Here is a 72,089-nt window from a genome sequence, read left to right as displayed (position 1 = left end):
ATTATTAAAGATTTCACGAATTTATCTTCGCATATACCGAAATTCGCGTATGTCGATTACGTTTTTCGACAATTATCATATGAAAACGCGTATTTAAACATAGTAGAAAAGTTATATTCTTGTTATATTCTTTATTTTGCATCGATAGAATATAAAATCAATGAAGTTGAACGAGATTTCCAATTTTCGTTTTACGACGATACGCGTGTATGAACGAAAAAACGTATATACGATATGAAAGAATGTTAAAAACTTTGATTACAATATAAAATAGATGTTTGATCTTATGAAATGCAATGTTCTGAATCGATTGGTAACATTTTTCTATCTGTGGCACAAGTATTATTAATGATTTCACGATTTCATCTTCGCATATACCGAAAATCGCGTATGTCGATTACGTTATTCGACAATTATCATATGAAAACGCGTATTTGAACATAGTAAAAACGTTATATTCTTGTTATATTTTTTATTCTGCATCGATAGAATATAAAATCACTGAAATTGAACGAAATTTCAAGTTTTCGTTTTTCGACGGTTCGCGTATATGAGCGAAAAATCGTATATACGATATGATAGAATGCTAAAAACTTTGATTCCTTTTAAAATAGATGTTTGACCTTATCAAATGCAATGTACTGAATCGATTGGTAACAATTCTCAAACTGTGGCACAAGTATTATATATTTCACGATTTTATCTTCGCATATACCGAAATTCGCGTTTGTCGATTACGTTTTTCGAGAATTATCATTTGAAAACGCGTATTTAAACATAGTAAAAACGTTATATTATTGTCATATTCTTTATTCTGCATAGATGGAATATAAAATCAATGAAAACGAACGAGATTTCAAGTTTTCGTCTTTCGATGATACGCGTATATGAGCGAAAAATCTTTATACGATATGAAAGAATGTTAAAAACTTTGATTCCAATATAAAATACATGTTTGATCTGATGAAGTGCAATGTTCTGAATCGATTGGTAACTATTCTCAAACTGTGGCACAAGTATTATATATTTCACGATTTTATCTTCGCATATACCGAAATTCGCGTTTGTCGATTACGTTTTTCGACAATTATCATTTGAAAACGCGTATTTAAACATAGTAAAAACGTTATATTATTGTCATATTCTTTATTCTGCATAGATAGAATATAAAATCAATGAAAACGAACGAGATTTCAAGTTTTGGTTTTTAGACGATACGCGTATATGAGCGAAAAATCTTTATACTATATGAAAGAGTGTTAAAAACTTTGATTCCAATATAAAATACATGTTTGATCTGATGAAATGCAATGTTTTGAATCGATTGGTAACATTTTTCTAACTGTGGCATAAGTATTATTAAAGATTTCACGATTACATCTTCGCATATACCGAAATTGGCGTATGTCGATTAAGTTTTTTGACAATTATCATATGAACACGCGTATTTAAACATAGTAAAAACGTTATATTCTTGTTATATTCTTTATTCTGCATCGATAGAATATAAAATCAATGAAATTGAACGAGATTTCAAGTTTTCGTTTTTCGACGATACGCGTATATGAGCGAAAAATCGTATATACGATATGAAAGAATGTTAAAAACTTTGATTTCAATATAAAATAGATGTTTGATCTAATGAAATGCAATGTTCTGAATCGATTGGTAACATTTTTCTAACTGTTAGTACAAGTATTATTAAAGATTTCACGATTTTATCTTCGCATATACCGAAATTCGCATATGTCGATTAGGTTTTTCGACAATTATCATATGAAAACGCGTATTTAAACATAATAAAAACGTTATATTCTTGTTATATTCTTTATTCTGCATCGATAGAATATAAAATCAATGAAATTGAACGTGATTTCAAGTTTTCGTTTTTCGACGATACGCGTATATGAGTTAAAAATCGTATATACGATATGAAAGAATGTTAAAAACTTTGATTTCAATATAAAATAGATGTTTGATCTTATGAAATGCAATGTTCTGAATCGATTGGTAACATTTTTCTAGCTGTTAGTACAAGTATTATTAAAGATTTCACGATTTTATCTTCGCATATACCGAAATTCGCATATGTCGATTAGGTTTTTCGACAATTATCATATGAAAACGCGTATTTAAACATAATAAAAACGTTATATTCTTGTTATATTCTTTATTCTGCATCGATAGAATATAAAATCAATGAAATTGAACGTGATTTCAAGTTTTCGTTTTTCGACGATACGCGTATATGAGCGAAAAATCGTATATACGTTATGAAAGAATGTTAAAAACTTTTATTCCAATATAAAATAGATGTTTGATCTTTTGAAATGCAATTTTCTGAATCGATTGGTAAAATTTTTCTAACTGTGGCACAAGTATTATTAAAGATTTCACGAATTTATCTTCGCATATACCGAAATTCGCGTATGTCGATTACGTTTTTCGACAATTATCATATGAAAACGCGTATTTAAACATAGTAGAAAAGTTATATTCTTGTTATATTCTTTATTTTGCATCGATAGAATATAAAATCAATGAAGTTGAACGAGATTTCCAATTTTCGTTTTACGACGATACGCGTGTATGAACGAAAAAACGTATATACGATATGAAAGAATGTTAAAAACTTTGATTACAATATAAAATAGATGTTTGATCTTATGAAATGCAATGTTCTGAATCGATTGGTAACATTTTTCTATCTGTGGCACAAGTATTATTAATGATTTCACGATTTCATCTTCGCATATACCGAAATTCGCGTATGTCGATTACGTTATTCGACAATTATCATATGAAAACGCGTATTTGAACATAGTAAAAACGTTATATTCTTGTTATATTTTTTATTCTGCATCGATAGAATATAAAATCACTGAAATTGAACGAAATTTCAAGTTTTCGTTTTTCGACGGTTCGCGTATATGAGCGAAAAATCGTATATACGATATGATAGAATGCTAAAAACTTTGATTCCTTTTAAAATAGATGTTTGACCTTATCAAATGCAATGTACTGAATCGATTGGTAACAATTCTCAAACTGTGGCACAAGTATTATATATTTCACGATTTTATCTTCGCATATACCGAAATTCGCGTTTGTCGATTACGTTTTTCGAGAATTATCATTTGAAAACGCGTATTTAAACATAGTAAAAACGTTATATTATTGTCATATTCTTTATTCTGCATAGATGGAATATAAAATCAATGAAAACGAACGAGATTTCAAGTTTTCGTCTTTCGATGATACGCGTATATGAGCGAAAAATCTTTATACGATATGAAAGAATGTTAAAAACTTTGATTCCAATATAAAATACATGTTTGATCTGATGAAATGCAATGTTCTGAATCGATTGGTAACTATTCTCAAACTGTGGCACAAGTATTATATATTTCACGATTTTATCTTCGCATATACCGAAATTCGCGTTTGTCGATTACGTTTTTCGACAATTATCATTTGAGAACGCGTATTTAAACATAGTAAAAACGTTATATTATTGTCATATTTTTTATTCTGCATCGATAGAATATAAAATCACTGAAATTGAACGAGATTTCAAGTTTTCGTTTTTTACGATACGCGTATATGAGCGAAAAACCGTATATACGATATGAAAGAATGTTAAAATCTTTCATTCCAATATAAAATAGATGTTTGATCTTATTAAATTCAATGATCTGAATCGATTGGTATCATTTTTCGAACTGTGGCACAAGTAATATTAATGAATTCACGATTTCATCTTCGTATATACCGAAATTCGCGTTTGTCGATTACGTTTTTCGACAATTATCATATGATAACGCGTATTTAAACATAGTAAAAACGTTATATTCTTGTTATATTCTTTATTCTGCATCGATAGAATATAAAATCAATGATATTGAACGAGATTTCAAGTTTCCGTTTTTCGACGATACGCGTATATGAGCGAAAAATCGTATGTACGATATGAAAGAATGTTAAAAACTTTGATTCCAATATAAAATATATGTTTGATCTGATGAAATGCAATGTTCTAATTCGATTGGTAACATTTTTCAAACTGTGGCACAAGTATTATTAAAGATTTCACGATTTCATCTTCGCATATACCGAAATTCGCGTATGTCGATTACGTATTTCGACAATTATCATATGAAAACGCGTATTTAAACATAGTAAAAACGTTATATTCTTGTTATATTCTTTATTCTGCATCGATAGAATATAAAATCAATGAAATTGAAGGAGATTTCAAGTTTTCGTTTTTCGACGATACGCGTATATGAGCGAAAAATCGTATATACGATATGAAAGAATGTTAAATCTTTGATTCCAATATAAAATAGATATTTGATCTTATGAAATGCAATGTTCTGAATCGATTGGTAACATTTTTCTAACTGTGGCACAAGTAATATTAAAGATTACACGATTTTATCTTCGCATATACCGAAATTCGCGTATGTCGATTACGTTTTTCGACAATTATCATATGAAAACGCGTATATAAACATAGTAAAAACGTTACATTCTTGTTATATTCTTTATTCTGCTTCGATAGAATATAAAATCAATGAATTTGAACGAGATTTCAAGTTTTCGTTTTTCGACGATTCGCGTATATGAGCGAAAAATCGTATATACGATATGAAAGAATGTTAAAAACTTTGATTCCAATATAAAATAGATGGTTGATCTGATGATATGCAATGTTCTGGATCGATTGGTATCAGTTTCTAAATGTGGTACAAGTATTATTAAAGATTTCGCGATTTTATCTTCGCATATACCGAAATTCGCGTATGTCGATGAGGTTTTTCGACAATTATCATATGAAAACGCATATTTAAACATAGTAAAAACGTTATATTCTTGTTATATTCTTTATTTTGCATCGATTGAATATAAAATCAATGAAATTGAACGAGATTTCAACTTTTCGTTTTTCGACGATACGCGTATATGAGCGAAAAATCGTATATACGATATGAAACAATGATAAAAAACTTGATTCCAATATAAAATAGATGTTTGATCTTATGAAATGCAATGTTCTGAATCGATTGGTAACAATTTTTCTAACTGTGGCACAAGTATTATTAAAGATTTCACGATTTTATCTTCGCATATACCGAAATTCGCGGATGTCGTTTACGTTTTTCGACAATTATCATATGAAAACGCGTATTTGAACATAGTAAAAACGTTATATTCTTGTTATATTCTTTATTCTGAATCAGTAGAATATAAAATCAATGAAATTGAACGAGATTTCAAGTTTTCGTTTTTCGACGATACGCGTATATGAGCGAAAAATCGTATATACGATATGAAAGAATGTTAAAAACTTTGATTTCAATATAAAATAGATGTTTGATCTTATGAAACGCAATGTTCTGAATCGATTGGTAACATTTTTCTAACTGTTAGTACAAGTATTATTAAAGATTTCACGATTTTATCTTAGCATATACCGAAATTCGCGGATGTCGTTTACGTTTTTCGACAATTATCATATGAAAACGCGTATTTGAACATAGTAAAAACGTTATATTCTTGTTATATTCTTTATTCTGCATCAGTAGAATATAAAATCAATGAAATTGAACGAGATTTCAAGTTTTCGTTTTTCGACGATACGCGTATATGAGCGAAAAATCGTATATACGTTAAGAAAGAATGTTAAAAACTTTGATTTCAATATAAAATAGATGTTTGATCTTATGAAATGCAATGTTCTGAATCGATTGGTAACATTTTTCTAACTGTTAGTACAAGTATTATTAAAGATTTCACGATTTTATCTTCGCATATACCGAAATTCGCATATGTCGATTAGGTTTTTCTACAATTATCATATGAAAACGCGTATTTAAACATAGTAAAAACGTTATATTCTTGTTATATTCTTTATTCTGCATCGATAGAATATAAAATCAATGAAATTGAACGTGATTTCAAGTTTTCGTTTTTGGACGATTCGCGTATATGAGCGAAAAATCTTATATACGTTATGAAACAATGATAAAAAGTTTGATTCCAATATAAAATAGATGTTTGATCTTATGAAATGCAATGTTCTGAATCGATTGGTAACAATTTTTCTAACTGTGGCACAAGTATTATTAAAGATTTCACGATTTTATCTTCGCATATACCGAAATTCGCGGATGTCGTTTACGTTTTTCGACAATTATCATATGAAAACGCGTATTTGAACATAGTAAAAACGTTATATTCTTGTTATATTCTTTATTCTGCATCGATAGAATATAAAATCAATGAAATTGAACGTGATTTCTAGTTTTCGTTTTTGGACGATACGCGTATATGAGCGAAAAATCGTATATACGTTATGAAACAATGATAAAAAGTTTGATTCCAATATAAAATAGATGTTTGATCTTATGAAATGCTATGTTCTGAATCGATTGGTAACAATTTTTCTAACTGTTGCACAAGTATTATTAAAGATTTCACGATTTTATCTTCGCATATACCGAAATTCGCGGATGTCGTTTATGTTTTTCGACAATTATCATACGAAAACGCGTATTTGAACATAGTAAAAACGTTATATTCTTGTTATATTCTTTATTCTGCATCGGTAGAATATAAAATCAATGAAATTGAACGAGATTTCAAGTTTTCGTTTTTCGACGATACGCGTATATGAGCTAAAAATCGTATATACGATATGAAAGAATGTTAAAAACTTTGATTTCAATATAAAATAGATGTTTGATCTTATGAAATGCAATGTTCTGAATCGATTGGTAACATTTTTCTAGCTGTTAGTACAAGTATTATTAAAGATTTCACGATTTTATCTTCGCATATACCGAAATTCGCATATGTCGATTAGGTTTTTCGACAATTATCATATGAAAACGCGTATTTAAACATAATAAAAACGTTATATTCTTGTTATATTCTTTATTCTGCATCGATAGAAAATAAAATCAATGAAATTGAACGTGATTTCAAGTTTTCGTTTTTCGACGATACGCGTATATGAGCGAAAAATCGTATATACGTTATGAAAGAATGTTAAAAACTTTTATTCCAATATAAAATAGATGTTTGATCTTTTGAAATGCAATTTTCTGAATCGATTGGTAAAATTTTTCTAACTGTGGCACAAGTATTATTAAAGATTTCACGAATTTATCTTCGCATATACCGAAATTCGCGTATGTCGATTACGTTTTTCGACAATTATCATATGAAAACGCGTATTTAAACATAGTAGAAAAGTTATATTCTTGTTATATTCTTTATTTTGCATCGATAGAATATAAAATCAATGAAGTTGAACGAGATTTCCAATTTTCGTTTTACGACGATACGCGTGTATGAACGAAAAAACGTATATACGATATGAAAGAATGTTAAAAACTTTGATTACAATATAAAATAGATGTTTGATCTTATGAAATGCAATGTTCTGAATCGATTGGTAACATTTTTCTATCTGTGGCACAAGTATTATTAATGATTTCACGATTTCATCTTCGCATATACCGAAATTCGCGTATGTCGATTACGTTATTCGACAATTATCATATGAAAACGCGTATTTGAACATAGTAAAAACGTTATATTCTTGTTATATTTTTTATTCTGCATCGATAGAATATAAAATCACTGAAATTGAACGAAATTTCAAGTTTTCGTTTTTCGACGGTTCGCGTATATGAGCGAAAAATCGTATATACGATATGATAGAATGCTAAAAACTTTGATTCCTTTTAAAATAGATGTTTGACCTTATCAAATGCAATGTACTGAATCGATTGGTAACAATTCTCAAACTGTGGCACAAGTATTATATATTTCACGATTTTATCTTCGCATATACCGAAATTCGCGTTTGTCGATTACGTTTTTCGAGAATTATCATTTGAAAACGCGTATTTAAACATAGTAAAAACGTTATATTATTGTCATATTCTTTATTCTGCATAGATGGAATATAAAATCAATGAAAACGAACGAGATTTCAAGTTTTCGTCTTTCGATGATACGCGTATATGAGCGAAAAATCTTTATACGATATGAAAGAATGTTAAAAACTTTGATTCCAATATAAAATACATGTTTGATCTGATGAAATGCAATGTTCTGAATCGATTGGTAACTATTCTCAAACTGTGGCACAAGTATTATATATTTCACGATTTTATCTTCGCATATACCGAAATTCGCGTTTGTCGATTACGTTTTTCGACAATTATCATTTGAGAACGCGTATTTAAACATAGTAAAAACGTTATATTATTGTCATATTTTTTATTCTGCATCGATAGAATATAAAATCACTGAAATTGAACGAGATTTCAAGTTTTCGTTTTTTACGATACGCGTATATGAGCGAAAAACCGTATATACGATATGAAAGAATGTTAAAATCTTTCACTCCAATATAAAATAGATGTTTGATCTTATTAAATTCAATGATCTGAATCGATTGGTATCATTTTTCGAACTGTGGCACAAGTAATATTAATGAATTCACGATTTCATCTTCGTATATACCGAAATTCGCGTTTGTCGATTACGTTTTTCGACAATTATCATATGATAACGCGTATTTAAACATAGTAAAAACGTTATATTCTTGTTATATTCTTTATTCTGCATCGATAGAATATAAAATCAATGATATTGAACGAGATTTCAAGTTTCCGTTTTTCGACGATACGCGTATATGAGCGAAAAATCGTATGTACGATATGAAAGAATGTTAAAAACTTTGATTCCAATATAAAATATATGTTTGATCTGATGAAATGCAATGTTCTAATTCGATTGGTAACATTTTTCAAACTGTGGCACAAGTATTATTAAAGATTTCACGATTTCATCTTCGCATATACCGAAATTCGCGTATGTCGATTACGTATTTCGACAATTATCATATGAAAACGCGTATTTAAACATAGTAAAAACGTTATATTCTTGTTATATTCTTTATTCTGCATCGATAGAATATAAAATCAATGAAATTGAAGGAGATTTCAAGTTTTCGTTTTTCGACGATACGCGTATATGAGCGAAAAATCGTATATACGATATGAAAGAATGTTAAATCTTTGATTCCAATATAAAATAGATATTTGATCTTATGAAATGCAATGTTCTGAATCGATTGGTAACATTTTTCTAACTGTGGCACAAGTAATATTAAAGATTACACGATTTTATCTTCGCATATACCGAAATTCGCGTATGTCGATTACGTTTTTCGACAATTATCATATGAAAACGCGTATATAAACATAGTAAAAACGTTACATTCTTGTTATATTCTTTATTCTGCATCGATAGAATATAAAATCAATGAATTTGAACGAGATTTCAAGTTTTCGTTTTTCGACGATTCGCGTATATGAGCGAAAAATCGTATATACGATATGAAAGAATGTTAAAAACTTTGATTCCAATATAAAATAGATGGTTGATCTGATGATATGCAATGTTCTGGATCGATTGGTATCAGTTTCTAAATGTGGTACAAGTATTATTAAAGATTTCGCGATTTTATCTTCGCATATACCGAAATTCGCGTATGTCGATGAGGTTTTTCGACAATTATCATATGAAAACGCATATTTAAACATAGTAAAAACGTTATATTCTTGTTATATTCTTTATTTTGCATCGATAGAATATAAAATCAATGAAATTGAACGAGATTTCAACTTTTCGTTTTTCGACGATACGCGTATATGAGCGAAAAATCGTATATACGATATGAAACAATGATAAAAAACTTGATTCCAATATAAAATAGATGTTTGATCTTATGAAATGCAATGTTCTGAATCGATTGGTAACAATTTTTCTAACTGTGGCACAAGTATTATTAAAGATTTCACGATTTTATCTTCGCATATACCGAAATTCGCGGATGTCGTTTACGTTTTTCGACAATTATCATATGAAAACGCGTATTTGAACATAGTAAAAACGTTATATTCTTGTTATATTCTTTATTCTGAATCAGTAGAATATAAAATCAATGAAATTGAACGAGATTTCAAGTTTTCGTTTTTCGACGATACGCGTATATGAGCGAAAAATCGTATATACGATATGAAAGAATGTTAAAAACTTTGATTTCAATATAAAATAGATGTTTGATCTTATGAAACGCAATGTTCTGAATCGATTGGTAACATTTTTCTAACTGTTAGTACAAGTATTATTAAAGATTTCACGATTTTATCTTAGCATATACCGAAATTCGCGGATGTCGTTTACGTTTTTCGACAATTATCATATGAAAACGCGTATTTGAACATAGTAAAAACGTTATATTCTTGTTATATTCTTTATTCTGCATCAGTAGAATATAAAATCAATGAAATTGAACGAGATTTCAAGTTTTCGTTTTTCGACGATACGCGTATATGAGCGAAAAATCGTATATACGTTAAGAAAGAATGTTAAAAACTTTGATTTCAATATAAAATAGATGTTTGATCTTATGAAATGCAATGTTCTGAATCGATTGGTAACATTTTTCTAACTGTTAGTACAAGTATTATTAAAGATTTCACGATTTTATCTTCGCATATACCGAAATTCGCATATGTCGATTAGGTTTTTCTACAATTATCATATGAAAACGCGTATTTAAACATAGTAAAAACGTTATATTCTTGTTATATTCTTTATTCTGCATCGATAGAATATAAAATCAATGAAATTGAACGTGATTTCAAGTTTTCGTTTTTGGACGATTCGCGTATATGAGCGAAAAATCTTATATACGTTATGAAACAATGATAAAAAGTTTGATTCCAATATAAAATAGATGTTTGATCTTATGAAATGCAATGTTCTGAATCGATTGGTAACAATTTTTCTAACTGTGGCACAAGTATTATTAAAGATTTCACGATTTTATCTTCGCATATACCGAAATTCGCGGATGTCGTTTACGTTTTTCGACAATTATCATATGAAAACGCGTATTTGAACATAGTAAAAACGTTATATTCTTGTTATATTCTTTATTCTGCATCGATAGAATATAAAATCAATGAAATTGAACGTGATTTCTAGTTTTCGTTTTTGGACGATACGCGTATATGAGCGAAAAATCGTATATACGTTATGAAACAATGATAAAAAGTTTGATTCCAATATAAAATAGATGTTTGATCTTATGAAATGCTATGTTCTGAATCGATTGGTAACAATTTTTCTAACTGTTGCACAAGTATTATTAAAGATTTCACGATTTTATCTTCGCATATACCGAAATTCGCGGATGTCGTTTATGTTTTTCGACAATTATCATATGAAAACGCGTATTTGAACATAGTAAAAACGTTATATTCTTGTTATATTCTTTATTCTGCATCGGTAGAATATAAAATCAATGAAATTGAACGAGATTTCAAGTTTTCGTTTTTCGACGATACGCGTATATGAGCGAAAAATCGTATATACGATATGAAAGAATGTTAAAAACTTTGATTTCAATATAAAATAGATGTTTGATCTTATGAAATGCAATGTTCTGAATCGATTGGTAACATTTTTCTAGCTGTTAGTACAAGTATTATTAAAGATTTCACGATTTTATCTTCGCATATACCGAAATTCGCATATGTCGATTAGGTTTTTCGACAATTATCATATGAAAACGCGTATTTAAACATAATAAAAACGTTATATTCTTGTTATATTCTTTATTCTGCATCGATGGAATATAAAATCAATGAAATTGAACGTGATTTCAAGTTTTCGTTTTTCGACGATACGCGTATATGAGCGAAAAATCGTATATACGTTATGAAAGAATGTTAAAAACTTTTATTCCAATATAAAATAGATGTTTGATCTTTTGAAATGCAATTTTCTGAATCTATTGGTAAAATTTTTCTAACTGTGGCACAAGTATTATTAAAGATTTCACGAATTTATCTTCGCATATACCGAAATTCGCGTATGTCGATTACGTTTTTCGACAATTATCATATGAAAACGCGTATTTAAACATAGTAGAAAAGTTATATTCTTGTTATATTCTTTATTTTGCATCGATAGAATATAAAATCAATGAAGTTGAACGAGATTTCCAGTTTTCGTTTTACGACGATACGCGTGTATGAACGAAAAAACGTATATACGATATGAAAGAATGTTAAAAACTTTGATTACAATATAAAATAGATGTTTGATCTTATGAAATGCAATGTTCTGAATCGATTGGTAACATTTTTCTATCTGTGGCACAAGTATTATTAATGATTTCACGATTTCATCTTCGCATATACCGAAATTCGCGTATGTCGATTACATTTTTCGACAATTATCATATGAAAACGCGTATTTAAACATAGTAAAAACGTTATATTCTTGTTATATTCTTTATTCTGCATCGATAGAATATAAAATCAATGAAATTGAACGAGATTTCAAGTTTTCGTTTTTCGACGATACGCGTATATGAGCGAAAAATCGTATATACGATATGAAACAATGTTAAAAACTTTGATTCCAATATAAAATAAATGTTTGATCTTATGAAATGCAATGTTCTGAATCGATTGGTAACAATTTTTCTGACTGTGGCACAAGTATTATTAAAGATTTCACGATTTTATCATCGCATATACCGAAATTCGCGGATATCGTTTAGGTTTTTCGACAATTATCATATGAAAACGCGTATTTAAACATATTAAAATCGTTATATTCTTGTTATATTCTTTATTCTGCATCGATAGAATATAAAATCAATGAGATTGAACGAGATTTCAAGTTTTCGTTTTTCGACGATACGCGTATATGAGCGAAAAATCGTATATACGATATGAAAGAATGTTAAAAACTTTGATTCCAAAATAAAATAGATGTTTGATCTTATGAATTGCAATGATCTGAATCGATTGGTAACATTTTTCTATCTGTGGTACAAGTATTATTAAAGATTTCACGATTTTATCTTCGCATATACCGAAATTCGCGTATGTCGATTACATTTTTCGACAATTATCATATGAAAACGCGTATTTAAACATAGTAAAAACGTTATATTCTTGTTATATTCTTTATTCTGCATCGATAGATTATAAAATTAATGGAATTGAACGAGATTTCAAGTTTTCGTTTTTCGACGATACGCGTATATGAGCGAAAAATCGTATATACGATATGAAAGAATGTTAAAAACTTTGATTCCAATATAAAATAGATGTTTGATATTATGAAATCCAATGTTCTCAATCGATTGGTAACATTTTTCTAACTGTGGCACAAGTATTATTAAAGATATCACGATTTTATCTTCGCAAATACCGAAATTCGCGTATGTCTATTACGTTTTTCGACAATTATCATATGAAAACGCGTATTTAAACATAGTAAAAACGTTAAATTCTTGTTATATTCTTTATTCTGCATCGATAGAATATAAAGTCAATGAAATTGAACGAGATATCAAGTTGTCGTTTTTCGACGATACGCCTCTATGAGAGAAAAATCGTATATACGATATGAAAGAATGTTAAAAACTTTGATTTCAATATAAAATAGATGTTTGATCTTATGAAATGCAATGTTCTGAATCGATTGGTAACATTTTTCTAACTGTGGCACAAGTATTATTAATGATTACACGATTTCATCTTCACATATACCGAAATTCGCGTATGTCGATTACGTTATTCGACAATTATCATATAAAAACGCGTATTTAAACATAGTATAAACGTTATATTCTTGTTATATTCTTTATTCTGCATCGATGGAATATAAAATGAATGAAGTTGAACGAGATTTCAAGTTTTCGTTTTTCGACGATACGCGTATATGAGCGAAAAATCGTATATACGATATGAAAGAATGTTAAAAACTTTGATTTCAATATAAAATAGATGTTTGATCTTATGAAATGCAATGTTCTGAATCGATTGGTAACATTTTTCTAACTGTTAGTACAAGTATTATTAAAGATTTCACGATTTTATCTTCGCATATACCGAAATTCGCATATGTCGATTAGGTTTTTCGACAATTATCATATGAAAACGCGTATTTAAACATAGTAAAAACGTTATATTCTTGTTATATTCTTTATTCTGCATCGATAGAATATAAAATCAATGAAATTGAACGAGATTTCAAGTTTTCGTTTTTCGACGATACGCGTATATGAGCGAAAAATCGTATATACGATATGAAACAATGTTAAAAACTTTGATTCCAATATAAAATAAATGTTTGATCTTATGAAATGCAATGTTCTGAATAGATTGGTAACAATTTTCCTGACTGTGGCACAAGTATTATTAAAGATTTCACGATTTTATCTTCGTATATACCGAAATTCGTGTATGTCGATTACGTTTTTGGATAATTATCATATGAAAACGCGTATTTAAACATAGTAAAAACGTTATATTCTTGTTATATTCTTTATTCTGCATCGATAGAATTTAAAATCAATGAAATTGAACGAGATTTCAAGTTTTCGTTTTTCGACGATACGCGTATATGAGCGAAAAATCGTATATGCGATATGAAAGAATGCTAAAAACTTTGATTCCAATATAAAATAGATGTTTGATCTTATGAAATGCAATGTTCTGAATCGATTGGTAACATTTTTCTAACTGTGGCACAAGTATTATTAACGATTTCACGATTTTATCTTCGCATATACCGAAATTCGCGTATGTCGATTACGTTTTTCGACAATTATCATATGAAAACGCGTATTTGAACATATTAAAAACGTTATATTCTTGTTATATTCTTTATTCTGCATCGATAGAATAAAAAATCAATGAAATTGAACGAGATATCAAGTTGTCGTTTTTCGACGATACGCCTCTATGAGAGAAAAATCGTATATACGATATGAAAGAATGTTAAAAACATTGATTTCAATATAAAATAGATGTTTGATCTTATGAAATGCAATGTTCTGAATCGATTGGTAACATTTTTCTAACCGTGGCACAAGTATTATTAATGATTACACGATTTCATCTTCACATATATCGAAATTCGCGTATGTCGATTACGTTATTCGACAATTATCATATAAAAACGCGTATTTAAACATAGTATAAACGTTATATTCTTGTTATATTCTTTATTCTGCATCGATGGAATATAAAATGAATGAAGTTGAACGAGATTTCAAGTTTTCGTTTTTCGACGATACGCGTATATGAACGAAAAATCATATATACGATAAGAAACAATGTTAAAAACTTTGATTCCAATATATAAAATAGATGTTTGATCTTATGAAATGCAATGTTCTGAATCGTTTGGTAATATTTTTCTAACTGTGGCACTAGTATTATTAAAGATTTCACGATTTTATCTTCGCATACACCGTAATTCGCGTATGTCGATTACGTTTTTCGACAATTATCATATGAAAACGCGTATTTAAACATAGTAAAAACGTTATATTCATGTTATATTCTTTATTTTGCATAGATAGAATCTAAAATCAAAGAAATTGAACGAGATTTCACCTTTTCGTTTTTCGACTATACGCGTATATGAGCGATAAATCGTATATAAGATATGAAAGAATGTTAAAAACTTTGATTCCAATATAAAATAGATGTTTGATCTTATGAAATGCAATGTTCTGAATCGATTGGTAACATTTTTCTAACTGTGGCACAAGTATTATTATAGATTTCTCGATTTTATCTTCGCATACACCGAAATTCGCGTATGTCGATTACGTTATTCGACAATTATCATATAAAAACGCGTATTTAAACATAGTATAAACGTTATATTATTGTTATATTCTTTATTCTGCATCGATGGAATATAAGATCAATGAAGTTGAACGAGATTTCAAGTTATCGTTTTTCGACGATACGCGTATATGAACGAAAAAACGTATATACGATATGAAAGAATGTTAAAAACTTTGATTCCAATATAAAATAGATGTTTGATCTTATGAAATGCAGTGTTCTGAATCAATTGGTAACATTTTTCTAACTGTGGCACATGTATTATTTAAGATTTCAATATTTTATCTTCGCATATACCGAAATTCGCGTATGTCGATTACGTTTTTCGACAATTATCATATGAAAACGCGTATTTAAACATAGTAAAAACGTTATATTCATGTTATATTCTTTATTTTGCATCGATAGAATCTAAAATCAAAGATGTTGAACGAGATTTCACCTTTTCGTTTTTCGACTATACGCGTATATGAGCGATAAATCGTATATAAGATATGAAAGAATGTTAAAAACTTTGATTCCAATATAAAATAGATGTTTGATCTTATGAAATGCAATGTTCTGAATCGATTGGTAACATTTTTCTAACTGTGGCACAAGTATTATTAAAGATTTCACGATTTCATCTTCGCATATACCGAAATTCGCGTATGTCGATTACGTTTTTCGACATTTATCATATGAAAACGCTTATTTAAACATAGTAAAAACGTTATATTCTTGTTATATTCTTTATTCTGCATCGATAGAATATAAAACCAAAGAAATTGAACGAGATTTCACCTTATCGTTTTTCGACTATACGCGTAAATGAGCGAAAAATCGTATATAAGATATGAAAGAATGTTAAAAACTTTGATTTCAATATAAAATAGATGTTTGATCTTATGAAATGCAATGTTCTGAATCGATTGGTCACATTTTTCTAACTGTGGCACAAGTATTATTAAAGATTTCACGATTTTATCTTCGCATATACCGAAATTCGCGTATGTCGATTACGACTTTCGACAATTATCATATGAAAACGCGTATTTACTCATAGTAAAAACGTTATATTCTTGTAATATTCTTTATTTTACATCGATAGAATATAAAATCAAAGAAATTGAACGAGATTTCAAGTTTTCGATTATCGACGATACGGGTATATGAGCGAAAAATCGTATATACGATATGAAAGAATGTTAAAAACTTTGATTCCAATATAAAATAGATGTTTGATCTTATGAAATGCAATGTTCTGAATCGATTGGTAACATTTTTCTAACCGTGGCACAAGTACTATTAAAGATTTCACGATTTTATCTTCGCATATACCGAAATTCGCGTATGTCGATTACGTTTTTCGACAATTATCATATGAAAACGCGTATTTACTCATAGTAAAAACGTTATATTCTTGTTATATTCTTTCTTCTGCATCGATAGAATATAAAATCAATGAAGTTGAACGAGATTTCAAGTTTTCGTTTTTCGACGATACGCGTATATGAGCGAAAAATCGTATATACGATATGAAAGAATGTAAAAACTTTGATACCAATATAGAATAGATGTTTGATCTTATGAAATGCAATGTTCGGAATCGATTGGTAGCATTTTTCTAACTGTGGCACAAGGATTATTAAAGATTCCACGATTTTATCTTCGCATATACCGAAATTCGCGTATGTCGATTACGACTTTCGACAATTATCATATGAAAACGCGTATTTACTCATAGTAAAAACGTTATATTCTTGTTATATTCTTTATTTTACATCGATAGAATATAAAATCAAAGAAATTGAACGAGATTTCAAGTTATCGTTTTTCGACGATACGCGTATATGAACGAAAAAACGTATATACGATATGAAAGAATGTTAAAAACTTTGATTCCAATATAAAATAGATGTTTGATCTTATGAAATGCAGTGTTCTGAATCAATTGGTAACATTTTTCTAACTGTGGCACATGTATTATTTAAGATTTCAATATTTTATCTTCGCATATACCGAAATTCGCGTATGTCGATTACGTTTTTCGACAATTATCATATGAAAACGCGTATTTAAACATAGTAAAAACGTTATATTCATGTTATATTCTTTATTTTGCATCGATAGAATCTAAAATCAAAGAAATTGAACGAGATTTCACCTTTTCGTTTTTCGACTATACGCGTATATGAGCGATAAATCGTATATAAGATATGAAAGAATGTTAAAAACTTTGATTCCAATATAAAATAGATGTTTGATCTTATGAAATGCAATGTTCTGAATCGATTGGTAACATTTTTCTAACTGTGGCACAAGTATTATTAAAGATTTCACGATTTCATCTTCGCATATACCGAAATTCGCGTATGTCGATTACGTTTATCGACATTTATCATATGAAAACGCTTATTTAAACATAGTAAAAACGTTATATTCTTGTTATATTCTTTATTCTGCATCGATAGAATATAAAACTAAAGAAATTGAACGAGATTTCACCTTATCGTTTTTCGACTATACGCGTATATGAGCGAAAAATCGTATATAAGATATGAAAGAATGTTAAAAACTTTGATTTCAATATAAAATAGATGTTTGATCTTATGAAATGCAATGTTCTGAATCGATTGGTAACATTTTTCTAACTGTGGCACAAGTATTATTAAAGATTTCACGATTTTATCTTCGCATATACCGAAATTCGCGTATGTCGATTACGACTTTCGACAATTATCATATGAAAACGCGTATTTACTCATAGTAAAAACGTTATATTCTTGTAATATTCTTTATTTTACATCGATAGAATATAAAATCAAAGAAATTGAACGAGATTTCAAGTTTTCCATTATCGACGATACGGGTATATGAGCGAAAAATCGTATATACGATATGAAAGAATGTTAAAAACTTTGATTCCAATATAAAATAGATGTTTGATCTTATGAAATGCAATGTTCTGAATCGATTGGTAACATTTTTCTAACCGTGGCACAAGTACTATTAAAGATTTCACGATTTTATCTTCGCATATACCGAAATTCGCGTATGTCGATTACGTTTTTCGACAATTATCATATGAAAACGCGTATTTAAACATAGTAAAAACGTTATATTCATTATTCTGCATCGATAGAATATAATATCAAAGAAATTGAACGAGATTTCAAGTTTTCGTTTTTCGACGATACGCGTATATGAGCGAAAAATCATATACGATATGAAAGAATGATAAAAACTTTAATTCCAATATAAAATAGATGTTTGATCTTGTGAAATGCAATGTTCTGAATCAATTGGTTACATTTTTCTAACTGTGGCACAAGTATCATTAAAGATTTCATGATTTTATCTTCGCATATACCGAAATTCGCGAATGTCGATTACATTTTTCGACAATTATCATATGAAAACGCGTTTTTAAACATAGTAAAAACGTTATATTCATGTTATATTCTTTATTTTGCATCGATAGAATCTAAAATCAAAGATGTTGAACGAGATTTCACCTTTTCGTTTTTCGACGATATGCGTATATGAGCGAAAAATCGGTTATACGATATGAAAGAATGTTAAAAACTTTGATTCCAATATAAAATAGATGTTTGATCTTATGAAATGCAATGTTCTGAATCGATTGGTAACATTTTTCTAACTGTGGCACAAGTATTATTAAAGATTTCACGATTTCATCTTCGCATATACCGAAATTCGCGTATGTCGATTACGTTTTTCGACATTTATCATACGAAAACGCGTATTTAAACATAGTAAAAACTTTATATTCTTGTTATATTCTTTACTCTGAATCGATAGAATAGAAAATCAAAGAAATTGAACGAGATTTCACCTTATCGTTTTTCGACTATACGCGTAAATGAGCGAAAAATCGTATATAAGATATGAAAGAATGTTAAAAACTTTGATTTCAATATAAAATAGATGTTTGATCTTATGAAATGCAATGTTCTGAATCGATTGGTCACATTTTTCTAACTGTGGCACAAGTATTATTAAAGATTTCACGATTTTATCTTCGCATATACCGAAATTCGCGTATGTCGATTACGACTTTCGACAATTATCATATGAAAACGCGTATTTACTCATAGTAAAAACGTTATATTCTTGTAATATTCTTTATTTTACATCGATAGAATATAAAATCAAAGAAATTGAACGAGATTTCAAGTTTTCGATTATCGACGATACGGTTATATGAGCGAAAAATCGTATATACGATATGAAAGAATGTTAAAAACTTTGATTCCAATATAAAATAGATGTTTGATCTTATGAAATGCAATGTTCTGAATCGATTGGTAACATTTTTCTAACCGTGGCACAAGTACTATTAAAGATTTCACGATTTTATCTTCGCATATACCGAAATTCGCGTATGTCGATTACGTTTTTCGACAATTATCATATGAAAACGCGTATTTACTCATAGTAAAAACGTTATATTCTTGTTATATTCTTTCTTCTGCATCGATAGAATATAAAATCAATGAAGTTGAACGAGATTTCAAGTTTTCGTTTTTCGACGATACGCGTATATGAGCGAAAAATCGTATATACGATATGAAAGAATGTAAAAACTTTGATACCAATATAGAATAGATGTTTGATCTTATGAAATGCAATGTTCGGAATCGATTGGTAGCATTTTTCTAACTGTGGCACAAGGATTATTAAAGATTCCACGATTTTATCTTCGCATATACCGAAATTCGCGTATGTCGATTACGACTTTCGACAATTATCATATGAAAACGCGTATTTACTCATAGTAAAAACGTTATATTCTTGTTATATTCTTTATTTTACATCGATAGAATATAAAATCAAAGAAATTGAACGAGATTTCAAGTTATCGTTTTTCGACGATACGCGTATATGAACGAAAAAACGTATATACGATATGAAAGAATGTTAAAAACTTTGATTCCAATATAAAATAGATGTTTGATCTTATGAAATGCAGTGTTCTGAATCAATTGGTAACATTTTTCTAACTGTGGCACATGTATTATTTAAGATTTCAATATTTTATCTTCGCATATACCGAAATTCGCGTATGTCGATTACGTTTTTCGACAATTATCATATGAAAACGCGTATTTAAACATAGTAAAAACGTTATATTCATGTTATATTCTTTATTTTGCATCGATAGAATCTAAAATCAAAGAAATTGAACGAGATTTCACCTTTTCGTTTTTCGACTATACGCGTATATGAGCGATAAATCGTATATAAGATATGAAAGAATGTTAAAAACTTTGATTCCAATATAAAATAGATGTTTGATCTTATGAAATGCAATGTTCTGAATCGATTGGTAACATTTTTCTAACTGTGGCACAAGTATTATTAAAGATTTCACGATTTCATCTTCGCATATACCGAAATTCGCGTATGTCGATTACGTTTATCGACATTTATCATATGAAAACGCTTATTTAAACATAGTAAAAACGTTATATTCTTGTTATATTCTTTATTCTGCATCGATAGAATATAAAACTAAAGAAATTGAACGAGATTTCACCTTATCGTTTTTCGACTATACGCGTATATGAGCGAAAAATCGTATATAAGATATGAAAGAATGTTAAAAACTTTGATTTCAATATAAAATAGATGTTTGATCTTATGAAATGCAATGTTCTGAATCGATTGGTAACATTTTTCTAACTGTGGCACAAGTATTATTAAAGATTTCACGATTTTATCTTCGCATATACCGAAATTCGCGTATGTCGATTACGACTTTCGACAATTATCATATGAAAACGCGTATTTACTCATAGTAAAAACGTTATATTCTTGTAATATTCTTTATTTTACATCGATAGAATATAAAATCAAAGAAATTGAACGAGATTTCAAGTTTTCCATTATCGACGATACGGGTATATGAGCGAAAAATCGTATATACGATATGAAAGAATGTTAAAAACTTTGATTCCAATATAAAATAGATGTTTGATCTTATGAAATGCAATGTTCTGAATCGATTGGTAACATTTTTCTAACCGTGGCACAAGTACTATTAAAGATTTCACGATTTTATCTTCGCATATACCGAAATTCGCGTATGTCGATTACGTTTTTCGACAATTATCATATGAAAACGCGTATTTACTCATAGTAAAAACGTTATATTCTTGTTATATTCTTTCTTCTGCATCGATAGAATATAAAATCAATGAAGTTGAACGAGATTTCAAGTTTTCGTTTTTCGACGATACGCGTATATGAGCGAAAAATCGTATATACGATATGAAAGAATGTAAAAACTTTGATACCAATATAGAATAGATGTTTGATCTTATGAAATGCAATGTTCGGAATCGATTGGTAGCATTTTTCTAACTGTGGCACAAGGATTATTAAAGATTCCACGATTTTATCTTCGCATATACCGAAATTCGCGTATGTCGATTACGACTTTCGACAATTATCATATGAAAACGCGTATTTACTCATAGTAAAAACGTTATATTCTTGTTATATTCTTTATTTTACATCGATAGAATATAAAATCAAAGAAATTGAACGAGATCTCAAGTTTTCGTTTTTCGACGATACGCGTATATGAGCGAAAAATCGTATATACGATATGAAAGAATGTTAAAAACTTTGATTCCAATATAAAATAGATGTTTGATCTTATGAAATGCAATGTTCTGAATCGATTGGTAACATTTTTCTAACCGTGGCACAAGTACTATTAAAGATTTCACGATTTTATCTTCGCATATACCGAAATTCGCGTATGTCGATTACGTTTTTCGACAATTATCATATGAAAACGCGTATTTACTCATAGTAAAAACGTTATATTCTTGTTATATTCTTTCTTCTGCATCGATAGAATATAAAATCAATGAAGTTGAACGAGATTTCAAGTTTTCGTTTTTCGACGATACGCGTATATGAGCGAAAAATCGTATATACGATATGAAAGAATGTAAAAACTTTGATACCAATATAGAATAGATGTTTGATCTTATGAAATGCAATGTTCGGAATCGATTGGTAGCATTTTTCTAACTGTGGCACAAGGATTATTAAAGATTCCACGATTTTATCTTCGCATATACCGAAATTCGCGTATGTCGATTACGACTTTCGACAATTATCATATGAAAACGCGTATTAACTCATAGTAAAAACGTTATATTCTTGTTATATTCTTTATTTTACATCGATAGAATATAAAATCAAAGAAATTGAACGAGATCTCAAGTTTTCGTTTTTCGACGATACGCGTATATGAGCGAAAAATCGTATATACGATATGAAAGAATGTTAAAAACTTTGATTTCAATATAAAATAGATGTTTGATCTTATGAAATGCAATGTTCTGAATCGATTGGTAACATTTTTCTAACTGTGGCACAAGTATTATTAAAGATTACACGATTTCATCTTAACATATACCGAAATTCGCGTATGTCGATTACGTTATTCGACAATTATCATATAAAAACGCTTATTTAAACATAGTATAAACGTTATATTCTTGTTATATTCTTTATTCTGCATCGATGGAATATAAAATGAATGAAGTTGAACGCGATTTCAAGTTTTCGTTTTTCGACGATACGCGTATATGAACGAAAAATCATATATACGATAAGAAACAATGTTAAAAACTTTGATTCCAATATAAAATGGATGTTTGATCTTATGAAATGCAATGTTCTGAATCGATTGGTAACATTTTTCTAACTGTGGCACAAGTATTATTAAAGATTTCACGATTTTATCTTCGCATATACCGAAATTCGCGAAGGTCGATTAAGTTTTTCGACATTTATCATATGAAAACGCTTATTTAAACATAGTAAAAACGTTATATTCTTGTTATATTCTTTATTCTGCATCGATAGAATATAAAATCAAAGAAATTGAACGATATTTCACCTTATCGTTTTTCGACTATACGCGTATATGAGCGAAAAATCGTATATAAGATATGAAAGAATGTTAAAAACTTTGATTCCAATATAAAATAGATATTTGATCTTATGAAATGCAATGTTCTGAATCGATTGGTAACATTTTTCTAACTGTGGCACATGTATTATTTAAGATTTCACTATTTTATCTTCGCATATACCGAAATTCGCGTATGTCGATTACGTTTTTCGACAATTATCATATGAAAACGCGTATTTAAACATAGTAAAAACGTTATATTCTTGTTATATTCTTTATTTTGCATCGATAGAATCTAAAATGAAAGAAATTGAACGAGATTTCACCTTTTCGTTTTTCGACTATACGCGTATATGAGCGATAAATCGTATATAAGATATGAAAGAATGTTAAAAACTTTGATTCCAATATAAAATAGATGTTTGATCTTATGAAATGCAATGTTCTGAATCGATTGGTAACATTTTTCTAACTGTGGCACAAGTATTATTAAAGATTTCACGATTTTATCTTCGCATATACCGAAATTCGCGTATGTCGATTACGACTTTCGACAATTATCATATGAAAACGCGTATTTACTCATAGTAAAAACGTTATTTTCTTGTTATATTCTTTATTTTGCATCGATAGAATATAAAATCAAAGAACTTGAACGAGATTTCAAGTTTTCGTTTTTCGACGATACGCGTATATGAGCGAAAAATCGTATATACGATATGAAAGAATGTTAAAAACTTTGAATCCAATAAAAAATAGATGTTTGGTCTTATGAAACGCAATATTCTGAATCGATTTGAAACATTTTTCTAACTGTGGCACAAGTATTATTAAAGATTTCACGATTTTATCTTCGCATATACCGAAATTCGCGTATGTCGATTACGTTTTTCGACAATTATCATATGAAAACGCTTATTTACTCATAGTAAAAACGTTATATTCTTGTTATATTCTTTCTTCTGCATCGATAGAATATAAAATCAATGAAGTTGAACGAGATTTCAAGTTTTCGTTTTTCGACGATACGCGTATATGAGCGAACAATCGTATATACGATATGAAAGAATGTAAAAACTTTGATTCCAATATAGAATAGATGTTTGATCTTATGTAATGCAATGTTCGGAATCGATTGGTAACATATTTCTAACTGTGGCACAAGGATTATTAAAGATTTCACTATTTTATCTTCGCATATACCGAAATTCGCGTATGTCGATTACGACTTTCGACAATTATCATATGAAAACGCGTATTTACTCATAGTAAAAACGTTATATTCTTGTTATATTCTTATTCTGCATCGAAAGAATATAAAATCAATGAAATTGAACGAGATTTCAAGTTTTCGTTTTTCGACGATACGCGTATATGAACGAAAAAACGTATATACGATATGAAAGAATTTTAAAAACTTTGATTCCAATATAAAATAGATGTTTGATCTTATGAAATGCAGTGTTCTGAATCGATTGGTAAAATTTTTCTAACTGTGGCACAAGTATTATTAAAGATTTCACGAATTTATCGTCGCATATACCGAAATTCGCGTATGTCGATTACGTTATTCGACAATTATCATATAAAAACGCGTATTTAAACATAGTATAAACGTTATATTCTTGTTATATTCTTTATTCTGCATCGATGGAATATAAAATCAATGAAGTTGAACGAGATTTCAAGTTATCGTTTTTCGACGATACGCGTATATGAACGAAAAATCGTATATACGATAAGAAACAATGTTAAAAACTTTGATTCCAATATAAAATAGATGTTTGATCTTATGAAATGCAATGTTCTGAATCAATTGGTAACATTTTTCTAACTGTGGCACATGTATTATTTAAGATTTCACTATTTTATCTTCGCATATACCGAAATTCGCGTATGTCGATTACGTTTTTCGACAATTATCATATGAAAACGCGTATTTAAACATAGTAAAAACGTTATATTCATGTTATATTCTTTATTTTGCATCGATAGAATCTAAAATCAAAGAAATTGAACGAGATTTCACCTTTTCGTTTTTCGACTATACGCGTATATGAGCGATAAATCGTATATAAGATATGAAAGAATGTTAAAAACTTTGATTCCAATATAAAATAGATGTTTGATCTTATGAAATGCAATGTTCTGAATCGACTGGTAACATTTTTCTAACTGTGGCACAAGTATTATTCAAGATTTCACGATTTTATCTTCGCATATACCGAAATTCGCGAATGTCGATTAAGTTTTTCTACATTTATCATATGAAAACGCTTATTTAAACATAGTAAAAACGTTATATTCTTGTTATATTCTTTATTCTGCGTCGATAGAATATAAAATCAAAGAAATTGAACGAGATTTCACCTTATCGTTTTTCGACTATACGCGTATATGAGCGAAAAATCGTATATAAGATATGAAAGAATGTTAAAAACTTTGATTCCAATATAAAATAGATATTTGATCTTATGAAATGCAATGTTCTGAATCGATTGGTAACATTTTTCTAACTGTGGCACAAGTATTATTAAAGATTACACGATTTTATCTGCGCATATACCGAAATTCGCGTATGTCGATTTGGTTATTCAAAAATTATCATATGAAAACGCTTATTAAAACATAGTAAAAACGTTATATTCTTGTTATATTCTTTATTCTGTATCGATAGAATATAAAGTCAATGAAATTGAACGAGATTTCAAGTTTTCGTTTTTAGAAGATACGCGTATATGAGCGAAAAATCGTATGTACGATATGAAAGAATTTTAAAAACTTTGATTCCAATATAAAATAGATGTTTGATCTTATGAAATGCAGTGTTCTGAATCGATTGGTAAAATTTTTCTAACTGTGGCACAAGTATTATTAAAGATTTCACGATTTTATCTTCGCATATACCGAAATTCGCGTATGTCGATTACGACTTTCGACAATTATCATATGAAAACGCGTATTTACTCATAGTAAAAACGTTATATTCTTGTAATATTCTTTATTTTACATCGATAGAATATAAAATCAAAGAAATTGAACGAGATTTCAAGTTTTCGATTATCGACGATACGGGTATATGAGCGAAAAATCGTATATACGATATGAAAGAATGTTAAAAACTTTGATTCCAATATAAAATAGATGTTTGATCTTATGAAATGCAATGTTCTGAATCGATTGGTAACATTTTTCTAACCGTGGCACAAGTACTATTAAAGATTTCACGATTTTATCTTCGCATATACCGAAATTCGCGTATGTCGATTACGTTTTTCGACAATTATCATATGAAAACGCGTATTTACTCATAGTAAAAACGTTATATTCTTGTTATATTCTTTCTTCTGCATCGATAGAATATAAAATCAATGAAGTTGAACGAGATTTCAAGTTTTCGTTTTTCAACTATACGCGTATATGAGCGATAAATCGTATATAAGATATGAAAGAATGTTAAAAACTTTGATTCCAATATATAATAGATGTTTGATCTTATGAAATGCAATGTTCTGAATCGATTGGTAACATTTTTCTAACTGTTAGTACAAGTATTATTAAAGATTTCACGATTTTATCTTCGCATATACCGAAATTCGCGAATGTCGATTAAGTTTTTCGACATTTATCATATGAAAACGCTTATTTAAACATAGTAAAAACGTTATATTCTTGTTATATTCTTTATTCTGCATCGATAGAATATAAAATCAAAGAAATTGAACGAGATTTCACCTTATAGTTTTTCGACTATACGCGTATATGAGCGAAAAATCGTATATAAGATATGAAAGAATGTTAAAAACTTTGATTCCAATATAAAATAGATATTTGATCTTATGGAATGCAATGTTCTGAATCGATTGGTAACATTTTTCTAACTGTGGCACAAGTATTATTAAAGATTACACGATTTTATCTTCGCATATACCGAAATTCGCGTATGTCGATTTGGTTATTCGAAAATTATCATATAAAAACGCGTATTTAAACATAGTATAAACGTTATATTCTTGTTATATTCTTTATTCTGCATCGAAAGAATATAAAATCAATGAAATTGAACGAGATTTCAAGTTTTCGTTTTTCGACGATACGCGTATATGAACGAAAAAACGTATATACGATATGAAAGAATGTTAAAAACTTTGATTCCAATATAAAATAGATGTTTGATCTTATGAAATGCAGTGTTCTGAATCGATTGGTAACATTTTTCTAACTGTGGCACAAGTATTATTAATGATTTCACGATTTAATCTTCGCATACACCAAAATTCGCGTATGTCGAATAAGTTTTTCGACAATTATTATATGAAAACGCGTATTTGAACATATTAAAAACGTTATATTCTTGTTATATTCTTTATTCTGCATCGATAGAATATAAAATCAATGAAATTGAACAAGATTTCAAGTTGTCGTTTTTCGACGATACGCCTATATGAGCGAAAAATCGTATATACGATATGAAAGAATGCTAAAAACTTTGATTCCAATTAAAATAGATGTTTGATCTTATGAAATGCAATGTTCTGAATCCATTGGTAACATTTTTCTAACTGTGGCACAAGTATTATTAAAGATTTCACGATTTTATCTTCGTATATACCGAGATTCGCGTATGTCGATTACGTTTCTCTACAATTATCATATGAAAACGCTTATTAAAACATAGTAAAAACGTTATATTCTTGTTATATTCTTTATTCTGTATCGATAGAATATAAAGTCAATGAAATTGAACGAGATTTCAAGTTTTCGTTTTTCGACGATACGCGTATATGAGCGAAAAATCGTATGTACGATATGAAAGAATTTTAAAAACTTTGATTCCAATATAAAATAGATGTTTGATCTTATGAAAAGCAATGTTCTGAATCGATTGGTAACATTTTTCTAACCGTGGCACAAGTACTATTAAAGATTTCACGATTTTATCTTCGCATATACCGAAATTCGCGCATGTCGATTACGTTTTTAGAAAATTATCATATGAAAGCGCATATTTAAACATAGTAAAAATATTATATTCTTGTTATATTCTTTATTTAGCATCGATAGATTATAAAATCAAAGAAATTGAACGAGATTTCAAGTTTTCGTTAGTTGACGATACGCGTATATGAGCGAAAAATCGTATATACGATATGAAAGAATGTTAAAAACTTTGATTTCAATATAAAATAGGTGTTTGATCTTATGAAATGCAATGTTCTGAATCGATTGGTAACATTTTTCTAACTGTGGCACAAGTATTTTTAAAGATTTCACGATTTTATCTTCGCATATACCGAAATTCGCGTATGTCGATTACGACTTTCGACAATTGTCATATGAAAACGCGTATTTACTCATAGTAAAAACGTTATATTCTTGTAATATTCTTTATTTTACATCGATAGAATATAAAATCAAAGAAATTGAACGAGATTTCAAGTTTTCGATTATCGACGATACGGGTATATGAGCGAAAAATCGTATATACGATATGAAAGAATGTTAAAAACTTTGATTCCAATATAAAATAGATGTTTGATCTTATGAAATGCAATGTTCTGAATCGATTGGTAACATTTTTCTAACCGTGGCACAAGTATTATTAAAGATTTCACGATTTTATCTTCGCATATACCGAAATTCGCGCATGTCGATTACGACTTTCGACATTTATAATATGAAAACGCGTATTTACTCATAGTAAAAACGTTATATTCTTGTTGTATTCTTTATTTTGCATCGATAGAATATAAAAACAAAGAAATTGAACGAGATTTCAAGTTTACGTTTTTCGACGATACGCGTATATGAGCGAAAAATCGTATATACGATATGAAAGAACGTTAATAACTTTGACTCCAATATAAAATAGATGTTTGATCTTATGAAATGGAATGTTCTGAATCGATTGGTAACATTTTTCTAACTGTGGCACAAGTATTATTAAAGATTTCACGATTTTATCTTCGCATATACCGAAATTCGCGTATGTCGATTACGTTTTTCGACAATTATCATATGAAAACGCGTATTTGCTCATAGTAAAAACGTTATATTCTTGTTATATTCTTTATTTTGCATCGATAGAATATAAAATCAAAGAAATTGAACGAGATTTCAAGTTTTAGTTTTTCGACGATATGCGTATATGAGCGAAAAATCGTATGTACGATATGAAAGAATGTTAAATACTTTGATTCCAATATAAAATATATGTTTGATCTTATGAAATGCAATGTTCTGAATCGATTGGTAACATTTTTCTAACTGTGGCAGAAGTATCATTAAAGATTCCACGATTTTAACTTCGCATATACCGAAATTCGCGTATGTCGATTACGACTTTCGACAATTATCATATGAAAACGCGTATTTACTCATAGTAAAAACGTTATATTCATGTTATATTCTTTATTTTACATCGATAGAATATGAAATCAAAGAAATTGAACGAGATTTCAATTTTTCGATTTTCGACGATACGGGTATATGAGCGAAAAATCGTTATATACGATATGAAAGAATGTTAAAAACTTTGATTCCAAAACAAAATAGATGTTTGATCATACGAAATGCAATGTTCTGAATCGATTGGTAACATTTTTCTAACTGTGGCACAGGTATTATTAAAGATCTCACGATTTTATCTTCGCATATACCGAAATTCGCGTATGTCGATTACGTTTTTCGAGAATTATCATATGAAAACGCGTATTTGAACATAGTAAAAACGTTATATTCTTGTTATATTCTTTATTCTGCATCGATAGAATATAAAATCAATGAAATTGAACGAGATTTCAAGTTTTCGTTTTTCGACGATACGCGTATATGAGCGAAAAATCGTATATACGATATGAAAGAATGTTAAAAGCTTTGATTCCAAACTAAAGTAGATGTTTGATCTTATGAAATGCAATGTTGTGAATCGATTGGTAACATTTTTCTAACAGCGGCACAAGTATTATTAAAGATCTCACGATTTTATCTTCGCATATACCGAAATTCGCGTATGTCGATTACGTTTTTCGACAATTATCATATGAAAACGCGTATTTAAACATAGTAAAAACGTTATATTCTTGTTATATTCTTTATTCTGCATCGATAGATTATAAAATCAATGAAATTGAACGAGATTTCAAGTTTTCGTTTTTCGACGATACGCGTATATGAGCGAAAAATCGTATGTGCGATATGGAAGAATGCTAAAAACTTTGATTCCAATATAAAATAGATGTTTGATCTTATGAAATGCAATGTTCTGAATCAATTGGTAACATTTTTCTAACTGTGGCACTAGTATTATTAAAGATTTCACGATTTTATCTTCGCATACACCGAAATTCGCGTATGTCGATTACGTTTTTCGACAATTATCATATGAAAACGCGTATTTGAACATAGTAAAAACGTTATATTCTTGTTATATTCTTTTTTCTGCATCGATAGAATATAAAATCAATGAAATTGAACGAGATTTCAAGTTTTCGTTTTTCGACGATACGCGTATATGAACGAAAAACGTATATACGATATGAAAGAATTTTAAAAACTTTGATTCCAATATAAAATAGATGTTTGATCTTATGAAATGCAGTGTTCTGAATCGATTGGTAACATTTTTCTAATTGTGGCACAAGTATTATTAAAGATTTCACGATTTTATCTTCGCATATACCGAAATTCGCGTATGTCGATTACGTTAGTCGACAATTATCATATAAAAACGCGTATTTAAACATAGTATAAACGTTATATTCTTGTTATATTCTTTATTCTGCATCGATGGAATATAAAATCAATGAAGTTGAACGAGATTTCAAGTTTTCGTTTTTCGACGATACGCGTATATGAACGAAAAATCGTATATACGTTAAGAAACAATGTTAAAAACTTTGATTCCAATATAAAATAGATGTTTGATCTTATGAAATGCAATGTTCTGAATCGATTGGTAACATTTTTCTAACTGTGGCACAAGTATTATTAAAGATTGCACGATTTTATCTTCGCATATACCGAAATTCGCGTATGTCGATTAGGTTATTCGACAATTATCATATAAAAACGCGTATTTAAACATAGTAAAAACGTTATATTCTTGTTATATTCTTTATTTTGCATCGATAGAATCTAAAATCAAAGAAATTGAACGAGATTTCACCTTTTCGTTTTTCGACTATACGCGTATATGAGCGAAAAATCGTATATAAGATATGAAAGAATGTTAAAAACTTTGATTCCAATATAAAATAGATGTTTGATCTTATGAAATGCAATGTTCTGAATCGATTGGTAACATTTTTCTAACTGTGGCACAAGTATTATTAAAGATTTCACGATTTTATCTTCGCATATACCGAAATTCGCGTATGTCGATTTGGTTATTCGACAATTATCATATAAAAACGCGTATTTAAACATAGTATAAACGTTATATTCTTGTTATATTCTTTATTCTGCATCGAAAGAATATAAAATCAATGAAATTGAACGAGATTTCAAGTTTTCGTTTTTCGACGATACGCGTATATGAACGAAAAAACGTATATACGATATGAAAGAATGTTAAAAACTTTGATTCCAATATAAAATAGATGTTTGATCTTATGAAATGCAATCTTCTGAATCGATTGGTAACATTTTTCTAACTGTGGCACAAGTATTATTAAAGAATACACGATTTTATCTTCGCATATAACGAAATTCGCGTATGTCGATTACGTTTTTCGACAATTATCATATGAAAACGCGTATTTGAACATAGTAAAAACGTTATATTCTTGTTATATTCTTTATTCTGCATCGATAGAATATAAAATCAATGAAATTGAACGAGATTTCAAGTTTTCGTTTTTCGACGATACGAGTATATAAGCGAAAAATCGTATATACGATATGAAAGAATGTTAAAAACTTTAATTTCAATATAAAATAGATGCTTGATCTTATGAAATGCAATGTTCTGAATCGATTGGTAATATTTTTCTAACTGTGGCACAAGTATTATTAAAGATTTCACGATTTTATCTTCGCATATACCGAAATTCGCTTATGTCGATTATGTTTTTCGAAAATTATCATATGAAAACGCGTATTTAAACATTGTAAAAACGTTATATTCTTGTTATATTCTTTATTCTGCATCGATAGAATATAAAATCAATGAAATTGAACGAGATTTCAAGTTTTCGTTTTTCGACGATACGCGTATATGAGCGAAAAATCGTATATTCGATATGAAAGAATGTTAAAAACTTTGATTCCAATATAAAATAGATGTTTGATCTTATGAGATGCAATGTTCTGAATCGATTGGTAACATTTTTCTAACTGTGGCACAAGTATTATTAAAGATTTCACGATTTTATCTTCGCATATACCGAAATTCGCGTATGTCGATTACGTTTTCGACAATTATCTTATGAAAAAGCGTATTTAAACATAGTACAATCGTTATATTCTTGTTATATTCTTTATTCTGCATCGATTGAATATAAAATCAATGAAATTGAACGAGATTACAAGTTTTTGTTTTTGGAAGATACGCGTATATGAGCGAAAAATCGTATATACGATATGAAAGAATGTTAAAAACTTTGATTCCAATATAAAATAGATATTTGATCTAATAAAATGCAATGTTCTGAATCGATTGGTAACATTTTTCTAACTGTGGCACAAGTATTATTAAAGATTTCACGATTTTATCTTCGCATATACCGAAATTCGCGTATGTCGATTACGACTTTCGACAATTATCATATGAAAACGCGTATTTACTCATAGTAAAAACGTTATATTCTTGTAATATTCTTTATTTTACATCGATAGAATATATAATCAAAGAAATTGAACGAGATTTCAAGTTTTCGATTATCGACGATACGGGTATATGAGCGAAAAATCGTATATACGATATGAAAGAAAGTTAAAAACTTTGATTACAATATAAAATAGATGTTTGATCTTATGAAATGCAATGTTCTGAATCGATTGGTAACATTTTTCTAACCGTGGCACAAGTACTATTAAAGATTTCACGATTTTATCTTCGCATATACCGAAATTCGCGAAAGTCGATTACGTTTTTCGAAAATTATCATATGAAAGCGCGTATTTAAACATAGTAAGAATGTTATATTCTTGTTATATTCTTTATTCTGCATCGATAGAATATAAAATCAATGAAATTGAACGAGATTTCAAGTTTTCGTTTTTCGACGATACGCGTATATGAGCGAAAAATCGTATATACGATATGAAAGAATGTAAAAACTTTGATTCCAATATAGAATAGATGTTTGATCTTATGAAATGCAATGTTCGGAATCGATTGGTAACATTTTTCTAACTGTGGCACAAGGATTATAAAAGATTTCACGATTTTATCTTCGCATATACCGAAATTCGCGTATGTCGATTACGTTTTTCGACAATTATCATATGAAAACGCGTATTTACTCATAGCAAAAACGATATATTCTTGTTATATTCTTTATTTTGGATCGATAGAATATAAAATCAAAGAAATTGAACGAGATTTCAAGTTATCGTTTTTCGACGATATGCGTATATGAGCGAAAAATCGTATGTACGATATGAAAGAATGTTAAATACTTTGATTCCAATATAAAATAAATGTTTGATCATATGAAATGCAATGTTCTGAATCGATTGGTAACATTTTTCTAACTGTGGCACAAGTATTATTAAATATTCCACGATTTTATCTTCGCATATACCGAAATTCGCGTATGTCGATTACGACTTTCGACAATTATCATATGATAACGCGTATTTACTCATAGTAAAAACGTTATATTCTTGTTATATTCTTTATTTTACATCGATAGAATATAAAATCAAAGAAATTGAACAAGATTTCAAGTTTTTGTTTTTCGACGATACGCGTATATGAGCGAAAAATCGTATATACGATATGAAAGAATGTAAAAACTTTGATTCCAATATAGAATAGATGTTTGATCTTATGAAATGCAATGTTCGGAATCGATTGGTAACATTTTTCTAACTGTGGCACAAGGATTATTAAAGATTTCACGATTTTATCTTCGCATATACCGAAATTGGGGTATGTCGATTACGTTTTTCGACAATTATCATATGAAAACGCGTATTTACTCATAGTAAAAACGTTATATTCTTGTTATATTCTTTATTTTGGATCGATAGAATATAAAATCAATGAATTTGAACGAGGTTTCAAGTTTTCGTTTTTCGACGATACGCGTATATGAGCGAAAAATCGTATATACGATATGAAAGAATGTTAAAAACTTTGATTTCAATATAAAATACATATTTGATCTTATGAAATGCAATGTTCTGAATCGATTGGTAACATTTTTCTAACTGTGGCACAAGTATTATAAAAGATTACACGATTTTATCTTCGCATATACCGAAATTCGCGTATGTCGATTACGTTTTTCGAAAATTATCATATGAAAACGCGTATTTGAACATAGTAAAAACGTTATATTCTTGTAATATTCTTTATTTTACGTCGATAGAATATAAAATCAAAGAAATTGAACGAGATTTCAAGTTTTCGATTTCCGACCATACGCGTATATGAGAGAAAAAATCGTATATACGATATGACAGAATGTTAAAAACTTTGATTCCAATATAAAATAGATGTTTGATCTTATGAAATGCAATGTTCTGAATCGATTGGTAACATTTTTCTAACTGTGGCACAAGTATTATTAAAGATTTCACGATTTAATCTTCGCATATACCGAAATTCGCGTATGTCGATTACGCTTTTCGACAATTATTATATGAAAACGCGTATTTAAACATAGTAAAAACGTTATATTCTTGTTATATTCTTTATTCTGCATCGATAGAATATAAAATCAATGAAATTGAACGAGATTTCACCTTTTCGTTTTTCGACGATACGCGTATATGAGAGAAAAATCGTATATACGATATGAAAGAATGTTAAAAACTTTGATTCCAATATAAAATAGATGTTTGATCTTATGAAATGCAATGTTCTGAATCGATTGGTAACATTTTTCTAACTGTGGCACAAGTATTATTAAAGATTACACGATTTTATCTTCGCATATACCGAAATTCGCGTATGTCGATTACGTTTTTCGAAAATTATCATATGAAAACGCGTATTTGAACATAGTAAAAACGTTATATTCTTGTAATATTCTTTATTTTACGTCGATAGAATATAAAATCAAAGAAATTGAACGAGATTTCAAGTTTTCGATTTTCGACGATACGCGTATATGAGCGAAAAATCGTATATAGGATATGAAAGAATGTTAAAAACTTTGATTCCAATATAAAATAGATGTTTGATCTTATGAAATGCAATGTTCTGAATCGATTGGTAACATTTTTCTAACTGTGGCACAAGTATTATTAAAGATTTCACGATTTTATCTTCGCATATACCGAAATTCGCGTATGTCGATTACGTTTTTCGACAATTATCATATGAAAAACGCGTATTTAAACATAGTAAAAACGTTATATTCTTGTTATAATCTTTATTCTGCATCGATAGAATATAAAATCAATGAAATTGAACGAGATTTCAAGTTTTCGTTTTTCGACCATACGCGTATATGAGCGAAAAATCGTATATACGATATGACAGAATGTTAAAAACTTTGATTCCAATATAAAATAGATGTTTGATCTTATGAAATGCAATGTTCTGAATCGATTGGTAACATTTTTCTAACTGTGGCACAAGTATTATTAAAGATTTCACGATTTTATCTTCGCATATACCGAAATTCGCGTATGTCGATTACGCTTTTCGACAATTATTATATGAAAACGCGTATTTAAACATAGTAGAAACGTTATATTCTTGTTATATTCTTTATTCTGCATCGATAGAATATAAAATCAATGAAATTGAACGAGATTTCAACTTTTCGTTTTTCGACGATACGCGTATATGAGAGAAAAATCGTATATACGATATGAAAGAATGTTAAAAACTTTGATTCCAATATAAAATAGATGTTTGATCTTATGAAATGCAATGTTCTGAATCGATTGGTAACATTTTTCTAACTGTGGCACAAGTATTATTAAAGATTTCACGATTTTATCTTCGCATATACCGAAATTCGCGTATGTCGATTACGCTTTTCGACAATTATTATATGAAAACGCGTATTTAAACATAGTAGAAACGTTATATTCTTGTTATATTCTTTATTCTGCATCGATAGAATATAAAATCAATGAAATTGAACGAGATTTCAACTTTTCGTTTTTCGACGATACGCGTATATGAGAGAAAAATCGTATATACGATATGAAAGAATGTTAAAAACTTTGATTCCAATATAAAATAGATGTTTGATCTTATGAAATGCAATGTTCTGAATTGATTGGTAACATTTTTCTAACTGTGGCACAAGTATTATTAAAGATTTCACGATTTTATCTTCGCTTATACAGAAATTCGCGGATGTCGATTACGACTTTCGAAAATTATCATAAGAAAACGCGTATTTACTCATAGTAAAAACGTTATATTCTTGTTATATTCTTTATTTTGCATCAATAGAATATAAAATCAAAGAAATTGAACGAGATTTCAAGTTTTCGATTTTCGACGATACGCGTATATGAGCGAAAAATCGTATATACGATATTAAAGAATGTTAAAAACTTTGATTCCAATATAAAATAGATGTTTGATCTTATGAAATGCAATGTTCTGAATCGATTGGCAACATTTTTCTAACTGTGGCACAAGTATTATTAAAGATTTCACGATTTTATCTTCGCATATACCGAAATTCGCGTAAGTCGATTACGTTTTTCGACAATTATCATATGAAAACGCGTTAAACATAGTAAAATCGTTATATTCTTGTTATATTCTTTATTCTGCATCGATAGAATATAAAATCAATGAATTTGAACGAGATTTCAAGTTTTCGTTTTTTGACGATACGCGTATATGAGCGAAAAATCGTATATACGATATGAAAGAATGTTAAAAACTTTGATTCCAATATAAAATAGATGTTTGATCTTATGAAATGCAATGTTCTGAATCGATTGGTAACATTTTTTTAACGGTGGCACAAGTATTATTAAAGATTTCACGATTTTATCTTCGCATATACCGAAATTCGCGTATGTCGATTACGTTTTTCGAAAATTATCATATGAAAGCGCGTATTTACTCATAGTGAAATCGTTATATTCTTGTTATATTCTTTATTTTGCATCGATAGAAGATAAAATCAAAGAAAATGAACAAGAATTCAAGTTTTCGTTTTTCGACGATACGCGTATATGAGCGAAAAATCGTATGTACGATATGAAAGAATGTTAAAAACTTTGATTCCAATATAAAATAGATGTTTGATCTTATGAAATGCAATGTTCTGAATTGATTGGTAACATTTTTCTAACTGTGGCACAAGTATTATTAAAGATTTCACGATTTTATCTTCGCATATACCGAAATTCGCGTATGTCGATTACGACTTTCGAAAATTATCATATGAAAACGCGTATTTACTCATAGTAAAAACGTTATATTCTTGTTATATTATTTATTTTGCATCGATAGAATATAAAATCAAAGAAATTGAACGAGATTTCAAGTTTTCGATTTTCGACGATACGCGTATATGAGCGAAAAATCGTATACACGATATGAAAGAATGTTAAAAACTTTGATTCCAATATAAAATAGATGTTTGATCTTATGAAATGCAATGTTCTGAATCGATTGGTAACATTTTTCTAACTGTGGCACAAGTATTATTAAAGATTTCACGATTTTATCTTCGCATATACCGAAATTCGCGTATGTCGATTACGACTATCGACAATTATCATATGAAAACGCGTATTTACTCATAGTAAAAACGTCATATTCTTGTTATATTCTTTATTTTGCATCGATAGAATATAAAATCAAAGAAATTGAACGAGATTTCAAGTTTTCGATTTTCGACGATACGCGTATATGAGGGAAAAATCGTATATACGATATGAAAGAATGTTAAAAACTTTGATTCCAATTTAAAATAGATGTTTGATCTTATGAAATGCAATGTTCTGAATCGATTGGTAACATTTTTCTAACTGTGGCACAAGTATTATTAAAGATTTCACGATTTTATCTTCGCATATACCGAAATTCGCGTATGTCGATTACGTTTTTGGACAATTATCATATGAAAACGCGTATTTAAACATAGTAAAAACGTTATATTCTTGTTATATTCTTTGTTCTGCATCGATAGAATATAAAATCAATGAATTTGAACGAGATTTCAAGTTTTCGTTTTTCGACGATACGCTTAAATGAGCGAAAAATCGTATATACGATATGAAAGACTGTTAAAAACTTTGATTCCAAAACAAAATAGATGTTTGATCTTATGAAATGCAATGTTCTGAATCGATTGGTAACATTTTTCTAACTGTGGCACAAGTATTATTAAAGATTTCTCGGTTTTATCTTCGCATATACAGAAATTCGCGTATGTCGATTACGTTTTTCGAAAATTATCATATGAAAACGCGTATTTACTCATAGTAAAAACGTTATATTCTTGTTATATTCTTTATTTTGCATCGATAGAATATAAAATCAAAGAAATTGAACGAGATTTCAACTTTTCGTTTTTCGACGATACGCGTATATGAGCGAAAAATCGTATTTACGATATGAAAGAATGTTAAAAACTTTGATTCCCATATAAAATAGATGTTTGATCTTATGTAATGCAATGTTCTGAATTGATTGGTAACATTTTTCTAACTGCGGCACAAGTATTATTAAAGATTTCACGATTTTATCTTCGCATATACCGAAATTCGCGTATGTCGATTACGACTTTCGAAAATTATCACATGAAAACGCGTATTTACTCATAGTAAAAACGTTATATTCTTGTTATATTCTTTATTTTGCATCGATAGATTATAAAATCAAAGAAATTGAACGAGATTTCAAGTTTTCGATTTTCGACGATACGCGTATATGAGCGAAAAATCGTATATACGATATGAAAGACTGTTAAAAACTATGATTCCAATATAAAATAGATGTTTGATCTTATGGAATGCAATGTTCTGAATCGATTGGTAACATTTTTCTAACTGTGGCACAAGTATTATTAAAGATTTCACGATTTTATCTTCGCATATACAGAAATTCGCGTATGTCGATTACGTTTTTGGACAATTATCTTATGAAAACGCGTATTTAAACATAGTAAAAACGTTATATTCTTGTTGTATTCTTTGTTTTGCATCGATAGAATATAAAATCAAAGAAATTGAACGAGATTTCAACTTTTCGTTTTTCGACGATACGCGTATATGAGCGAAAAATCGTATATACGATATGAAAGAATGTTAAAAACTTTGTTTCCAATATAAAATAGATGTTTGATATTATGAAATGCAATGTTCTGAATCGAATGGTAACATTTTTCTAACTGTGGCACAAGTATTATTAAAGATTACACGATTTTATCTTCGCATATACCGAAATTCGCGTATGTCGATTACGTTTTTCGAAAATTATCATATGAAAACGCGTATTTGAACATAGTAAAAACGTTACATTCTTGTAATATTCTTTATTTTACGTCGATAGAATATAAAATCAAAGAAATTGAACGAGATTTCAAGTTTTCGATTTTCGACGATACGCGTATATGAGGGAAAAATCGTATATACGATATGAAAGAATGTTAAAAACTTTGATTCCAATATAAAATAGATGTTTGATCTTATGAAATGCAATGTTCTGAATCGATTGGTAACATTTTTCTAACTGTGGCACAAGTATTATTAAAGATTTCACGATTTTATCTTCGCATATACCGAAATTCGCGTATGTCGATTACGTTTTTGGACAATTATCATATGAAAACGCGTATTCAAACATAGTAAAAACGTTATATTCTTGTTATATTCTTTGTTCTGCATCGATAGAATATAAAATCAATGAAGTTGAACGAGATTTCAAGTTTTCGTTTTTCGACGATACGCTTATATGAGCGAAAAATCGTATATACGATATGAAAGACTGTTAAAAACTTTGATTCCAAAACAAAATAGATGTTTGATCTTATGAAATGCAATGTTCTGAATCGATTGGTAACATTTTTTTAACGGTGGCACAAGTATTATTAAAGATTTCACGATTTTATCTTCGCATATACCGAAATTCGCGTATGTCGATTACGTTTTTCGAAAATTATCATATGAAAGCGCGTATTTACTCATAGTGAAAACGTTATATTCTTGTTATATTCTTTATTTTGCATCGATAGAAGATAAAATCAAAGAAAATGAACAAGAATTCAAGTTTTCGTTTTTCGACGATACGCGTATATGAGCGAAAAATCGTATGTACGATATGAAAGAATGTTAAAAACTTTGATTCCAATATAAAATAGATGTTTGATCTTATGAAATGCAATGTTCTGAATTGATTGGTAACATTTTTCTAACTGTGGCACAAGTATTATTAAAGATTTCACGATTTTATCTTCGCATATACCGAAATTCGCGTATGTCGATTACGACTTTCGAAAATTATCATATGAAAACGCGTATTTACTCATAGTAAAAACGTTATATTCTTGTTATATTATTTATTTTGCATCGATAGAATATAAAATCAAAGAAATTGAACGAGATTTCAAGTTTTCGATTTTCGACGATACGCGTATATGAGCGAAAAATCGTATACACGATATGAAAGAATGTTAAAAACTTTGATTCCAATATAAAATAGATGTTTGATCTTATGAAATGCAATGTTCTGAATCGATTGGTAACATTTTTCTAACTGTGGCACAAGTATTATTAAAGATTTCACGATTTTATCTTCGCATATACCGAAATTCGCGTATGTCGATTACGACTATCGACAATTATCATATGAAAACGCGTATTTACTCATAGTAAAAACGTCATATTCTTGTTATATTCTTTATTTTGCATCGATAGAATATAAAATCAAAGAAATTGAACGAGATTTCAAGTTTTCGATTTTCGACGATACGCGTATATGAGGGAAAAATCGTATATACGATATGAAAGAATGTTAAAAACTTTGATTCCAATATAAAATAGATGTTTGATCTTATGAAATGCAATGTTCTGAATCGATTGGTAACATTTTTCTAACTGTGGCACAAGTATTATTAAAGATTTCACGATTTTATCTTCGCATATACCGAAATTCGCGTATGTCGATTACGTTTTTGGACAATTATCATATGAAAACGCGTATTTAAACATAGTAAAAACGTTATATTCTTGTTATATTCTTTGTTCTGCATCGATAGAATATAAAATCAATGAATTTGAACGAGATTTCAAGTTTTCGTTTTTCGACGATACGCTTATATGAGCGAAAAATCGTATATACGATATGAAAGACTGTTAAAAACTTTGATTCCAAAACAAAATAGATGTTTGATCTTATGAAATGCAATGTTCTGAATCGATTGGTAACATTTTTCTAACTGTGGCACAAGTATTATTAAAGATTTCTCGGTTTTATCTTCGCATATACAGAAATTCGCGTATGTCGATTACGTTTTTCGAAAATTATCATATGAAAACGCGTATTTACTCATAGTAAAAACGTTATATTCTTGTTATATTCTTTATTTTGCATCGATAGAATATAAAATCAAAGAAATTGAACGAGATTTCAACTTTTCGTTTTTCGACGATACGCGTATATGAGCGAAAAATCGTATTTACGATATGAAAGAATGTTAAAAACTTTGATTCCCATATAAAATAGATGTTTGATCTTATGTAATGCAATGTTCTGAATTGATTGGTAACATTTTTCTAACTGCGGCACAAGTATTATTAAAGATTTCACGATTTCATCTTCGCATATACCGAAATTCGCGTATGTCGATTACGACTTTCGAAAATTATCACATGAAAACGCGTATTTACTCATAGTAAAAACGTTATATTCTTGTTATATTCTTTATTTTGCATCGATAGATTATAAAATCAAAGAAATTGAACGAGATTTCAAGTTTTCGATTTTCGACGATACGCGTATATGAGCGAAAAATCGTATATACGATATGAAAGACTGTTAAAAACTATGATTCCAATATAAAATAGATGTTTGATCTTATGGAATGCAATGTTCTGAATTGATTGGTAACATTTTTCTAACTGTGGCACAAGTATTATTAAAGATTTCACGATTTTATCTTCGCATATACAGAAATTCGCGTATGTCGATTACGTTTTTGGACAATTATCATATGAAAACGCGTATTTAAACATAGTAAAAACGTTATATTCTTGTTGTATTCTTTGTTTTGCATCGATAGAATATAAAATCAAAGAAATTGAACGAGATTTCAACTTTTCGTTTTTCGACGATACGCGTATATGAGCGAAAAATCGTATATACGATATGAAAGAATGTTAAAAACTTTGTTTCCAATATAAAATAGATGTTTGATATTATGAAATGCAATGTTCTGAATCGAATGGTAACATTTTTCTAACTGTGGCACAAGTATTATTAAAGATTACACGATTTTATCTTCGCATATACCGAAATTCGCGTATGTCGATTACGTTTTTCGAAAATTATCATATGAAAACGCGTATTTGAACATAGTAAAAACGTTATTTTCTTGTTATATTCTTTATTTTGCATCGATAGAATATAAAATCAAAGAACTTGAACGAGATTTCAAGTTTTCGTTTTTCGACGATACGCGTATATGAGCGAAAAATCGTATGTACGATATGAAAGAATGTTAAAAACTTTGATTCCAAAACAAAATAGATGTTTGATCTTATGAAATGCAATGTTCTGAATCGATTGGTAACATTTTTCTAACTGTGGCACAAGTATTATTAAAGATTTCTCGGTTTTATCTTCGCATATACAGAAATTCGCGTATGTCGATTACGTTTTTCGAAAGTTATCATATGAAAACGCGTATTTAAACATAGTAAAAACGTTATATTCTTGTTGTATTCTTTGTTCTGCATCGATAGAATATAAAATCAATGAAGTTGAACGAGATTTCAAGTTTTCGTTTTTCGACGATACGCGTATATGAGCGAAAAATCGTATGTAGGATATGAAAGAATGTTAAAAACTTTGATTCCAATATAAAATAGATGTTTGATCTTATGAAATGCAATGTTCTGAATTGATTGGTAACATTTTTCTAACTGTGGCACAAGTATTATTAAAGATTTCACGATTTTATCTTCGCATATACCGAAATTCGCGTATGTCGATTACGACTTTCGAAAATTATCACATGAAAACGCTTATTTACTCATAGTAAAAACGTTATATTCTTGTTATATTCTTTATTTTGCATCGATAGATTATAAAATCAAAGAAATTGAACGAGATTTCAAGTTTTCGATTTTCGACGATACGCGTATATGAGCGAAAAATCGTATATACGATATGAAAGAATGTTAAAAACATTGATTCAAATATAAAATAGATGTTTGATCTTATGAAATGCAATGTTCTGAATCGATTGGTAACATTTTTCTAACTGTGGCACAAGTATTATTAAAGATTTCACGATTTTATCATCGCATATACCGAAATTCGCCTATGTCGATTACGACTTTCGAAAATTATCACATGAAAACGCGTATTTACTCATAGTAAAAACGTTATAATCTTGTTATATTCTTTATTTTGCATCGATAGATTATAAAATCAAAGAAATTGAACGAGATTTCAAGTTTTCGATTTTCGACGATACGCGTATATGAGCGAAAAATCGTATATACGATATGAAAGAATGTTAAAAACTTTGATTCAAATATAAAATAGATGTTTGATCTTATGAAATGCAATGTTCTGAATCGATTGGTAACATTTTTCTAACTGTGGCACAAGTATTATTAAAGATTTCACGATTTTATCTTCGCATATACAGAAATTCGCCTATGTCGATTACGACTTTCGAAAATTATCACATGAAAACGCGTATTTACTCATAGTAAAAACGTTATATTCTTGTTATATTCTTTATTTTGCATCGATAGATTATAAAATCAAAGAAATTGAACGAGATTTCAAGTTTTCGATTTTCGACGATACGCGTATATGAGCGAAAAATCGTATATACGATATGAAAGAATGTTAAAAACTTTGATTCCAATATAAAATAGATGTTTGATCTTATGAAATGCAATGTTCTGAATCGATTGGTAACATTTTTCTAACTGTGGCACAAGTATTATTAAAGATTTCACGATTTTATCTTCGCATATACCGAAATTCGCGTATGTCGATTACGTTTTTCGACAATTATCATATGAAAACGCGTATTTACTCATAGTAAAAACGTTATATTCTTGTTATATTCTTTATTTTGCATCGATAGATTATAAAATCAAAGAAATTGAACGAGATTTCAAGTTTTCGATTTTCGACGATACGCGTATATGAGCGAAAAATCGTATATACGATATGAAAGAATGTTAAAAACTTTGATTCAAATATAAAATAGATGTTTGATCTTATGAAATGCAATGTTCTGAATCGATTGGTAACATTTTTCTAACTGTGGCACAAGTATTATTAAAGATTTCACGATTTTATCTTCGCATATACAGAAATTCGCCTATGTCGATTACGACTTTCGAAAATTATCACATGAAAACGCGTATTTACTCATAGTAAAAACGTTATATTCTTGTTATATTCTTTATTTTGCATCGATAGATTATAAAATCAAAGAAATTGAACGAGATTTCAAGTTTTCGATTTTCGACGATACGCGTATATGAGCGAAAAATCGTATATACGATATGAAAGAATGTTAAAAACATTGATTCAAATATAAAATAGATGTTTGATCTTATGAAATGCAATGTTCTGAATCGATTGGTAACATTTTTCTAACTGTGGCACAAGTATTATTAAAGATTTCACGATTTTATCATCGCATATACCGAAATTCGCCTATGTCGATTACGACTTTCGAAAATTATCACATGAAAACGCGTATTTACTCATAGTAAAAACGTTATAATCTTGTTATATTCTTTATTTTGCATCGATAGATTATAAAATCAAAGAAATTGAACGAGATTTCAAGTTTTCGATTTTCGACGATAAGCGTATATGAGCGAAAAATCGTATATACGATATGAAAGAATGTTAAAAACTTTGATTCAAATATAAAATAGATGTTTGATCTTATGAAATGCAATGTTCTGAATCGATTGGTAACATTTTTCTAACTGTGGCACAAGTATTATTAAAGATTTCACGATTTTATCTTCGCATATACAGAAATTCGCCTATGTCGATTACGACTTTCGAAAATTATCACATGAAAACGCGTATTTACTCATAGTAAAAACGTTATATTCTTGTTATATTCTTTATTTTGCATCGATAGATTATAAAATCAAAGAAATTGAACGAGATTTCAAGTTTTCGATTTTCGACGATACGCGTATATGAGCGAAAAATCGTATATACGATATGAAAGAATGTTAAAAACTTTGATTCCAATATAAAATAGATGTTTGATCTTATGAAATGCAATGTTCTGAATCGATTGGTAACATTTTTCTAACTGTGGCACAAGTATTATTAAAGATTTCACGATTTTATCTTCGCATATACCGAAATTCGCGTATGTCGATTACGTTTTTCGACAATTATCATATGAAAACGCGTATTTACTCATAGTAAAAACGTTATATTCTTGTTATATTCTTTATTTTGCATCGATAGAATATAAAATCAAAGAAATTGAACGAGATTTCAAGTTTTCGATTTTCGACGATACGCGTATATGAGCGAAAAATCGTATATACGATATGAAAGAATGTTAATAACTTTGATTCCAATATAAAATAGATGTTTGATCTTATGAAATGCAATGTTCTGAATTGATTGGTAACATTTTTCTAAGTGTGGCACAAGTATTATTAAAGATTTCACGATTTTATCTTCGCATATACCGAAATTCGCGTATGTCGATTACGACTTTCGAAAATTATCATATGAAAACGCGTATTTACTCATAGTAAAAACGTTATATTCTTGTTATATTCTTTATTTTGCATCGATAGAATATAAAATCAAAGAAATTGAACGAGATTTCAAGTTTTCGATTTTCGACGGTACGCGTATATGAGCGAAAAATCGTATATACGATATGAAAGAATGTTAAAAACTTTGATTCCAATATAAAATAGATGTTTGATCTTATGAAATGCAATGTTCTGAATCGATTGGTAACATATTTCTAACTGTGGCACAAGTATTATTAAAGATTTCACGATTTTATCTTCGCATAAACCGAAATTCGCGTATGTCGATTACGTTTTTCGACAATTATCATATGAAAACGCGTATTTAAACATAGTAAAAACGTTAAATTCTTGTTATATTCTTTATTCTGCATCGATAGAATATAAAATCAATGAAATTGAACGAGATTTCAAGTTTTCGTTTTTCGACGATACGCGTATATGAGCGAAAAATCGTATATACGATATGAAAGAATGCTAAAAACTTTGATTCCAATATAAAATAGATGTTTGATCTTATGAAATGCAATGTTCTGAATCGATTGGTAACATTTTTCTAACTGTGGCACAAGTATTATTAAAGATTTCACAATTTAATCTACGCATATACCGAAATTCGTGTAAGTCGATTAAGTTTTTCGACAATTAACATATGAAAACGCGTATTTAAACATAGTAAAAACGTTATATTTTGGTTATATTCTTTATTCTGCATCGATAGAATATAAAATCAATGAAATTGAACGAGATTTCAAGTTTTCGTTTTTCGACGATTCGCGTATATGAGCCAAAAATCGTATATTCGATATGAAAGAATGTTAAAAACTTTGATTCCAATATAAAATAGATGTTTGATCTTATGAAATGCAATGTTCTGAATCGATTGGTAACATTTTTCTAACTGTGGCACAAGTATTATTAAAGATCTCACGATTTTATCTTCGCATATACCGAAATTGGTGTATGTCGATTACGTTTTTCGACAATTATCATATGGAAACGTGTATTTCAACATAGTAAAAACGTTATATTCTTGTTATATTCTTTATTCTGCATCGATAGAATATAAAATCAATGAAATTGAACGAGATTTCAAGTTTTCGTTTTTATTCGATACGCGTATATGAGCGAAAAATCGTATGTACGATATGAAAGAATGTTAAAAACTTTGATTCCAATATAAAATAGATGTTTGATCTCATGAAATGCAATGTTCTGAATCTATTGGTAACATTTTTCTAACTGTGGCACAAGTATTATTAAAGATTTCACGATTTTATCTTCGCATATACCGAAATTCGCGTATGTCGATTACGTTTTTGGACAATTATCATATGAAAACGCGTATTTAAACATAGTAAAAACGTTATATTCTTGTTGTATTCTTTGTTCTGCATCGATAGAATATAAAATCAATGAAGTTGAAGGAGATTTCAAGTTTTCGATTTTCGACGATACGCGTATATGAGCGAAAAATCGTATATACGATATGAAAGAATGTTAAAAACTTTGATTCCAATATAAAATAGATGTTTGATCTTATGAAATGCAATGTTCTGAATCGATTGGTAACATTTTTCTAACTGTGGCACAAGTATTATTAAAGATTTCACGATTTTATCTTCGCATATACCGAAATTCGCCTATGTCGATTACGACTTTCGAAAATTATCACATGAAAACGCGTATTTACTCATAGTAAAAACGTTATATTCTTGTTATATTCTTTATTTTGCATCGATAGATTATAAAATCAAAGAAATTGAACGAGATTTCAAGTTTTCGATTTTCGACGATACGCGTATATGAGCGAAAAATCGTATATACGATATGAAAGAATGTTAAAAACTTTGATTCCAATATAAAATAGATGTTTGATCTTATGAAATGCAATGTTCTGAATCGATTGGAAACATTTTTCTAACTGTGGCACAAGTATTATTAAAGATTTCACGATTTTATCTTCGCATATACCGAAATTCGCGTATGTCGATTACGTTTTTCGACAATTATCATATGAAAACGCGTATTTACTCATAGTAAAAACGTTATATTCTTGTTATATTCTTTATTTTGCATCGATAGATTATAAAATCAAAGAAATTGAACGAGATTTCAAGTTTTCGATTTTCGACGATACGCGTATATGAGCGAAAAATCGTATATACGATATGAAAGAATGTTAATAACTTTGATTCCAATATAAAATAGATGTTTGATCTTATGAAATGCAATGTTCTGAATTGATGGTAACATTTTTCTAAGTGTGGCACAAGTATTATTAAAGATTTCACGATTTTATCTTCGCATATACCGAAATTCGCGTATGTCGATTACGACTTTCGAAAATTATCATATGAAAACGCGTATTTACTCATAGTAAAAACGTTATATTCTTGTTATATTCTTTATTTTGCATCGATAGAATATAAAATCAAAGAAATTGAACGAGATTTCAAGTTTTCGATTTTCGACGGTACGCGTATATGAGCGAAAAATCGTATATACGATATGAAAGAATGTTAAAAACTTTGATTCCAATATAAAATAGATGTTTGATCTTATGAAATGCAATGTTCTGAATCGATTGGTAACATATTTCTAACTGTGGCACAAGTATTATTAAAGATTTCACGATTTTATCTTCGCATAAACCGAAATTCGCGTATGTCGATTACGTTTTTCGACAATTATCATATGAAAACGCGTATTTAAACATAGTAAAAACGTTAAATTCTTGTTATATTCTTTATTCTGCATCGATAGAATATAAAATCAATGAAATTGAACGAGATTTCAAGTTTTCGTTTTTCGACGATACGCGTATATGAGCGAAAAATCGTATATACGATATGAAAGAATGCTAAAAACTTTGATTCCAATATAAAATAGATGTTTGATCTTATGAAATGCAATGTTCTGAATCGATTGGTAACATTTTTCTAACTGTGGCACAAGTATTATTAAAGATTTCACAATTTAATCTACGCATATACCGAAATTCGTGTAAGTCGATTAAGTTTTTCGACAATTAACATATGAAAACGCGTATTTAAACATAGTAAAAACGTTATATTTTGGTTATATTCTTTATTCTGCATCGATAGAATATAAAATCAATGAAATTGAACGAGATTTCAAGTTTTCGTTTTTCGACGATTCGCGTATATGAGCCAAAAATCGTATATTCGATATGAAAGAATGTTAAAAACTTTGATTCCAATATAAAATAGATGTTTGATCTTATGAAATGCAATGTTCTGAATCGATTGGTAACATTTTTCTAACTGTGGCACAAGTATTATTAAAGATCTCACGATTTTATCTTCGCATATACCGAAATTGGTGTATGTCGATTACGTTTTTCGACAATTATCATATGGAAACGTGTATTTCAACATAGTAAAAACGTTATATTCTTGTTATATTCTTTATTCTGCATCGATAGAATATAAAATCAATGAAATTGAACGAGATTTCAAGTTTTCGTTTTTATTCGATACGCGTATATGAGCGAAAAATCGTATGTACGATATGAAAGAATGTTAAAAACTTTGATTCCAATATAAAATAGATGTTTGATCTCATGAAATGCAATGTTCTGAATCGATTGGTAACATTTTTCTAACTGTGGCACAAGTATTATTAAAGATTTCACGATTTTATCTTCGCATATACCGAAATTCGCGTATGTCGATTACGTTTTTGGACAATTATCATATGAAAACGCGTATTTAAACATAGTAAAAACGTTATATTCTTGTTGTATTCTTTGTTCTGCATCGATAGAATATAAAATCAATGAAGTTGAAGGAGATTTCAAGTTTTCGTTTTTCGACGATACGCGTATATGAGCGAAAAATCGTATGTACGATATGAAAGAATGTTAAAAACTTTGATTCCAAAACAAAATAGATGTTTGATCTTATGAAATGCAATGTTCTGAATCGATTGGTAACATTTTTCTAACTGTGGCACAAGTATTATTAAAGATTTCTCGGTTTTATCTTCGCATATACAGAAATTCGCGTATGTCGATTACGTTTTTCGAAAGTTATCATATGAAAACGCGTATTTAAACATAGTAAAAACGTTATATTCTTGTTGTATTCTTTGTTCTGCATCGATAGAATATAAAATCAATGAAGTTGAACGAGATTTCAAGTTTTCGTTTTTCGACGATACGCGTATATGAGCGAAAAATCGTATGTACGATATGAAAGAATGTTAAAAACTTTGATTCCAATATAAAATAGATGTTTGATCTTATGAAATGCAATGTTCTGAATTGATTGGTAACATTTTTCTAACTGTGGCACAAGTATTATTAAAGATTTCACGATTTTATCTTCGCATATACCGAAATTCGCGTATGTCGATTACGACTTTCGAAAATTATCACATGAAAACGCTTATTTACTCATAGTAAAAACGTTATATTCTTGTTATATTCTTTATTTTGCATCGATAGATTATAAAATCTAAGAAATTGAACGAGATTTCAAGTTTTCGATTTTCGACGATACGCGTATATGAGCGAAAAATCGTATATACGATATGAAAGAATGTTAAAAACTTTGATTCCAATATAAAATAGATGTTTGATCTTATGAAATGCAATGTTCTGAATCGATTGGTAACATTTTTCTAACTGTGGCACAAGTATTATTAAAGATTTCACGATTTTATCTTCGCATATACCGAAATTCGCCTATGTCGATTACGACTTTCGAAAATTATCACATGAAAACGCGTATTTACTCATAGTAAAAACGTTATATTCTTGTTATATTCTTTATTTTGCATCGATAGATTATAAAATCAAAGAAATTGAACGAGATTTCAAGTTTTCGATTTTCGACGATACGCGTATATGAGCGAAAAATCGTATATACGATATGAAAGAATGTTAAAAACTTTGATTCCAATATAAAATAGATGTTTGATCTTATGAAATGCAATGTTCTGAATCGATTGGTAACATTTTTCTAACTGTGGCACAAGTATTATTAAAGATTTCACGATTTTATCTTCGCATATACCGAAATTCGCGTATGTCGATTACGTTTTTCGACAATTATCATATGAAAACGCGTATTTACTCATAGTAAAAACGTTATATTCTTGTTATATTCTTTATTTTGCATCGATAGAATATAAAATCAAAGAAATTGAACGAGATTTCAAGTTTTCGATTTTCGACGATACGCGTATATGAGCGAAAAATCGTATATACGATATGAAAGAATGTTAATAACTTTGATTCCAATATAAAATAGATGTTTGATCTTATGAAATGCAATGTTCTGAATTGATTGGTAACATTTTTCTAACTGTGGCACAAGTATTATTAAAGATTTCACGATTTTATCTTCGCATATACCGAAATTCGCGTATGTCGATTACGACTTTCGAAAATTATCATATGAAAACGCGTATTTACTCATAGTAAAAACGTTATATTCTTGTTATATTCTTTATTTTGCATCGATAGAATATAAAATCAAAGAAATTGAACGAGATTTCAAGTTTTCGATTTTCGACGGTACGCGTATATGAGCGAAAAATCGTATATACGATATGAAAGAATGTTAAAAACTTTGATTCCAATATAAAATAGATGTTTGATCTTATGAAATGCAATGTTCTGAATCGATTGGTAACATATTTCTAACTGTGGCACAAGTATTATTAAAGATTTCACGATTTTATCTTCGCATAAACCGAAATTCGCGTATGTCGATTACGTTTTTCGACAATTATCATATGAAAACGCGTATTTAAACATAGTAAAAACGTTAAATTCTTGTTATATTCTTTATTCTGCATCGATAGAATATAAAATCAATGAAATTGAACGAGATTTCAAGTTTTCGTTTTTCGACGATACGCGTATATGAGCGAAAAATCGTATATACGATATGAAAGAATGCTAAAAACTTTGATTCCAATATAAAATAGATGTTTGATCTTATGAAATGCAATGTTCTGAATCGATTGGTAACATTTTTCTAACTGTGGCACAAGTATTATTAAAGATTTCACAATTTAATCTACGCATATACCGAAATTCGTGTAAGTCGATTAAGTTTTTCGACAATTAACATATGAAAACGCGTATTTAAACATAGTAAAAACGTTATATTTTGGTTATATTCTTTATTCTGCATCGATAGAATATAAAATCAATGAAATTGAACGAGATTTCAAGTTTTCGTTTTTCGACGATTCGCGTATATGAGCCAAAAATCGTATATTCGATATGAAAGAATGTTAAAAACTTTGATTCCAATATAAAATAGATGTTTGATCTTATGAAATGCAATGTTCTGAATCGATTGGTAACATTTTTCTAACTGTGGCACAAGTATTATTAAAGATCTCACGATTTTATCTTCGCATATACCGAAATTGGTGTATGTCGATTACGTTTTTCGACAATTATCATATGGAAACGTGTATTTCAACATAGTAAAAACGTTATATTCTTGTTATATTCTTTATTCTGCATCGATAGAATATAAAATCAATGAAACTGAACGAGATTTCAAGTTTTCGTTTTTATTCGATACGCGTTTATGAGCGAAAAATCGAATGTACGATATGAAAGAATGTTAAAAACTTTGATTCCAATATAAAATAGATGTTTGATCTCATGAAATGCAATGTTCTGAATCGATTGGTAACATTTTTCTAACTGTGGCACAAGTATTATTAAAGATTTCTCGGTTTTATCTTCGCATATACAGAAATTCACGTATGTCGATTACGTTTTTCGAAAGTTATCATATGAAAACGCGTATTTAAACATAGTAAAAACGTTATATTCTTGTTGTATTCTTTGTTCTGCATCGATAGAATATAAAATCAATGAAGTTGAACGAGATTTCAAGTTTTCGTTTTTCGACGATACGCGTATATGAGCGAAAAATCGTATGTACGATATGAAAGAATGTTAAAAACTTTGATTCCAATATAAAATAGATGTTTGATCTTATGAAATGCAATGTTCTGAATTGATTGGTAACATTTTTCTAACTGTGGCACAAGTATTATTAAAGATTTCACGATTTTATCTTCGCATATACCGAAATTCGCGTATGTCGATTACGACTTTCGAAAATTATCACATGAAAACGCTTATTTACTCATAGTAAAAACGTTATATTCTTGTTATATTCTTTATTTTGCATCGATAGATTATAAAATCAAAGAAATTGAACGAGATTTCAAGTTTTCGTTTTTCGACGATACGCGTATATGAGCGAAAAATCGTATATACGATATGAAAGAATGTTAAAAACTTTGATTCCAATATAAAATAGATGTTTGATCTTATGAAATGCAATGTTCTGAATCGATTGGTAACATTTTTCTAACTGTGGCACAAGTATTATTAAAGATTTCACGATTTTATCTTCGCATATACCGAAATTCGCGTATGTCGATTACGTTTTTCGACAATTATCATATGAAAACGCGTATTTACTCATAGTAAAAACGTTATATTCTTGTTATATTCTTTATTTTGCATCGATAGATTATAAAATCAAAGAAATTGAACGAGATTTCAAGTTTTCGATTTTCGACGATACGCGTATATGAGCGAAAAATCGTATATACGATATGAAAGAATGTTAATAACTTTGATTCCAATATAAAATAGATGTTTGATCTTATGAAATGCAATGTTCTGAATTGATTGGTAACATTTTTCTAACTGTGGCACAAGTATTATTAAAGATTTCACGATTTTATCTTCGCATATACCGAAATTCGCGTATGTCGATTACGACTTTCGAAAATTATCATATGAAAACGCGTATTTACTCATAGTAAAAACGTTATATTCTTGTTATATTCTTTATTTTGCATCGATAGAATATAAAATCAAAGAAATTGAACGAGATTTCAAGTTTTCGATTTTCGACGGTACGCGTATATGAGCGAAAAATCGTATATACGATATGAAAGAATGTTAAAAACTTTGATTCCAATATAAAATAGATGTTTGATCTTATGAAATGCAATGTTCTGAATCGATTGGTAACATATTTCTAACTGTGGCACAAGTATTATTAAAGATTTCACGATTTTATCTTCGCATAAACCGAAATTCGCGTATGTCGATTACGTTATTCGACAATTATCATATGAAAACGCGTATTTATACATAGTAAAAACGTTATATTCTTGTTATATTGTTTATTCTGCATCGATAGAATATAAAATCAATGAAATTGAACGAGATTTCAAGTTTCCGTTTATCGACGATACGCTTATATGAGCGAAAAATCGTATATATGATATGAAAGAATGTTAAAAACTTTGATTCCAATATAAAATAGATGTTTGATCTTATGAAATGCAATGTTCTGAATCGATTGGTAACATTTTTCTAACTGTGGCACAAGTATTATTAAAGATTTCACGATTTTATCTTCGCATATACCGAAATTCGCGTATGTCGATTACGTTTTTCGACAATTATCATATGAAAACGCGTATTTATACATAGTAAAAACGTTATATTCTTGTTATATTCTTTATTCTGCATCGATAGAATATAAAATCAATGAAATTGAACGAGATTTCAAGTTTTCGTTTTTCGACGATACGCGTATATGAGCGAAAAATCGTATATACGATATGAAAGAATGTTAAAAACTTTGATTCCAATATAAAATAGAAGTTTGATCTTATGAAATGCAATGTTCTGAATCGATTGGTAACATTTTTCTAACTGTGGCACAAGTTTTATTAAAGATTTCACTATTTTATCTTCGCATATACCGAAATTCGCGTATGTCGATTACGTTTTTCGACAATTATCATATTTAAACGCGTATTTAAACATAGTAAAAACGTTATATTCTTGTTATATTCATTATTCTGCATCGATATAATATAAAATCAATGAAATTGAACGAGATTTCAAGTTTTCCTTTTTCGACGATACGCGTCTATGAGCGAAAAATCGTATATACGTTATGAAAGAATGTTAAAAACTTTGATTCCAATATAAAATAGATGTTTGATCTTATGAAATGCAATGTTCTGAATCGATTGGTAACATTTTTCTAACTGTGGCACAAGTATTATTAAAGATTTCACGATTTTATCTTCGCATATACCGAAAATCGCGTATGACGATTACGTTTTTCGACAATTATCATATGAAAACGCGTATTTAAACATAGTAAAAACGTTATATTCTTGTTATATTCTTTATTCTGCATCGATAGAATATAAAATCAATGAAATTAAACGAGATTTCAAGTTTTCGTTTTTCGACGATACGCGTATATGAGCGAAAAATCGTATATACGATATGAAAGAATGTTAAAAACTTTGATTCCAATATAAAATAGATGTTTGATCTTATGAAATGCAATGTTCTGAATCGATTGGTAACATTTTTCAAACTGTGGCACAAGTATTATTAAAGTTTTCACGAATTTATCTTCGCATATACCGATATTCGCGTATGTCGATTACGTTTTTCGAAAATTATCATATGAAAACGCGTATTTATACATAGTAAAAACGTTATATTCTTGTTATATTCTTTATTCTGCATCGATAGAATATAAAATCAATGATATTGAACGAGATTTCATGTTTTCGTTTTTCGACGATACGCTTATATGAGCGAAAAATCGTATATAAGATATGAAAGAATGTTAAAAACTTTGATTCCAATATAAAATAGATGTTTGATCTAATGAAATGCAATGTTCTGAATCGATTGGTAACATTTTTCTAACTGTGGCACAAGCATTATTAAAGATTTCACGATTTTATCTTCGCATATACCGAAATCCGCGTATGTCGATTAAGTTTTTCGACAATTATCATATGAAAACGCGTATTTAAACATAGTAAAAACGTTATATTCTTGTTATATTCTTTATTCTGCATAGATAGAATATAAAATAAATGAAATTGAATGAGATTTCAAGTTTTCGTTTTTCGACGATACGCGTATATGAGCGAAAAATCGTATATACGTTATGACAGAATGTTAAAAACTTTGATTCCAATATAAAATAGATGTTTGATCTTATGAAATGCAATGTTCTGAATCGATTGGTAACATTTTTCTAACTGTGGCACAAGTATTATTAAAGTTTTCACGAATTTATCTTCGCATATACCGAAATTCGCGTATGTCGATTACGTTTTTCGACAATTACCATATGAAAACGCGTATTTAAACATAGTAAAAACGTTATATTCTTGTTATATACTTTATTCTGCATCGATAGAATATAAAATCAATGAAATTGAACGAGATTTCAAGTTTGCGTTTTTCGACGATACGCGTATATGAGCGAAAAATCGTATATACGATATGAAAGAATGTTAAAAACTTTGATTCCAATATAAAATAGATGTTTGATCTTATGAAATGCAATGTTCTGAATCGATTGGTAACATTTTTCTAACTGTGGCACAAGTATTATTAAAGATTTCACGATTTTATCTTCGCATATACCGAAATTCGCGTATTTCGATTACGTTTTTCGACAATTATCATATTAAAACGCGTATTTAAACATAGTAAAAACGTTATATTCTTGTTATATTCTTTATTCTGCATCGATAGAATATAAAATCAATGAAATTGAACGAGATTTCATGTTTTCGTTTTTCGACGATACGCTTATATGAGCGAAAAATCGTATATAAGATATGAAAGAATGTTAAAAACTTTGATTCCAATATAAAATAGATGTTTGATCTAATGAAATGCAATGTTCTGAATCGATTGGTAACATTTTTCTAACTGTGGCACAAGCATTATTAAAGATTTCACGATTTTATCTTCGCATATACCGAAATCCGCGTATGTCGATTAAGTTTTTCGACAATTATCATATGAAAACGCGTATTTAAACATAGTAAAAACGTTATATTCTTGTTATATTCTTTATTCTGCATAGATAGAATATAAAATAAATGAAATTGAATGAGATTTCAAGTTTTCGTTTTTCGACGATACGCGTATATGAGCGAAAAATCGTATATACGTTATGACAGAATGTTAAAAACTTTGATTCCAATATAAAATAGATGTTTGATCTTATGAAATGCAATGTTCTGAATCGATTGGTAACATTTTTCTAACTGTGGCACAAGTATTATTAAAGTTTTCACGAATTTATCTTCGCATATACCGAAATTCGCGTATGTCGATTACGTTTTTCGACAATTACCATATGAAAACGCGTATTTAAACATAGTAAAAACGTTATATTCTTGTTATATACTTTATTCTGCATCGATAGAATATAAAATCAATGAAATTGAACGAGATTTCGAGTTTGCGTTTTTCGACGATACGCGTATATGAGCGAAAAATCGTATATACGATATGAAAGAATGTTAAAAACTTTGATTCCAATATAAAATAGATGTTTGATCTTATGAAATGCAATGTTCTGAATCGATTGGTAACATTTTTCTAACTGTGGCACAAGTATTATTAAAGATTTCACGATTTTATCTTCGCATATACCGAAATTCGCGTATTTCGATTACGTTTTTCGACAATTATCATATTAAAACGCGTATTTAAACATAGTAAAAACGTTATATTCTTGTTATATTCTTTATTCTGCATCGATAGAATATAAAATCAATGAAATTGAACGAGATTTCAAGTTTTCGTTTTTCGACGATACGCGTATATGAGCGAAAAATCGTATATACGATATGAAAGAATGTTAAAAACTTTGATTCCAATATAAAATAGATGTTTGATCTTATGAAATGCAATGTTCTGAATCGATTGGTAACATTTTTCAAACTGTGGCACAAGTATTATTAAAGTTTTCACGAATTTATCTTCGCATATACCGATATTCGCGTATGACGATTACGTTTTTCGACAATTATCATATGAAAACGCGTATTTATACATAGTAAAAACGGTATATTCTTGTTATATTCTTTATTCTGCATCGATAGAATATAAAATCAATGAAATTGAACGAGATTTCATGTTTTCGTTTTTCGACGATACGCTTATATGAGCGAAAAATCGTATATAAGATATGAAAGAATGTTAAAAACTTTGATTCCAATATAAAATAGATGTTTGATCTAATGAAATGCAATGTTCTGAATCGATTGGTAACATTTTTCTAACTGTGGCACAAGCATTATTAAAGATTTCACGATTTTATCTTCGCATATACCGAAATCCGCGTATGTCGATTAAATTTTTCGACAATTATCATATGAAAACGCGTATTTAAACATAGTAAAAACGTTATATTCTTGTTATATACTTTATTCTGCATAGATAGAATATAAAATAAATGAAATTGAATGAGATTTCAAGTTTTCGTTTTTCGACGATACGCGTATATGAGCGAAAAATCGTATATACGTTATGACAGAATGTTAAAAACTTTGATTCCAATATAAAATAGATGTTTGATCTTATGAAATGGAATGTTCTGAATCGATTGGTAGCATTTTTCTGACTGTGGCACAAGTATTATTAAAGATTTCACGATTTTATCTTCGCATATACCGAAAATCGCGTATGACGATTACGTTTTTCGACAATTATCATATGAAAACGCGTATTTAAACATAGTAAAAACGTTATATTCTTGTTATATTCTTTATTCTGCATCGATAGAATATAAAATCAATGAAATTGAACGAGATTTCAAGTTTTCGTTTTTCGACGATACGCGTATATGAGCGAAAAATCGTATATACGATATGAAAGAATGTTAAAAACTTTGATTCCAATATAAAATAGATGTTTGATCTTATGAAATGCCATGTTCTGAATCGATTGGTAACATTTTTCTAACTGTGGCACAAGTATTATTAAAGTTTTCACGAATTTATCTTCGCATATACCGAAATTCGCGTATGTCGATTACGTTTTTCGACAATTACCATATGAAAACGCGTATTTAAACATAGTAAAAACGTTATATTCTTGTTATATACTTTATTCTGCATCGATAGAATATAAAATCAATGAAATTGAACGAGATTTCGAGTTTGCGTTTTTCGACGATACGCGTATATGAGCGAAAAATCGTATATACGATATGAAAGAATGTTAAAAACTTTGATTCCAATATAAAATAGATGTTTGATCTTATGAAATGCAATGTTCTGAATCGATTGGTAACATTTTTCTAACTGTGGCACAAGTATTATTAAAGATTTCACGATTTTATCTTCGCATATACCGAAATTCGCGTATTTCGATTACGTTTTTCGACAATTATCATATTAAAACGCGTATTTAAACATAGTAAAAACGTTATATTCTTGTTATATTCTTTATTCTGCATCGATAGAATATAAAATCAATGAAATTGAACGAGATTTCAAGTTTTCGTTTTTCGACGATACGCGTATATGAGCGAAAAATCGTATATACGATATGAAAGAATGTTAAAACTTTGATTCCAATATAAAATAGATGTTTGATCTAATGAAATGCAATGTTCTAAATCGATTGGTAACATTTTTCTAACTGTGGCACAAGTATTATTAAAGATTTCACGATTTTATCTTCGCATATACCGAAATTCGCGTATGTCGATTACGTTTTTCGACAATTATCATATGAAAACGCGTATTTAAACATAGTAAAAACGTTATATTCTTGTTATATTCTTCATTCTGCATCGATAGAATATAAACCAATGAAATTGAACGAGATTTCAAGTTTTCGTTTTTCGACGATACGCGTATATGAGCGAAAAATCGTATATACGATATGAATGAATGTTAAAAACTTTGATTCCAATATAAAATAGATGTTTGATCTTATGAAATGCAATGTTCTGAATCGATTGGTAACATTTTTCTAACTGTGGCACAAGTATTATTAAATATTTCACGATTTTATCTTCGCATATACCAAAATTCGCGTATGTCGATTACGTTTTTCGACAATTATCATATTAAAACGCGTATTTAAACATAGTAAAAACGTTATATTCTTGTTATATTCTTTATTCTGCATCGATAGAATATAAAATCAATGGAATTGAACGAGATTTCAAGTTTTCGTTTTTCGACGATACGCGTATATGAGCGAAAAATCGTATATACGATATGAAAGAATGTTAAAACTTTGATTCCAATATAAAATAGATGTTTGATCTAATGAAATGCAATGTTCTAAATCGATTGGTAACATTTTTCTAACTGTGGCACAAGTATTATTAAAGATTTCACGATTTTATCTTCGCATATACCGAAATTCGCGTATGTCGATTACGTTTTTCGACAATTATCATATGAAAACGCGTATTTAAACATAGTAAAAACATTATATTCTTGTTATATTCTTTATTCTGCATCGATAGAATATAAAATCAATGAAATTGAACGAGATTTCAAGTTTTCGTTTTTCGACGATACGCGTATATGAGCGAAAAATCGTATATACGATATGAATAAATGTTAAAAACTTTGATTCCAATATAAAATAGATGTTTGATCTTATGAAATGCAATGTTCTGAATCGATTGGTAACATTTTTCTAACTGTGGCACAAGTATTATTAAAGATTTCACGATTTTATCTTCGCATATACCGAAATTGGCGTATGTCGATTACGTTTTTCGACAATTACCATATAAGAACGAGTATTTAAACATAGTAAAAACGTTATATTCTTGTTATATTCTTTATTCTGCATCGATACAATATAAAATCAATGAAATTGAACGAGATTTCAAGTTTTCGTTTTTCGACGATACGCTTATATGAGCGAAAAATCGTATATACGATATGAAAGAATGTTAAAAACTTTGATTCCAATATAAAATAGATGTCTGATCTTATGAAATGCAATGTTCTGAATCGATTGGTAACATTTTCCTAACTGTGGCACAAGTATTATTAAAGATTTCACGATTTTATCTGGGCATATACCGAAATTCGCGTATGTCGATTACGTTTTTCGACAATTATCATATGAAAACGCGTATTTAAACATAGTAAAAACGTTATATTCTTGTTATATTTTTTATTCTGCATCGATACAATATAAAATCAATGAAATTGAACGAGATTTCAAGTTTTCGTTTTTCGACGATACGCGTATATGAGCGAAAAATCGTATATACGATATGAAAGAATGTTAAAAACTTTGATTCCAATATAAAATAGATGTTTGATCTTATGAATTGCAATGTTCTGAATCGATTGGTAACATTTTTCTAACTGTGGCACAAGTATTATTAAAGATTTCACGAATTTATCATCGCATATACCGAAATTCGCGTATGTCGATTACGTTTTTGACAATTATCATATGAAAACGCGTATTTAAACATAGTAAAAACGTTATATTCTTGTTATATTCTTTATACTGCATCGATAGCATATAAAATCAATGAAATTGAACGAGATTTCAAGTTTTCGTTTTTCGACGATACGGGTATATGAGCGAAAAATCGTATATACGATATGAAAGAATGTTAAAAACTTTGATTCCAATATAAAATAGATGTATGATCTTATGAAATGCAATGTTCTGAATCGATTGGTAACATTTTTCTAACTATGGCACAAGTATTATTAAAGATTTCACGATTTTATCTTCGCATATACCGAAATTCGCGTATGTCGATTACGTTTTTCGACAATTATCATATGAAAACGCGTATTTAAACATAGTAAGAACGTTATATTCTTGTTATATTCTTTATTCTGCATCGATAGAATATAAAATCAATGAAATTGAACGAGATTTCAAGTTTTCGTTTTTCGACGATACGCGTATATGAGCGAAAAATCGTATATACGATATGAAAGCATGCTAAAAACTTTGATTCCAATATAAAATAGATGTTTGATCTTATGAAATGCAATGTTCTGAATCGATTGGTAACATTTTTCTAACTGTGGCACAAGTATTATTAAAGATTTCACGATTTTATCTGCGCATATACCGAAATTCGCGTATGTCGATTACGTTTTTCGACAATTATCATATGAAAACGCGTATTTAAACATAGTAAAAACGTTATATTCTCGTTATATTCTTTATTCTGCATCGATAGAATATAAAATCAATGAAATTGAACGAGATTTCAAGTTTTCGTTTTTCGACGATACGCGTATATGAGCGAAAAATCGTATATACGATATGAAAGAATGTTAAAAACTTTGATTCCAATATAAAATAGATGTTTGATCTTATGAAATGCAATGTTCTGAATGGATTGGTAACATTTTTCTAACTGTGGCGCAAGTATTATTAACGATTTCACGATTTTAACTTCGCATATACCGAAATTCGCGTATGTCTATTACGTTTTTCGACAATTATCATATGAAAACGCGTATTTAAACATAGTAAAAACGTTATATTCTTGTTATATTCTTTATTCTGCATCGATAGAATATAAAATCAATGAAATTGAACGAGATTTTAAGTTTTCGTTTTTCGTCGATACGCGTATATGAGCGAAAAATCGTATATACGATATGAAAGAATGTTAAAAACTTTGATTCCAATATAAAATAGATGTTTGATCTTATGAAATGCAATGTTCTGAATCGATTGGTAACATTTTTCTAACTGTGGCACAAGTATTATTAAAGATTTCACGATTGTATCTTCGCATATACAATAATTCGCGTATGTCGATTACGTTTTTCGACAATTATCATGTGAAAACGCGCTTTTAAACATAGTAAAAACGTTATATTCTTGTTATATTCTTTATTCTGCAACGATAGAATATAAAATCAATGTAATTGAACGAGATTTCAAGTTTTCGTTTTTCGACGATACGCGTATATGAGCGAAAAATCGTATATACGATATGAAAGAATGTTAAAAACTTTGATTCAAATATAAAATAGATGTCTGATCTTATGAAATGCAATGTTCTGAATCGATTGGTAACATTTTTCTAACTGTGGCACAAGTATTATTAATAATTTCACGATTTTATCTTCGCATTTACCGAAATTCGCGTATGTTGATTACATTTTTCGACAATTATCATATGAAAACGCTTATTTAAACATAGTAAAAACGTTATATTCTTGTTATATTCTTTATTCTGCATCGATAGAATATAAAATCAATGAAATTGAACGTGACTTCAAGTTTTCGTTTTTCCACGATACGCGTATATCAGGGAAAAATCGTATATAGGATATGAAAGAATGTTAAAACTTTGATTCCAATATAAAATAGATGTTTGATCTTATGAAATGCAATGTTCTGAATCGATTGGTAACATTTTTCTAACTGTGGCACAAGTATTATTAAAGATTTCACGATTTTATCTGCGCATATACCGAAATTTGCGTATGTCGATTACGTTTTTCGACAATTATCATATGAAAACGCGTATTTAAACATAGTAAAAACGTTATATTCTTGTTATATTCTTTATTCTGCATCGATAGAATATAAAATCAATGAAATTGAACGAGATTTTAAGTTTTCGTTTTTCGACGATACGCGTATATGAGCGAAAAATCGTATATACGATATGAAAGAATGTTAAAAACTTTGATTCCAATATAAAATAGATGTTTGATCTAATGAAATGCAATGTTCTGTATCGATTGGTAACTTTTTTCTAACTGTGGCACAAGTATTATTAAAGATTTCACAATTTTATCTGCGCATATACCGAAATTCGCGTATGTCGATTACGTTTTTCGACAATTATCATATGAAAACGCGTATTTAAACATAGTAAAAACGGTATATTCTTGTTATATTCTTTATTCTGCATCGATAGAATATAAAATCAATGAAATTGAACGAGATTTTAAGTTTTCGTTTTTCGACGATACGCGTATATGAGCGAAAAATCGTATATACGATATGAAAGAATGTTAAAAACTTTGATTACAATATAAAATAGATGTTTGATCTTATGAAATGCAATGTTCTGAATCGATTGGTAACATTTTTCTAACTGTGGCACAAGTATTATTAAAGATTTCACGATTTTATCTTCGGATATACCGAAATTCGCGTAGGTCGATTAGGTTTTTCGACAATTATTATATGAAAACGCGTATTTAAACATAGTAGAAACGTTATATTCTTGTTATATTCTTTATTCTGCATCGATAGAATATAAAATCAATGAAATTGAACGAGATTTTAAGTTTTCGTTTTTCGACGATACGCGTATATGAGCGAAAAATCGTATATACGATATGAAAGAATGTTAAAAACTTTGATTCCAATATAAAATAGATGTTTGATCTTATGAAATGCAATGTTCTGAATCGATTGGTAACATTTTTCTAACTGTGGCACAAGTATTATTAAAGATTTCACGATTGTATCTTCGCATATACAATAATTCGCGTATGTCGATTACGTTTTTCGACAATTATCATATGAAAACGCGTATTTAAACATAGTAAAAACGTTATATTCTTGTTATATTCTTTATTCTGCATCGATAGAATATAAAATCAATGAAATTGAACGAGATTTTAAGTTTTCGTTTTTCGCCGATACGCGTATATGAGCGAAAAATCGTATATACGATATGAATGAATGTTAAAAACTTTGATTCCAATATAAAATAGATGTTTGATCTTATGAAATGCAATGTTCTGAATCGATTGGTAACATTTTTCTAACTGTGGCACAAGTATTATTAAAGATTTCACGATTTTATCTTCGCATATACCGAAATTCGCTTATGTCGATTACGTTTTTCGACAATTATCATATGAAAACGCGTATTTAAACATAGCAAATACGTTATATTCTTGTTATATTCTTTATTCTGCTTCGATAGAATATAAAATCAATGAAATTCAACGAGATTTCAAGATTTCGTTTTTCAACGATACGCGTATATGAGCGAAAAATCGTATATACGATATGAAAGACTGTTAAAAACTTTGATTACAGTATAAAATAGATATTTGATCAAATGAAATGCAATGTTCTGAATCGATTGGTAACTTTTTTCTAACTGTGGCACAAGTATTATTAAAGATTTCACAATTTTAACTGCGCATATACCGAAATTCGCGTATGTCGACTACGTTTTTCGACAATTATCATATGAAAACGCGTATTTAAACATAGTAAAAACGTTATATTCTTGTTATATTCTTTATTCTGCATCGATAGAATATAAAATCAATGAAATTGAACGAGATTTTAAGTTTTCGTTTTTCGACGATACGCGTATATGAGCGAAAAATCGTATATACGATATGAAAGAATGTTAAAAACTTTGATTCCAATATAAAATAGATGTTTGATCTAATGAAATGCAATGTTCTGTATCAATTGGTAACTTTTTTCTAATTGTGGCACAAGTATTATTAAAGATTTCACAATTTTATCTGCGCATATACCGAAATTCGCGTATGTCGATTACGTTTTTCGACAATTATCATATGAAAACGCGTATTTAAACATAGTAAAAACGGTATATTCTTGTTATATTCTTTATTCTGCATCGATAGAATACAAAATCAATGAAATTGAACGAGATTTTAAGTTTTCGTTTTTCGACGATACGCGTATATGAGCGAAAAATCGTATATACGATATGTAAGAATGTTAAAAACTTTGATTCCAATATAAAATAGATGTTTGATCTTATGAAATGCAATGTTCTGAATCGATTGGTAACATTTTTCTAACTGTGGCACAAGTATTATTAAAGATTTCACGATTTTATCTTCGGATATACCGAAATTCGCGTATGTCGATTAGGTTTTTCGACAATTATTATATGAAAACGCGTATTTAAACATAGTAAAAACGTTATATTCTTGTTATATTCTTTATTCTGCATCGATAGAATATAAAATCAATGAAATTGAACGAGATTTCAAGTTTTCGTTTTTCGACGATACGCGTATATGAGCGAAAAATCGTATATACGATATGAAAGAATGTTTAAAACTTTGATTCCAATATAAAATAGATGTTTGATCTTATGAAATGCAATGTTCTGAATCGATTGGTAACATTTTTCTAACTGTGGCACAAGTATTATTAAAGATTTCACGATTTTATCTTCGCATATACCGAAATTCGCGTATGTCGATTACGTTTTTCGACAATTATCATATGAAAACGCGTATTTAAACATTGTAAAAACGTTATATTCTTGTCATATTCTTTATTCTGCATCGATAGAATATAAAATCAATGAAATTGAACGAGATTTTAAGTTTTCGTTTTTCGACGATACGCGTATATGAGCGAAAAATCGTATATACGATATGAAAGAATGTTAAAAACTTTGATTCCAATATAAAATAGATGTTTGATCTTATGAAATGCAATGTTCTGAATCGATTGGTAACATTTTTCTAACTGTTGCACAAGTATTATTAAAGATTTCAAGATTTTATCTTCGCATATACCGAAATTCGCGTAAGTCGATTACGTTTTTCGAGAATTATCATATGAAAACGCGTATTTAAACATAGTAAAAACGTTATATTCTTGTTATATTCTTTATTCTGCATCGATAGAGTATAAAATCAATGAAATTCAACGAGATTTCAAGTTTTCGTTTTTCGACGATACGCGTATATGAGCGAAAAATCGTATATACGATATGAAAGAATGTTAAAAACTTTGATTCCAATATAAAATAGATGTTTGATCTTATGAAATGCAATGTTCTGAATCGATTGGTAACATTTTTCTAACTGTGGCACAAGTATTATTAAAGATTTCACGAATTTTTCTGCGCATATACCGAAATTCGCGTATGTCGAATACGTTTTTCGACAATTATCATATGAAAACGCGTATTTAAATAAAGTAAAAACGATATATTCTTGTTATATTCTTTATTCTGCATTTTATAGAATATAAAATCAATGAAATTGAACGAGATTTCAAGTTTTCGTTTTTCGACGATACGCGTATATGAGCGAAAAATCGTATATACGATATGAAAGAATGTTAAAAACTTTGATTCCAATATAAAATAGATGTTTGATCTTATGAAATGCAATGTTCTGAATCGATTGGTAACATTTTTCTAACTGTGGCACAAGTATTATTAAAGATTTCACGATTTTATCTTCGCATATACCGAAATTCGCGTATGTCGATTACGTTTTTCGACAATTATCATATGAAAACGCGTATTTAAACATAGTAAAATCGTTATATTCTTGTTATATTCTTTATTCTGCATCGATAGAATATAAAATCAATGAAATTGAACGAGATTTTAAGTTTTCGTTTTTCGCCGATACGCGTATATGAGCGAAAAATCGTATATACGATATGAATGAATGTTAAAAACTTTGATTCCAATATAAAATAGATGTTTGATCTTATGAAATGCAATGTTCTGAATCGATTGGTAACATTTTTCTAACTGTGGCACAAGTATTATTAAAGATTTCACGATTTTATCTTTGCATATACCGAAATTCGCGTATGTCGATTACGTTTTTCGACAATTATCATATGAAAACGCGTATTTAAACATAGTAAAAACGTTATATTCTTGTCATATTCTTTATTCTGCATCGATAGAATATAAAATCAATGAAATTGAACGAGATTTTAAGTTTTCGTTTTTCGACGATACGCGTATATGAGCGAAAAATCGTATATACGATATGAAAGAATGTTAAAAACTTTGATTCCAATATAAAATAGATGTTTGATCTTATGAAATGCAATGTTCTGAATCGATTGGTAACATTTTTCTAACTGTTGCACAAGTATTATTAAAGATTTCAAGATTTTATCTTCGCATATACCGAAATTCGCGTAAGTCGATTACGTTTTTCGAGAATTATCATATGAAAACGCGTATTTAAACATAGTAAAAACGTTATATTCTTGTTATATTCTTTATTCTGCATCGATAGAGTATAAAATCAATGAAATTCAACGAGATTTCAAGTTTTCGTTTTTCGACGATACGCGTATATGAGCGAAAAATCGTATATACGATATGAAAGAATGTTAAAAACTTTGATTCCAATATAAAATAGATGTTTGATCTTATGAAATGCAATGTTCTGAATCGATTGGTAACATTTTTCTAACTGTGGCACAAGTATTATTAAAGATTTCACGAATTTATCTGCGCATATACCGAAATTCGCGTATGTCGAATACGTTTTTCGACAATTATCATATGAAAACGCGTATTTAAACATAGTAAAAACGTTATATTCTTGTTATATTCTTTATTCTGCATCGATAGAATATAAAATCAATGAAATTGAACGAGATTTCAAGTTTTCGTTTTTCGACGATACGCGTATATGAGCGAAAAATCGTATATACGATATGAAAGAATGTTAAAAACTTTGATTCCAATATAAAATAGATGTTTGATCTTATGAAATGCAATGTTCTGAATCGATTGGTAACATTTTTCTAACTGTGGCACAAGTATTATTAAAGATTTCACGATTTTATCTTCGCATATACCGAAATTCTCGTATGTCGATTACGTTTTTCGACAATTATCATATGAAAACGCGTATTAAAACATACTAAATACGTTATATTCTTGTTATAATCTTTATTCTGCATCGATAGAATATAAAATCAATGAAATTGAACGAGATTTCAAGTTTTCGTTTTTCGACGATACGCGTATATGAGCGAAAAATCGTATATACGTTATGAAAGAATGTTAAAAACTTTGATTCCAATATAAAATAGATGTTTGATCTTATGAAATGCAATGTTCTGAATCGATTGGTAACATTTTTCTAATTGTGGCACACGTATTATTAAAGATTTCACGATTTTATCTGCGCAAATACCGAAATTCGCGTATGTCGATTACGTTTTTCGACAATTATCATATGAAAACGCGAATTTAAACATAGTAAAAACGATATATTCTTGTTATATTCTTTATTCTGCATCGATAGAATATAAAATCAATGAAATTAAACGAGATTTCAAGTTTTCGTTTCTCGACGATACGCGTATATGATCGAAAAATCGAATATACGATATGAAAGAATGTTAAAAGCTTTGATTCCAATATAAAATAGATGTTTGATCTTATGAAATGCAATGTTCTGAATCGATTGGTAACATTTTTCTAACTGTGGCACAAGTATTATTAAAGATTTCACGATTTTATCTTCGCATATACCGAAATTCTCGTATGTCGATTACGTTTTTCGACAATTATCATATGAAAACGCGTATTAAAACATAGTAAATACGTTACATTCTTGTTATAATCTTTATTCTGCATCGATAGAATATAAAATCAATGAAATTGAACGAGATTTCAAGTTTTCGTTTTTCGACGATACGCGTATATGAGCGAAAAATCGTATATACGTTATGAAAGAATGTTAAAAACTTTGATTCCAATATAAAATAGATGTTTGATCTTATGAAATGCAATGTTCTGAATCGATTGGTAACATTTTTCTAACTGTGGCGCACGTATTGTTAAAGATTTCACGATTTTATCTGCGCAAATACCGAAATTCGCGTATGTCGATTACGTTTTTCGACAATTATCATATGAAAACGCGAATTTAAACATAGTAAAAACCTTATATTCTTGTTATATTCTTTATTCTGCATCGATGGAATATAAAATCAATGAAATTGAACGAGATTTCAAGTTTTCGTTTTTCGACGATACGCGTATATGAGCGAAAAATCGTATATACGATATGAAAGAATGTTAAAAACTTTGATTCCAATATAAAATAGATGTTTGATCTTATGAAATGCAATGTTCTGAATCGATTGGTAACATTTTTCTAACTGTGGCACAAGTATTATTAAAGATTTCACGATTTTATCTGCGCATATACCGAAATTCGCGTATGTCGATTACGTTTTTCGACTATTATCATATGAAAACGCGTATTTAAACATAGTAAAGACGTTATATTCTTGTTATATTCTTTATTCTGCATCGATAGAATATAAAATCAATGAAATTGAACGAGATTTCAAGTTTTCGTTTTTCGACGATACGCGTATATGAGCGAAAAATCGTATATACGATATGAAAGAATGTTAAAAACTTTGATTCAAATATAAAATAGATGTCTGATCTTATGAAATGCAATGTTCTGAATCGATTGGTAACATTTTTCTAACTGTGGCACAAGTATTATTAATAATTTCACGATTTTATCTTCGCATTTACCGAAATTCGCGTATGTTGATTACTTTTTTCGACAATTATCATATGAAAACGCGTATTTAAACATAGTAAAAACGTTATATACTTGTTATATTCTTTATTCTGCATCGATAGAATATAAAATCAATGAAATTAAACGAGATTTCAAGTTTTCGTTTTTCGACGATACGCGTATATGAGCGAAAAATCGTAGATACGATATGAAAGAATGTTAAAAACTTTGCTTCCAATATAAAATAGATGTTTGATCTTATGTAATGCAATGTTCTGAATCGATTGGTAACATTTTTCTAACTGTGGCACAAGTATTATTAAAGATTTCACGATTTTATCTTCGCATATACCGAAATTCGCGTATGTCGATTAAGTTTTTCGAAAATTATCATATGAAAACGCTTATTTAAACATAGTAAAAACGTTATATTCTTGTTATATTCTTTATTCTGCATCGATAGAATATAAAATCAGTGAAATTGAACGAGATTTCAAGTTTTCGTTTTTCGACGATACGCGTATATGTGCGAAAAATCGAATATACGATATGAAAGAATGTTAAAAACTTTGATTCCATTATAAAATACATGTTTGATCTTATGAAATGCAATGTTCTGAATCGATTGGTAACATTTTTCTAACTGTGGCACTAGTATTATTAAAGATTTCACGATTTTATCTTCGCATATACCGAAATTCGCGTATGTCGATTACGTTTTTCGACAATTATCATGTGAAAACGCGCATTTAAACATAGTAAAAACGTTATATTCTTGTTATATTCTTTATTCTGCAACGATAGAATATAAAATCAATGTAATTGAAAGAGATTTCAAGTTTTCGTTTTTCGACGATACGCGTATATGAGCGAAAAATCGTATATACGATATGAAAGAATGTTAAAAACTTTGATTCAAATATAAAATAGATGTCTGATCTTATGAAATGCAATGTTCTGAATCGATTGGTAACATTTTTCTAACTGTGGCACAAGTATTATTAATAATTTCACGATTTTATCTTCGCATTTACCGAAATTCGCGTATGATGATTACATTTTTCGACAATTATCATATGAAAACGCTTATTTAAACATAGTAAAAACGTTATATTCTAGTTATATTCTTTATTCTGCATCGATAGAATATAAAATCAATGAAATTGAACGTGACT

This window comes from Vespa crabro, chromosome 5, assembly GCF_910589235.1.
Source record: "Vespa crabro chromosome 5, iyVesCrab1.2, whole genome shotgun sequence".
NCBI classification, from domain to species: Eukaryota; Metazoa; Arthropoda; class Insecta; order Hymenoptera; family Vespidae; genus Vespa; species Vespa crabro.
Note: the sequence above shows the minus strand (reverse complement) of the source record.